We start from the raw sequence: 71,732 nt of genomic DNA, 5'->3' as shown, positions 1-71,732 counted from the left end.
ATTGCCAGGTATCTCATGGCAAAAGGTATCAACAATGTAACTCCTAACAGCAAAACCACCATCATTACTAGTCCTTCATTGTTAGATTGTGTTGATGATAGTGAGGTGGAGAAAGTTGATGAGAATGAGTTCACCAAGTTTATGAGCAAACTCAAGGGTGAGTCCAAGAAGCACGTAGTTGCTCTCTTGGAACAACTTGGTGAGGCCAATGATATCATTGAGTCGCATGAGGATACTATCTCCAAGTTGGAGGGGCATAGTCGTGACTATGGCGATGAGATTGTGGACCTTTTCATTGCTCTAGAGGAAGAGCGAGATCTTCGTTTGACTCTTGAGGAGTCACACAATGTTGATCATGCTAAATTGGAAAAAGTTCTTGATCATGCTATTGCTTTTACTCGTGTGCTTAAATCCGAGAAAGCCGCACTTGGGGTTGGCCATGATACACTCGAGGAAGAATTAGATACACTTGGCAAGGCTCACAAGGTCTTGAAGGTTGTTCATGCTTATCTCAAAGAGTCTCATGATCAACTCCAAGTGAAGCTAACTGTCGGGGCGATGACCCCCGGGTACCCCAAAGACGGCAATCGGAAGGGGTGCCCGCCCGTCCGGGCCGACTGCTCCCTCGGCTGGCTCCTCCACCTGGCCGGCTGCCGACTGCGCCAACCAGCCGAGTGCCCAAAGTCAACCGCGACATCACATCCGACCCGACACGGACAAGACGGTTGTACCTAACACTATTAAGCAATAGTGGTGCACTATAGCCTGCATCGCGCATCACCTCGCATGACATCTGAAATAGTGTAGTTGGTGGGTGGGCCACCACCCATCATGCCTAACCCCACACTATAAAAGGGCACCATGCCCACTCACTCATTCACGCAGGATCACACACCACGCCACACCCTCTCACGGGAGCATGAGGCTCTCATGCCACCACGCCTCATTAGCCAGCTAGCTCTCTGCTACTGCTTCACCCATAGATGATACAGCTTTAGGAGTAACTTTGTACTACCAGATGTATACTCCACATATATACAGATATGCAGGAGTAGGGGTGTTATCTCTCCGGAAAGCCCCAAACCTGGGTAAACCTCCATGTGTTATTCGCACACCCGTCCCAGACATTCCACTGCAGTCTTGCCCTCATCTCAAACCACCCTGTGGCATCTGCCGTGACGTGGTGCCCCTTGGCCACTCCCGCGAAAATACCACGACAGTTGGTGCCCACCATGGGGCAAGCTGACGCTTGGACCGCGGTCCGGACGGGACCATCTTCAACATCATCACCATGGCGTCGCGCCGTCTCTCCGGTAGCGCTCGGGGGCTCGACATCGACCCGCCCCCGGAACTACCGCGTGGGACGGCGCGTCCTCGTCATCGCGTCGCCACCACCGTGGCGTCGTCGTCGTTCGCGCATCCGCGTGCTACATCTCCCTCTGACCGTTTCGGCAGCGCGTCGCCACTCCTCCGCCCGGCCATTTCCCGAGCCCCTCCTGCTCCGCTCCGTCGCGGCCGGCGGTGGCGAGCTCGTTGTTAGCAAGCTCTGTTCTCCCGCTCCCTCGTTCTCCCCTTCTCCATGAAATCTCCACGCGGGCAGACACTCTCTCCCCTACCTCGTTCCCTGACCATAGTTAGCGCAGGAGCAGCCCCGCTCGGCTCATCTCCTCCTGTCCCTCGTCTCGTGCCTCCACACGTGTGCGCACCGGAACGGCCGCGCTGCCCCGACCCCGCGCTCGGACTGCGACCGGGCGGTGACCCCCGCTTCACCCCCGTTTCCCCCGCTGCCTGCTGCTCGGTGTTTCCTCACCATTGCTGGGCCCTGAGCCCCATCCCCTCCGTCTGCGCTCGTGTGCGCGGCAGCGGCTCGGCCCCACGCTCAGCCTCCGATTCTCTTGCTACCTGCTCGCCTTGTGCTGCCTCGCCTCCGCTGCAGCACCACCGCGCGTTGCTACGCTTGCGTCGGCGCGTCTGCACGCCTCCGTCCATGCTTCCCCATGTCGACCGCGCGCCCCGCGCCCACGCTCCCTCCAGCGCCCCCCTCTCACCAACACCCGTCCGCCACTTCCTCGCCCGTCACGTAGCATCGGGCGCTCTTGCGAGCCCCGTGACAACCAACACCATCATCTCCGGCCACCCCCACGCGCGGTTTCGCCCGCGCTCATATTCCCCGCCTCCACATCGCCCCGAACTCGCCGCTCCTCCTCTCGGAGCTTGCTGCTCCTTCACGGCCGCTCGGCCACGCCTCCTTTGCACCCCACGACAGGTCCCCATGACCGTCGCCACGCCCGGCTGTGCGCCCCGCACCCGTGGCCGTGCACACCCCAGCGTCAGGTGCCGCCCTCCCGCAGCCGGCCTCCCATGCTACCGGCTGCCGCACTCCCATAGCCGGCCTCCCCTGCTGCCGGCTGCCGCCCTCCCGCCGCTGGCCTCTGCTGTGCCGGCTGCCCGCGGGGCAAGGTTGCTGCCAGCTGGGAAGAGAAAAGTCAAGGGTGCCGGCTAAAAAAACGATGCCGCCTGCTGGAAAAGAAAGAACACAAGTAACGACCGTGTTCATTTGCCTGCGTCACCGCCTCCCGCTTTGCTGGCTGGCCGGCTATGCCGAGTCGGCTAGGGAGCCATCCCAGCTGAGCATCCTCTTCGACACCCGGCCGGTCGGGTCCGGTCGGCCGATGCACCATTCGACTGCCTGGAGGCTACACCCAGTTGGCGGGGCGCGCTGGCTGCAAGCCAGCAGCCGACTGTCATCGACCACCTCGGCTTCATCTGCGCCAAAGCAATGTGAGCTCCTCACCCGCATTACTTTTGCACCGCGCACGCATGCCGGATGACCCCGAGTGACCCTCGGAGGTTGTCTCCGCATTTTTCTCCAGTTGCTTAGTTGTTTGCCCTGGGCCCAGTCGTTTGACTTGAGACGTTCGTTCCCATAGACGGCTTAGTAGTGTGCATGGTACCGAAGGCTCACTCTTCGTCTTAGCTACAGACCGCAGCACGGCTGTCCGGCTAGCAAAAGCAAACGTTGCAGGCCACCCACGCGAAAAACGTTCGAGGAGAAAACGGTTCGGGCGACCCGGCCATTTGCTTTATGAATATCTTCTTGGTCGAGTCTACTCTCGAAAGTCCGAGTACTATATGCTTCACTCCGCGGCCCACTCTCAGCCACAGACCACTGCATGGCTGTCCGGCTAGCGAGAGCACGGGCCAAAGAGCAGAGGGGACACGAAAAAGACTGAAGGGGGCTTGGACGAAACCGAGTCGACACCCTTCGCATAAAACTTGCAATGCTAAAAGCAAGCATTCAATATATTTGCGTAAGTAATCTTTCCTTTTGCACGATCATCTTCGGGGGGCCGCCTCCTCACCCAGAGGCTTGGAGGCTAGTTGCAGCCCCGACGTCGGATGCAACCGGCATTTCCGACGCCACCATCTACTACATCAACGGCAAAAACCCTCCGCCCGACTCTTCGAGTCACCCGGAGGCTCAGAGGCTACACCCGGTGGGTGCGCTGGCGCGCCCCCACTGGAAGCAAGCCACGCCGGCTACAGCCCACAGCCGGCTGTCATCGATAGCATCAGTTGGAGGACTCCACGTCCGTGCCCGACAACATTAGTCAACGGACCCACGTCCGCGCCCGATGGCATCAGTTGGCGGACCCCTCGTCCGCGTCCAATAGCATCAATCGACGGACTCCGCGTCCGTGCCCAACAACATCGGCAGGCGGACCCTGCGTCTGTGCCCGGCAGTGCCACTCACCCACCAGCAGGCATCCGCGCCTGGTGGTGCTCCACGCCTGTCAGGCGGCGCGGACCTCGTAGGACAAGACAGAATAGCTAAAACCCTCCGCCCCACTTTTCGAAGTTGCCCGGAGGCTTGGAGGCTACACCCAATGGGTGCGCTTGCGCGCCCCCACTGAAAAAATGCCACGCCGGTTGCAGGCCTGCCACCGGGGTCCTCGACGCCACCGTCTTCTCCAACAACAACTAAGACCTCCGCCCGACTCTTCGAGTCACACGGAGGCTCGGAGGCTACACCTAGCGGGTGCGCTAGCGCGCCCCCGCTGGAAGCAAGCCGCTCTGGCTGCACGCCCACAGCCGGCCTTCATCAAAAACTTCTACAACAACAACGACGACTGTGAAAACCCTCCGCCCGACTCGAACCCCCGGGTACCCCAAAGACGGCAGTCGGATGGGGTGCCTGCCCGCCCGGGCCGACTGCGCCAACCAGTCGATCAGTTGCCCGAAGTCAACCGCGACATCACATGCGACCTGACATGGACGAGACAGTTGTACCTGGCACTGCTGAGCAATAGTGGTGCACTATAGCCTGCATCACGCGTCACCTCGCATGACATCTGGAATAGCATAGTTGGTGGGTGGGCCACCACCCACCATGCCTACCACCACACTATAAAAGGGCACCATGCCCACTCACTCATTCACGCAGGCTCACACACCACGCCACACACTCTCACGGGAGCATGAGGCTCTCATGCCACCACACCACATTAGCCAGCTAGCTCTCTGCTACTGATTCACACATACATGATACAGCTCCAGGAGCAACTTTGTACTACCAGATGTATACTCCACATATATACAGATATGCAGGAGTAGGGGTATTATCTCTCTGGAGAGCCCCGAACTTGGGTAAACCTCCACGTGCTATTCGCATACCCGTCCCGGACATTCCACTTCAGTCTTTCCCTCACCTCAAGCCACCCAGTGGAATCTGCCGTGACGCGGTGCCCCTTGGCCACTCCCGCAAAAATACCACGACACTAACCAAGGAGATTTCCTCTTTCCTCCCTTCGTTCTAATTGATAATGCCCATGCTACTAACCCTTGTTGCGAGTATGTGCATCTCATGGAGGAAAATGCTAAGTTGAAAGAGCAACTTGAGAAGGGCCTTGTGACTTGCATACAAGGCGAGAAGAACCTCAATGACCTTTTGAGCAATCAAAAGGAAGTTGTAGGAAAGGAAGGACTTGGGTTTGTACCCAAGACCAAGCAATCTCTCCCTCTCAAGGACACCTTTGTCAAGGCGGGTGAGGGTGCTCATGAAAACAAGATAAAGAACAAGGAAGTGGGTGGTAATGCCAAGAAGGGCAAAACCGCTCCTAGCAACAAAGCCGGCGATTTCAACCCCTCTTATGTTTTGTGTCGTGCTAGTGATGGGCATTTTTTTATGCCAAATTTGTTGGTTCTTCTTATGAGTACATTGAATGGTCTATTGGGGTTCCTAATGAAGGAAATATGCCCTAGAGGCAATAATAAAGTTATTATTTATTTCCTTATTTCATGATAAATGTTTATTATTCATGCTAGAATTGTATTAACCGGAAACATAATACATGTGTGAATACATAGACAAACAGAGTGTCACTAGTATGCCTCTACTTGACTAGCTCATTAATCAAAGATGGTTATGTTTCCTAACCATAGACAAAGAGTTGTTATTTGATTAACGAGGTCACATCATTAGTTGAATGATCTGATTGACATGACCCATTCCATTAGCTTAGCACCCGATCGTTTAGTATGTTGCTATTGTTTTCTTCATGACTTATACATGTTCCTATGACTATGAGATTATGCAACTCCCGTTTGCCGGAGGAACACTTTTGGGTGCTACCAAACGTCACAACGTAACTGGGTGATTATAAAGGAGCATTACAGGTATCTCCAAAGGTAGATGTTGGGTTGGCATATTTCGAGATTAGGATTTGTCACTCCGATTGTTGGAGAGGTATCTCTGGGCCCTCTCGGTAATACACATCACATAAGCCTTGCAAGCATTACAACTAAGATGTTAGTTGTGAGATGATGTATTACGGAACGAGTAAAGAGACTTGCCGGTAACGAGATTGAACTAGGTATTGGAATACCGACGATCGAATCTCGGGCAAGTAACATACCGATGACAAAGGGAACAACGTATGTTGTTATGCGGTCTGACCGATAAAGATCTTCGTAGAATATGTAGGAGCCAATATGGGCATCCAGGTCCCGCTATTGGTTATTGACCGGAGACGTGTCTCGGTCATGTCTACATTGTTCTCGAACCCGTAGGGTCCGCACGCTTAAGGTTACGATGACAGTTATATTATGAGTTTATGCATTTTGATGTACCGAAGGTTGTTCGGAGTCCCGGATGTGATCAGCGGACATGACGAGGAGTCTCGAAATGGTCGAGACGTAAAGATTGATATATTGGAAGCCTATGTTTGGATATCGGAAGTGTTCCGGGTGAAATCGGGATTTTACCGGATTACCGGGAGGTTACCGGAACCCCCCGGGAGCCATATGGGCCTTCATGGGCCTTAGTGGAAAGGAGAAAGGGACAGCCCAAGGTGGCTGCGCACCTTCCCCTTCCCCTAGTCCTAATAGGACTAGGAGAAGGTGGTCGGCCCCCCTCTCTCTCTTTCCCCCTTTGTGAATCCTAATTGGAATAGGATTGGGGGGGAGTCCTACTCCCGGAAGGAGTAGGACTCCTCCTGCGCCCTCCTCCTTGGCCGGCGCCCCCTCCCCCTTGGCTCCTTTATATACGGAGGCAGGGGACACCTCTAGACACACAAGTTGATCATTGAGATCGTTCCTTAGCCGTGTGCGGTGCCCCTTGCCACCATATTCCACCTTGGTCATATCATAGCGGTGCTTAGGCGAAGCCCTGCGACGGTAGAACATCAAGATCGTCACCACGCCGTCATGCTGATGAAACTCTTCCCCAACACTTTGCTAGATCGGAGTCCGGGGATTTTCATCGAGCTGAACGTGTGCTCGAACTCGGAGGTGCCGTAGTTTCGGTGCTTGATCGGTTGGATCGTGAAGACGTACGACTACTTCCTCTACGTCGTGTCAGCGCTTCCGCAGTCGGTCTGCGTTGGGTACGTAGACAACACTCTCCCCTCTCGTTGCTATGCATCACCATGATCTTGCGTGTGCGTAGGAAATTTTTTGAAATTACTACGAAACCCAACAGTGGTATCCGAGCCTAGGTTTTATGGTTTGATGTTATATGCACGAGTAGAACACAAGTGAGTTGTGGGCGATATAAGTCATACTGCCTACCAGCATGTCATACTTTGGTTCGGCGGTATTGTTGGATGAAGCGGCCCGGACCGACATTACGCGTACTCTTACGCGAGACCGGTTTCCCCGACGTGCTTTGCACATAGGTGACTTGCGGGTGACTGTTTCTCCAACTTTAGTTGAACCGAGTGTGGCTACGCCCGGTCCTTGCGAAGGTTAAAACGGAGTCTATTTGACAAACTATCGTTGTGGTTTTGATGCGTAGGTGAGATTGGTTCTTGCTTAAGCCCGTAGCAGCCACGTAAAACTTGCAACAACAAAGTAGAGGACGTCTAGCTTGTTTTTGCAGGGCATGTTGTGATGTGATATGGTCAAAACGTGATGAGATATAAGTTGTTGTATGAGATGATCATGTTTTGTTAAAGTTATCGGCAACTGGCAAAAGCCTTATGGTTGTTTCTTTATTGCATAAGATGCAAGCGCCAAATAATTGCTTTACTTTATCGCTATGCGATAGCAATAGTTGCAAGAGCAATAGTTGGCGAGACGACCATGTGACGACACATTGATATAGATCAAGATGATGGAGATCATGGTGTCATGCCGGTGACGATAGAAATCATGACGGTACTTCGGAGATGGAGATCACAAGCACAAGATGATGATGGCCATATCATATCACTTATATTGATTGCATGTGATGTTTATCTTTTATGCATCTTATCTTGCTTTGATTGACGGTAGCATTATAAGATGATCTCTCACTAAATTATCAAGAAGTGTTCTCCCTGAGTATGCACCGTTGCAAAAGTTCTTCGTGCTGAGACACCACGTGATGATCGGGTGTGATAGGCTCTACGTTCAAATACAACGGGTGCAAAACAGTTGCACACGCGGAATACTCAGGTTATACTTGACGAGCCTAGCATATGCAGATATGGCCTCGAAACACGGAGACCGAAAGGTTGAGCGTGAATCATATAGTAGATATGATCAACATAATGATGTTCACCAATGAAATTACTCCATCTCACGTGATGATCGGACATGGTTTAGTTGATTTGGATCACGTGATCACTTAGAGGATTAGAGGGATGTCTATCTAAGTGGGAGTTCTTAAGTAATATGATTAATTGAACTTCAATTTATCATGAACTTAGTCCTGGTAGTATTAGCATATCTATGTTGTAGACCAATAGCTCGCGTTGTTGCTTTCATATGTTTATTTTGATATGTTCCTAGAGAAAATTGTGTTGAAAGATGTTAGTAGCAATGATGCGGATTGGATCCGTGATCTGAGGTTTATCCTCATTGCTGCACAGAAGAATTATGTCCTTGATGCACCGCTAGGTGACGGACCTATTGCAGGAGCAGATACAGACGTTATGAACGTTTGGTTAGCTCAATATGATGACTACTTGATAGTTTAAGTGCACCATGCTTAACGGCTTAGAATCGGGACTTTAAAGACGTTTTGAACGTCATGGACCATATGAGATGTTCCAGGAGTTGAAGTTAATATTTCAAGCAAATACCCGAGTTGAGAGATATGAAATCTCCAACAAGTTCTATAGCTAAAAGATGGAGGAGAATCGCTCAACTAGTGAGCATGTGCTCAGATTGTCTGGGTACTACAATCGCTTGAATCAAGTGGGAGTTAATCTTCCAGATAAGATAGTGATTGACAGAATTCTCTAGTCACCATCACCAAGTTAGTAGAACTTCGTGATGAACTATAATATGCAAGGGATAATGGAAACAACTCCCAAGCTCTTCGTGATGCTGAAATCAACGAAGGTAGAAATCAAGAAAAACATCAAGTGTTGATGGTTGACAAGATCACTAGTTTCAAGAAAAGGGCAGAGGGAAGAAGGGGAACTTCAAGAAGAACAGCAAGCAAGTTGCTGCTCAAGTGAAGAAGCCCAAGTCTGGTCCTAAGCCTGAGACTAAGTGCTTCTACTTAAAGGGACTGGTCACTGGAAGCGGATCTACCCCAAGTGATTGGCGGATAAGAAGGATGGCAAAGTGAACATAAGTATATTTGATATACATGTTATTGATGTGTACTTTACTAGTGTTTATAGCAAACCCTCAGTATTTGATACTAGTTCGGTTGCTAAGATTAGTAACTCGAAACGGGAGTTGCAAAATAAACAGAGACTAGTTAAGGGTGAAGTGACGATGTGTGTTGGAAGTGGTTCCAAGATTGATATGATCATCATCGCACACTCCCTATAATTTCGGGATTAGTGTTGAACCTAAATAAGTGTTATTTGGTGTTTGCGTTGAGCATGAATATGATTTGATCATGTTTATTGTAATACGGTTATTCATTTAAGTAAGAGAATAAATTGTTGCTCTGTTTACATGAATAAAACCTTATATGGTTACACACCCAATGAAAATAGTTCGTTGGATCTCGATCGTAGTGATACACATAATCATAATATTGAAACCAAAAGATGCAAAGTTAATAATGATAGTGCAACTTATTTGTAGCACTGCCGTTTAGGTCATATTGGTGTAAAGCGCATGAAGAAACTCCATGCTGATGGGCTTTTGGAATCACTTGATTATGAATCAGTTGATGCTTGCGAACCATGCCTCATGGGCAAGATGACTAAGACTCTATTCTTCGGAACAATGGAGCGAGCAACAGATTTGTTGGAAATCATACATACTGATGTATGTGGTCCGATGAATATTGAGGCTCGCGACAGGTATCATTATTTTCTGATCTTCATAGATGATTTGAGCAGATATGAGTATATCTACTTGATGAAACATAAGTCTGAAACATTTGAAAAGTTCAAAGAATTTCAGAGTGAAGTGAAAAATCATCGTAACAAGAAAATAAAGTTTCTACGATCTGATCGTAGAGAAGAGTATTTGAGTTACGAGTTTGGCCTTCAGTTAAAAACAATATGAAATAGTTTCACTACTCATGCCACCTGAAACACCACAATGTAATGGTGTGTCCGAACGTCATAACCGTACTTTATTAGATATGGTGCGATCTATGATGTCTCTTACCGATCTACCACTATCATTTTGGGTTTATGCATTAGAGACAGCTGCATTCACGTTAAATAGGGCACCATCTAAATCCGTTAAGACGATACCGTGTGAACTATGGTTTGGCAAGAAACCTAAGTTGTCGTTTCTTAAAGTTTGGGACTGCGATGCTTATGTGAAAAAGTTTCAACATGATAAGCTCGAACCCAAATCGGAGAAATATGTCTTCATAGGATACCCAAAGGAGACTGTTGGGTACACCTTCTATCACAAATCCGAAGGCAAGACTTTTGTTGCTAAATTCGGAGTTTTTCTAGAGAAAGAGTTTCTCTCGAAAGAAGTGAGTGGGAGGAAAGTAGAACTTGGCGAGGTAACTGTACCTGCTCCCTTACTGGAAAGTAGTACATCACAAAAAACTGTTTCAGTGACACCTACACCAGTTAGTGAGGAAGCTAATGATAATGATCATGAAACTTCAGATCAAGATACTACTAAACCTTGTAGATCAACCAGAGTAAGATCCGCACCAGAGTGGTACGGTAATCCTGTTCTGGAAGTCATGCTACTAGATCATGATGAACCTACGAACTATGAAGAAGCGATGGTGAGCCCAGATTCCGCAAAGTGGCTTGAAGCCATGAAATCTGAGATGGGATCTATGTATGAGAACAAAGTATGGACTTTGGTTGACTTGCCTGATGATCGGCAAGCAATTGAGAATAAATGGATCTTCAAGAGGAAGATGGACGCTGATAGTAGTCTTACTATCTACAAAGCTAGAATTGTCGCAAAAGGTTTTCGACAAGTTCAAGGTGTTGACTACGATGAGAGTTTCTCACTCGTATCTATGCTTAAGTCTGTCCGAATCATGTTAGCAATTGCCGCGTTTTATGAAATCTGGCAAATGGATAAACAAAACTGCATTCCTTAATGGATTTACTAAAGAAGAGTTGTATACGATGCAACCAGAAGGTTTTGTCAATCCGAAAGGTGCTAACAAAATGTGCAAACTCCAGCGATCCATCTGTGGACTGGTGCAAGCGTCTCGGAGTTGGAATATACGCTTTGATGAGTTGATCAAAGCATATAGTTTTATACAGACTTGCGGTGAAGCCTGTATTTACGAGAAAGTGAGTGGGAGCACTACAGCATTTCTGATAAGTATATGTGAATGACATATTGTTGATCGGAAATAATGTAGAATTATTCTGTAAAGCATAAAAGGAGTATTTGAAAGGAGTTTTTTCAAAGAAAGACTTCGGTGAAGCTGCTTACATATTGAGCTTCAAGATCTATAGAGATAGATCAAGATGCTTGATAAGTTTTTTCAATGAGTACATACCTTGACAAGATTTTGAAGTAGTTCAAAATGGAACAGTCAAAGAAAGAGTTCTTGCCTGTGTAACAAGGCGTGAAGTTGAGTAAGACTCAAAGCCCGACCACGACAGAAGATAGAAAGAGAATGAAAGTCATTCCCTATGCCTCAGTCATAGGTTCTATAAAGTATGCCATGCTGTATACCAGATCTATTGTATGCCCTACCACTGAGCTTGGCAAGGGAGTACAATAGTGATCTAGGAGTAGATCACTGGACAGCGGTCAAAATTATCCTTAGTGGAATAAGGATATGTTTCTCGATTATGGAAGTGGAAAAAGGTTCGTCGTAAAGGGTTACGCCGATGCAAGTTTGACACTAATCTAGATGACTCTAAGTCTCGGTCTAGATACATATTGAAAGTGGGAGCAATTAGCTAGAGTAGCTCCATGCAGAGCACTGTTGACATAGAAATTTGCAAAATACATGCGGATCTGAATGTGGCAGACCCGTTGACTAAGATTCTCTCACAAGCAAAACATGATCACACCTTAGTACTCCTTGGGTGTTAATCACATAGCAATGTGAACTAGATTACTGAATCTAGTAAACCCTTTGGGTGTTGGTCACATGGCGATGTGAACTATGGGTGTTAATCACATGATGATGTGAACTATCGATGTTAATCACATGGTGATGTGATCTAGATTATTGACTCTAGTGCAAGTGGGAGACTGAAGGAAATATGCCCTAGAGGCAATAATAAAGTTATTATTTATTTCCTTATTTCATGATAAATGTTTATTATTCATGCTAGAATTGTATTAACCGGAAACATAATACATGTGTGAATACATAGACAAACAGACTGTCACTAGTATGCCTCTACTTGACTAGCTCGTTAATCAAAGATGGTTATGTTTCCTAACCATAGACAAAGAGTTGTTATTTGATTAACGAGGTCACATCATTAGTTGAATGATCTGATTGACATGACCCATTCCATTAGCTTAGCACCCGATCGTTTAGTATGTTGCTATTGCTTTCTTCATGACTTATACATGTTCCTATGACTATGAGATTATGCAACTCCCGTTTGCCGGAGGAACACTTTGGGTGCTACCAAACGTCACAACGTAACTGGGTGATTATAAAGGAGCATTACAGGTATCTCCAAAGGTAGATGTTGGGTTGGCGTATTTCGAGATTAGGATATGTCACTCCGATTGTCGGAGAGGTATCTCTGGGCCCTCTCGGTAATACACATCACTAAGCCTTGCAAGCATTGCAACTAAATGAGTTAGTTGCGGGATGATGTATTACAGAATGAGTAAAGAGACTTGCCGGTAACGAGATTGAACTAGGTATTGGATACCGACGATCGAATCTCGGGCAAGTAACATACCGATGACAAAGGGAACAACGTATGGTGTTATGCGGTCTGACCGATAAAGATCTTCGTAGAATATGTAGGAGCCAATATGGGCATCCAGGTCCCGCTATTGGTTATTGACCGGAGACGTGTCTCGGTCATGTCTACATTGTTCTCGAACCCGTAGGGTCCGCACGCTTAAGGTTACGATGACAGTTATATTATGAGTTTATACATTTTGATGTACCGAAGGTTGTTCGGAGTCCCGGATGTGATCACGGACATGACGAGGAGTCTCTAAATGGTCGAGACGTAAAGATTGATATATTGGGAGCCTATGTTTGGACATCGGAAGTGTTCCGGGTGAAATCAGAATTTTACCGGATTACCGGGAGGTTACCGGAACCCCCCGGGAGCCATATGGGCCTTCATGGGCCTTAGTGGAAAGGAGAAAGGGACAGCCCAAGGTGGCTGCACACCTTCCCCTTCCCCTAGTCCTATTAGGACTAGGAGAAGGTGGCCGGCCCCCCTCTCTCTCTTTCCCCCTTTGTGAATCCTAATTGGAATAGGATTGGGGGGGGGGGCGTCCTACTCCCGGAAGGAGTAGGACTCCTCCTGCGCCCTCCTCCTTGGCCGGCGCCCCCTCCCCCTTGGATCCTTTATATACGGAGGCAGGGGACACCTCTAGACACACAAGTTGATCATTGAGATCGTTCCTTAGCCGTGTGCGGTGCCCCTTGCCACCATATTCCACCTCGGTCATATCATAGCGGTGCTTAGGCGAAGCCCTGCGACGGTAGAACATCAAGATCGTCACCACGCCGTCGTGCTGACGAAACTCTTCCCCGACACTTTGCTGGATCGGAGTCCAGGGATTGTCATCGAGCTGAACGTGTGCTCGAACTCGGAGGTGCCGTAGTTTCGGTGCTTGATCGGTTGGATCGTGAAGACGTACGACTACTTCCTCTACGTCGTGTCAGCGCTTCCGCAGTTGGTCTGCGTTGGGTACGTAGACAATACTCTCCCCTCTCGTTGCTATGCATCACCATGATCTTGCGTGTGCGTAGGAAATTTTTTGAAATTACTACGAAACCCAACACCTAAGACCCTTGTTACTAACATCAAAGGACCCATTCAAAAATGGGTACCTAAATCCAAGATTGATCTCTTGTAGGAGTTTGGTTCCGGTGGGGTGTCATGGTTGCTTGATAGTGGAGCAACAAATCATATGACCGGATCAAGGAGTTGGTGGTGGATGTGCATCCAATTCCATCTATGCCCACCCATGTCCAATTCGGTGATGCTTCAACTTCTAAGGTATTGGGGCTTGGCAAGGTGGTCATCTCTCAATATTTATCTATTGAGAAGGTCATGCTTATTGAGTCCCTTGCATACAATTTACTTTCCGTTCGTCAACTTGCACTTATGGGCTTTGCAACATTCTTTGATCTTGATACCGTGGCCCTTTTGTGGAGCAAGACTCTTAAAGTAGCCTTTGTTGGGCATGCCGAGAACGGTCTCTATGTGGTGAACTTTTCGGAGCGACCCACTAAGACCGCGACTTGCCTAATGGCTAAAGTTGATGTGGGTTGGCTTTGGCATTGCCGTCTAGCCCACGTCAACATGATATCTTTGCAAAGTCTCCTCATAGGGGACCATGTGCGTGGACTAACAAATGTGAGTTTTGCCAAAGACCATGCTTGCAGTGCTTGTATCGAAGGAAAGCTTCATTAAACGGCTCACCGACCATCGACTATCATCTATTCAAAGAGGCCCCTGGAGCTCCTTCACATGGATCTCTTTGGTCCTCCATCCTTTGATAGTCTTGGTGGAAGAAAATATTGCTTGGTGATTGTGGATGACTACTCAAGATACACATGGGTATACTTCTTCAAGAGGAAGAGTGAGACTCAACAAACTGTCATCAACTTTGCAAATGAAGCTCAACATCAACATGAAGCAAAGATCTTGAAGATTAGAAGTGAAAATGGCACCGAGTTCAAGAACTACACCTTGGATAAGTTTCTTAGTGATGAGGGGATCAAGCACCAATATGCCGCACCCTATACCCCTCAACAAAATGATGTTGAGAGAGGAAGAACCGGACGTTGATGGATGTGGCAAGGACCATGATGGCGGAATTCAAATCTCCGTACAACTTTTGGGCCAAAGCCATCAACACCGCATGTCATGCTTTCAATAGGCTATACCTCCGCAAAGGCTTGAACAAGACTCCATATGAGATACTTACCGACAACAAGCCCAACCTCAAGTACTTCCAGGTGTTCAGTTGTAAGTGTTTCATTCTCAAGAAAGGTGTTCGTTTGTCTAAATTTGAACCTAGAGCTCAAGAGGGCATATTTGTTGGTTATGCTACAAACTCTCATGCTTACCGTGTCCTCAACAAGTCCACCAGACTCATTGAGGAGACGTGTAATGTGGAGTTTGATGAAAATAATGGCTCCCAAGTGGAGCAAAGTGGTCTTTGTGATGTAGGTGATGAAATTCCTCCCCAAGCCATAAGAAGAATGGGGATTGGTCAAATACTCCCCATTGAGGAACCCCTTGTAGCCGAAGGAGAAATACAATGCTCTACTCAAGTGGATCCATCACCTACACCAGACCCACACGCTTCCGAAGAACAAAATGAAGGCCCTTAACCCAATGAACAAGATCAAGGGCAAGATCAGCTCCATGGAAATGGTGATGCACCAAATGATGCCCAAGATCAAGTTCATGCCTCCGAGCATGCTCAAGATCAAGAGCAAACTCAAGGTCAAGAGCAAGCTCAAGACGATGCTCAAGATCAAGATCAAGAGAAAACTCAAGACGGTGCTCAACATGTGCAAGATGATCCTCAAATGCCCATCGAGGAACTTTTGGAGCATCGTGCCGCTAAGGTGGCTTCCAAGCTAAAGCATCAACAACATGTCATGGAGAATGTGCTTGGAAGCTTGAGAAAATGGGTAACTACTCGTAAACAATTATCAAACTTTTGTGAGCATCACGCATTTGTTTCGTGTATTGAACCCCAAAAGGTACATGAGGCGCTCGATGATGAGGATTGGCTTGAAGTTATGCATGATGAACTCAACAACTTCGAGCGCAATCAAGTTTGGGAATTAGTGCCAAGGCCAACGGAGAATCACAATGTCATTGGGACCAAATGGATCTTCAAGAACAAGCAAGATGTGAACGGTGTGGTCATTCGAAACAAGGCAAGATTGGTGGCACAAGGCTACTCCCAAGTCGAGTGCATCGACTACGGTGAAACCTTTGCCCCCGTTACACGTCTTGAATCTATTCGCATGCTGCTTGCATATGCATCTCATCATGATTTAAATTGCAACAAATGGATGTGAAGAGTGCATTTCTTAATGGTCCTTTGAATGAGTTGGTGTATGTCAAACAACCTCCAGGATTCAAGGATCCCAAGTTCCCCACTCATGTATACAAACTCAAAAAGGCACTTTATGGCCTTAAGCAAGCCCCACGTGTGTGGTATGAGCACCTTACCAAGTTGTTACAAGATCGTGGGTTTGAAATTGGGAAAATCAATCCCACTCTTTTTACTAAGAGGATCAAAGGGGATTTGTTCATATGCCAACTATATGTTGATGATATTATTTTTGGTTCTCCTAACAAATCTTTCAATGATGAGTTTGCCGCACTAATGGCCGAGAAGTTTGAGATGACCATGATGGGAGAGTTGAACTTCTTTCTTGGGTTCGAAGTCAAACAAAGAAGATAAGGAACTTTCATCAACCAAACCAAGTATACCCAAGACATGCTCAAGAGATTCAAGCTGGATGATGTCAAGTCGGTCAAGTTTCCAACGCCCACCAAATGCAAGCTTGACAGTGATCCCAATGGTAAAGCGGTGAATCAAAAGGTATATCATTCCATGATTGAATCCTTGCTTTACCTTTGTGCATCTAGACCAGATATCATGTTGAGTGTGGGAATTTGTGCACGGTTTCAAGCTGCACATAAGGAAAGTCACTTTGTGGCGGTCAAGTGAATCTTTCGATATTTGGTTCATACCCCAAACTTTGGCTTATGGTACCCCAAAGGAGCAAGCTTTAATCTCATGGGTTACTTGGATTCGGATTGGGCGGGAGATTGTGTGGATAGGAAGTCAACTTTCGGAGGGTGCCAATTCCTTGGTCGCTCTTTGGTGAGTTGGTGTTCAAAGAAGCAAAATTATATATCTCACTCATCCATCGAGGCCGAGTATGTAGCCGCCGCAAGTTGTTATGCACAATTTCTATGGATGAGGCAAACTTTAAAGGATTATAGTGTCACATGTAACAAAGTGCCTCTTCTATGTGACAATGAAAGTGCTATCAAGATCTCTCTCAATCCGGTGCAACATAGCAAGACGAAGCATATTGAGATTCGTCATCATTTCATTAGGGATCACATCAAGCGTGGAGATATTGATATCATCTACATCAACACTCAAGAGCAACTAGCGGATATTTTAACCAAGCCTCTAGATGAAGCAAGATTTCGCGAGTTAAAGCATGAGCTAAATATCATTGATTTGAGCAATGTGGCTTGAATCTAGGCACACCCCACCACACTCAGCATTATATCTTGCTCTAGATGTAGGCATGGACATAAGGGGGGTGTTGTTCTCTCAATGAACTCTCCCTCCCCCATTATGCATAAAGTGATCAAAATCTTTCACATTAGCCATTTTTTATGGTACTTGTGCTTCAAATATGAGTTTTTGTCATGGGCCCAAGTTAAAATCTTCGCGGTGCCATACCAATTAACTCAAACATAGGTGGCTCCAGCCACCACCCTTTTCTTAAAAAGGGGGTTGTTTTTCTTTGGTTCTTGATCGTCCTTGCCAGTTCTTTAGGTCTTAGGTGGTGTGACCTCCAAGTGGTGGTTTTTCTTGTTTGCTTCTTACACTCTTGGAGGTTACCTCACCATACTCCAGTGACTTGTTTCCATCCCAAGCCTCTCCTCCCTTACACCATCTTATCCAATTGCAAGCTTGTTCTTGGTGTGGGTGATGTTGACTGGGCGGTACAACCGGTGCTCCTGGCAATTCAATCGCTAGATCATTCGGTTGTATCGTCCCAGCGGTTCCACCAGGCCAGTCTATGCGGTTCTACCGCTGACTTCCCAGGTTGAGCTCCTAGCCGGTACTACCGGTCAGTCACAGGCGGTACTACCGCTGCCTTCCAGGCAATGGAAGTACCACAAGCAACCGCTAGTATGTACCAGGGAGTGGTACAACCACCCGTCGGGGCAGTACTACCCCTTCGCGATCTGCGGGTATATAAAGGGGTTGGGCCGAAGGGGTATCTTCTTCCTCCCTTCGTGCCCGTTCCCCTCGTTTGCCCTAGCCACCAGTGTTGCCCTCACCCCGAAGAGTCCTCCGGCGCTCCGGATATGTGTGCCCTCCTTGAATTTTCTTCATGGAGGCCCCCTCCCTCCCGATCTCTTCCCATGGATATCGGTGGCTCTAGTTTTCGCTCTGCTCCTCGTGCCAAGACCAAGAAGAGAGCCCGTAGATGCAAGCGTCCGGTCAAGTCTGATGGAGATGAGGAGGTTGTGGTTCCCACCAAGCCATCCCGCCATGAGAAGTCTGCCGCTACCAAGCAACATGTGGTCATTCCTCTAAACAAGTGGAAAGCCAAGGAGTGGGAAGCTTTCCGGGGAAGGAATCCTTACACAGTTCCAGAATGAGATGCAAGTAAGGATTGTTCATGAGCTTTTCGAGCACAACAAGAATCGGTACACCAAGCAGTGGACCATTGACCTTGATCATTGGAGGAACAACATGGAGTACTTTGGAGAGGCCTTGGCTCTTTGTGAGGAGTTTGATTTGGTCAAACTCATGTCTGTCAACTGTGACTTTGATGTTCAGTTTATTCATTAGTTTTATGCAACCGTTCACTTTGGAGAAGATGAAGCTCGCATTCTCTCCTTCATGTGCCGTGATGAGTTCTTTCAAGTGCCCTGGAGGGCATTCTTCAATGCTCTTGGCTATGAGGATACTGGTCTTGAAGGATTGGTGGTATTCGTCCCCACGACCATCCCCATTCCATGCCTAAGGAGAAACTTGCTCCTCTGTACATTCGTGGACGAGGCATTATTGGTGAGTCCAAGGATCTTGAGAAGGTCTATGATATCATGCATCGCGTGTTTCGCAATGTGCTTCTGCCCAAGGTTGGGAATCAGGATGAGATCTATGGGTATCTTGTTGACTTGCTTGTTGCTATGAAGACCAAAGCGGGGTCTGGTGCTACGTTTGATGTGTCCAACTGGCTTTGGTAGGAAATGTACAACATGGTCATCTATAGAAAGGTTCCCATCTACGCACAGTTTGTCATGTGCTTTCTGAACTCAGTTTGGGCTATTCGCTGTCCTGGAGAACTTCTCACTTTGTCAGATAACCTCTCTGTGCATGAGGTCAAGCAACTTAAGAAGAAGAAGCATGCCGAGCCCTTTTTCCTGCGGATGACCCCGAGCATGTTTATGCCACTTCAGATGATGATGACTTTGAGATGGAGCCGGGTGCCAAGCCCTCCTAGGTGGCCAAGCTCACTGCTAAAGTCAAGAAGACCTTTTGCCTTCAGACTCACATTCATAAGAAGATGTATGAGGCTCGTGTCAATGAGAAGCTTGCTCGGCGAGGTCTGATTTCTATGATGAAGCACCTCAACATGCCTATGAAGAGTGGATTCGAGAAGAGCATCACTGCGGAGGACAAGTGGATTTTTGAGCATAGCACTTGGACTGATGATGAGGCACCTGGCCATCTTGCTACCTCTAGTTCTGCTGCTGCTGATGATATCATGGAGCATGAGGATGAGGAGTCTGACGATGCTGATCCAGATGAGACCGAGGATTCAGAGAAGGACTACTGATCTCTGGGGTACTAGCATCGCTCTTTTCCTTTTTGGTGTCTTGATGCCAAAGGGGGAGAGAGTTCTATTAGGTCTCGGGATTTGCATGGGAGTTGCTTGGGTTGTGTTTTATTTTTCGAGTTGAGAGTTGAACCCGAGTTTCTATCTGCTCTTTCTTAGTTTGTGGACCCTGTGTTGTGAGACTCGACTTGCATGGTGTGAGACATGCATTCTCTATCTATCTTATCGTTTTATCCTTAGTTCGTTACTCTCTACTTATACGCTTATTGTTTATCTATCTCAGTTAATAGGACTGTTGGGTCTATAAAATCTAGGGGGAGCTTTGATCCTAATGTGTGACTTTGCATTCCAAAAGTAGAATCGAAATAGTGGACACATCTAGGGGGAGCCCGTCTATATTTTCTAGACCTCTTGTGCAAATTTTGTTGTTGTCATCATCCACCAAAAAGGGGGAGATTGTTAGGACATTTCCCATCTTTCTATTTTGGGTGATGATGGCAACTCTCCTTGTGGTCTAATCGTGTGATAAGTTCTTCAGGTTCTCTATTCTTAGGTACGCATCGATTAGACATTCTCTCTGGAAGGAAAAGATCGAAGATGGAGTTTTCTACGTGTTTAGTTCTTTGGTCGTAAGAAACCCGTACTATTAAGAGGGAATCCACATCGTAAGGCATTGGGTGAATCATTGCATGCACACACTTCTTGTCACCCACCATTACCTTTCGTTCCTTGTAGCGAGAGGTCCCTTTGATTCATGCTGTTGTAGTGGCTTCTCCTCTCAGCGGTTGTACCACCCACTAGGGCGGTTGTACCGCTGACCCTGTTGTACCGGCTCAACCACCACCCCAGGGGTGATACCCTAGGGTTGCACCTCCCAGGTTCTTGCCCAGCGGTTGTATCACTGCCCCCGAGCGGTGGTACCGCCCATTCACTGGAAGAACTCTGGAGTTGCATCATTGGCGGTTGTATCGGCTGGGTACCGCCCGACCACCGGACTAGCTTCTGTGATAGGGCGGTACTTGAGTGGTGGTGGCCCGGTTGTCCCAGTTGTGCTATGCATACCGGTACTACCGTGTGTCCTGAGCGGTTCTACCGCTTGGGACTTAGCCACCCCTGGTACCAGGGCCAGGCGGTAGTTCCGGAGCACTACTGCTCGACCACCGCCCATAGGGGTGACTCCTTTCGATTTCAAGGAGGTTGTTGAGCGGTAGGGGAGCAGTTGGTCCAGTTATTCCTGTTAACCGGTACTACCGCTCGAGCGTCCGGTTGTTAGGGTTTCAATAGCTCATCCGTGATTCCTGGTAGTACCGGGGAGAGGAGCGGTTGTAGCGTTGCAGTGTAAAAACTGTTGTAGTGGTTGGATTTTAGGGTTTCCTATACAAAGGGGGTTTCTTCCACCTACCCACTTACCCCTTGCCTCTCTCTCTTCACCATTAATGCCCTTCAAGCTTTCCTGCCCGATCTCTCTCTAGCCACTCAAACTTATTGATTTGCTAGGGATTGAAGGAGGAGACCTAGATCTACACTTCCACCAAAGGATATTTGATTCCCCCATACTTTATTGTGTGGATTTTGTTACTCTTGGGTGTTTGAGCACCCTAGACGGTTGAGGTCACTTCGGAGACATATTCCATTGTGGTGAAGCTCCGTGGTATCGCTGGGAGCCTCCAATTAAGTTGTGGAGATTGCCCCAACCTTGTTTGTAAAGGTTCGGTCGCCGCCTTCAAGGGCACAACTAGTGGAATCACGGCATCTCGCATTGTGTGAGGGCGTGAGGAGAATACGGTGGCTCTAGTGGCTTCTTGCGGAGCATTGTGCCTCCACACCGCTCCAACGGAGACGTACTTCCCCCAAAGGGAAGGAACTTCGGTAACACATCCTCGTCTCCACCTGCTCCACTTGTGGTTATCTCTTCCCTTTACTTGGTGCAAGCTATTATCGTGTTGTATCCTTTGCTTGCACTTGTTGTTGTTGTTGTTGTTGTTGTTGTTGTTGTTGTTATTGTTGTTGTTGTTATTGTTGTTTGCATCATATAGGTTGTTCACCTAGTTGCACATCTAGTCAACCTATTTGTTTCTAAACCTAATTTGTTAAGAAAAGCTAGAAATTGGTAGTTGCCTATTCACCCCCTCCCCTCTAGTCAACCATATCGACCCTTTCAACAGTGAATATAATTTCTAAGAGTTATCATTTGCATGGTTAGTTATGATCTTTCCTGAAAACCTATGTACTATTTAAGCTTATATACAGATACAAGAACAAAAGAGTCCGTAAAAGTTTTTCTTTATCACTTCAGTTCGTCAACTGAATTGCTTGAGGACAAACAATGAGTTAAGCTTGGGGGAGTTGATACATCTCCATCGTATCTACTTTTACAAACACTGTTGCTCTCGTTTTAGACTCTAATTTGCATGATTTGAATGAAACTAACCCGGACTAACGTTGTTTTCAGCAAAACTACCATGGTGTTGTTTATGTGCAGAAATAAAAGTTCTCCGAATTGAACGAAACTTTTTGGAGATTTTTTATGCAATATATAAAAAATATTGTAGTGAAGATCAGGGGACCCACCAGTGGCCCATGAGACACATGGGCGCGGCCACCCCCCTAGGCGCGCCCATGTGGCTCGTGGGGCCCACTGACTCCGCTAACCCTGATCTCAAGCCTATAAATTCCTATTTTTGGAGAAAAAAATAAGAGAAGAAGTTTTCATTGCGGTTTATGATACGGAGCCGCCGCCACCCCCTGTTCTTCATCGGGAGGCTATATCTGGAGTCCGCTCGACGCTCCGGAGAGGGGGGGTTCGTCGCCATCATCATCACCAACCCTTCATCATCATTAGTTTCATAATGCTTACCACTGAGAGTGAGTAATTCCTTGGTAGGCTTGCTGGACGATGATGGGGTTGGATGAGATTTATCATGTAATCGACTCAGTTTGTTAGGGCCCGATCCCTAGTATCCACTATGTTCTGAGATTGATGTTGCTATGACTTTGTTATGCTTAATGATTGTCACCTGGGCCCGAGTGCCATGATTTCAGATCTAAACCCTTATGTTTTCATAAATATATTTGAGTTCCTCATCGTATCTTGCAAGTTATACGCACCTCTTACCTGTTATGATCCGCATACCCCATGGTGACAATAATTGAGATTCTTTCCACTGATTACTGTAATTTGAGGACTTCATGTATTCATTATGTGTTAATGCTTTGTTTCGATTCTCTATTAAAAGGAGGCCTTAATATCCGTTAGTTTCCTTATGGACCCTGCTGCCACGGGAAGGTAGGACAAAAAATGCCATGCAAGTTCTTATCATAAGCACGTATGACTATATATGGAATACATGTCTATATTACATTGATGAATTGGAGGTAGTCCCGTGTCGCTCTAGGTTGTGACTGTTATATGATGAATGTCATCCAACACAATTATCCATCACTGAACCAATGACAACGCTTTTCATATATTGATCTTTGCTAAGTTATTGCTGATGTTGTTACAATCACTACGAAACTGCTACTGTTACCGTTACTATTTCTACTGTTACCCCTGCTATCAAACTATCATATTACTGTGCTACTGATCACTCTACTGCCATTAAGCATAAAACGATGGGGTTTATTCATATTGATTGTGTTTACTTTGTCTACATCATGTCATCTTGCTTAAGGCGTTACTCTGTTTTATACTTAATACCATAGATGCATGCTGGATAGAGTTTGATTGGTGGAGTAATAGTAGTAGATGTAGGCAAGAGTCGGTCTAATTGTCTCGGACATGATGCCCAACACTAATTTGTTCACCCACAATATTCTGTGTGCTCGAGAGAGAAGCATCTATTGAAAACTATGGCCCTCGGGTCTACTTTTGTCATATATAAAAACATAAAAATACTTTGCTATAATTTTATTTCTTTTATTTTGATTTGCAATTTATTTATCTATCTACCACAAGATTGAATCCTTGCAAGCCGAGGGGATTGATAACCCCCTTGTTCACGTCAGGTGTAATTATTTACTTTTATGTGTGCAGCTGCTGCTAACAAGGTTCTGTGTGGTTCTCCTACGGGATTGATAACCTTGATTCTTAACTAAGGGAAATACTTATATCTACTGTACTGCTTCATCCTCCCCTCTTCGAGGAAATCCCAACGCAGCTCACAAGTAGCACACCGCTTATCTTTTTCCCATCTCGCTTCTCCGCGTGCACCGGGGAGTGAGACATCAGGCCTCTGAACTCCGCCTCTTGTGATCCGGTACGAGAGAGGGGCGATCAGGTTTTTGGGGAGTGCTTCTGCGCGATTGCTGGATCCTTGTTCATATATAGTGGCTACGATCGACGACGAGTTCCCCAATGACGACTTCTTCCCCAACATCGATGACCCCTTCCACGACATGACGAACAGCGCATATGCTTCCGCTTCTGCTGCTCCGTATGTCATTCTATCCTTTCTGTTATGGTTAGTGTTCGGAGTACTACTATTGATTTTGATTACATGACTAGTTTCAACAATTTGTTGTTTGTCTTGATTATCTTCACTATCATGCTTTTCCTATTGTTTTTCTGGATTAAATTTAATCAAAAAAATGCCTAATTATTCAATAGTTTCTTCAACTATTTCCCTCCCGATGTTTGGTTCTTTTATCATACGATTTGTGTGTGACTTGATAACATAGTAAATCGCCTTGCCCTAAGAGAACCACTAGGAGCAGGCTCTTTCCATGTCAAACAAGACTCCTCTACTGCGAATGAAGATGCTATTGAGGGCAAACTGGATGTTAATATTCTGCTCATTTCCGTTTTCGTCCCCTATCTTTATAAATTTATTCTTCAACCTTCATAAGTTTCAATGTCTACCAGGTGAACCTTATGGAAGGATTTTTTCGTGTTTGCTATCTATTTTAACACAGTACAATACAGATGCTCACATATATGCATATATACACATTCTACGAACTCATGCAAAATAATTAAAACTACTAAGCTACGGCTGCTCCCAAGCGTTTGAAGTACTATGGGTGAGTGTCTTTCTAACTGACACGTGTTGGCTACTTATTTGGTTCATTGCTGGTTTTCTTTTTGTGTTTGCTATCTATTTAAACACAGTGCGCAGATGCTCATATATGTGCATATACATGCATCCCTACAAATACACGCATGCACATACTACCCTTTGATAATTTTTAAGGTATTGAGTCAGTACAACATCTTGAGATTGACAGTGTCACCATAGGCGCCATCATAGTCGACAGAAACGTCTCCTCTCATTAAAAAATATCATCAAAATGCCTAAAATAAATCCAAGAAAATGCGATCACCAATGCCAACACAATACAATATAGATGCTCACATTTACGCACATACAATCATTCTTATGAATGCACACACATACCTTACGCCTTAATTGGCGCTGGCGCGAGCGCTAGAAAATCACCGTATTGCGCTAGACCGTATGGGATGGAACGACCCGACGAATACTGTTGAGTACGATACGAGCGGTGGCCCCCACCAATGACGGCGAAAGTAACAGCGGGACCGTGGGAACAGTAGTTGCCTCGTACTTGGACGGGCGGTACAGAATTTTTCCGGTCAGCTCATTCACTGCAGGAACTGCGTGGCTATCTCATGGGTCGGTGTTGTCCATGGCGACGGCGGCGGCACCGGCGACAGTGGCGGTCAACGGCGCAGTGGAGGCCGGCGCTGTGGTGGACTTCCCGGTGGATCCGGTGGTCAGGTACGCGGCGGCTCCACTGCTCCATTCCCATTCCCCACTCCCCCCCCCCCCCCCCCCCCCCCCCCCCCCCCCCCCTGCCGCAAAATCTCTTTGTTGCCGGTGTGTTCTGATCTGTGGTGGCCTGCTTGCCTATCTTCCAAGATGTGATACGCGCCTCGCCGCCGGATCTCGATGGAGGGGGCGAGGTGGGTAGCAGACGGGACGAGGTGCCACCGGAGTCTTCTGTGGCGGCGCTCGTTCAGGGCTGTCAAGATGGTGGGGCGATGCGGTAGACGAACAGAATGTGCCTGCGGAATTGGGTGAATCGACTGTGATGCCGGATCCATGAGCGCCACGGCGAATTAAGAGGTATTGAATCCTGCTTGTTGTGTGCTATTATTTCTGTGTGGATTACTCGTGCGTGCTGCTACTAAAAAGAAAACTGAAGAATGGAAACAGATGTGTAGAGCGTCGTATCCGTTATGAAACAGAGGGGAAAGGAAAACTAAGTTAGCTCATAGAATGTTTGTGCGCAGGGGTGGTGGGCTTGTCCAGTTAAAAAAAATAGGGCAAATGTTAGCTCCGCATAATCAAAGAGTACATAAATCTTGCCAGTGCTAAAAATAGTTGCATGTTGTTCTTTCACATGCTGAGCCGAATAAGTAACTGGCAAAACTTAAGTCGCAGATTTTCCTTTGCTTTTTAGTTTTGGTTGAGACCTTGAACCTGACTGTTTGATCAGGCGGTGAATGGTTTGTATTGGTTTCGTTTTCTATATGAAAATGGAGCTGGGTACTCCCTTTGATCAGAAAAATAATTGCGCAAAATGACCACAGCTTGCAGTTCCAAGTGTTGGGAAAATTGTTGATTTTTCCTGCTCTGCCTCTGTTATGATTTTTAAGCTGAATGCTTGTGACATTCTTTTTGACAGTCTCACAATTGTCATGTATTTTAAAATCTGGACTTGTTTGTAGTTTTTGGGATGCACAATGGTGTTTTTTGTGCCGAAAAAAGGCGTGTTGTGTCTCTCAGGAAATAGAATGTTGGCTTTGTGCACACAAGCAGGGTCAGGATGTGTACCAATCCTACAGAGTGTGCACCATGCACCAATAGGATGGGGGCTCTTGAGAAGTCAATTAGAGGTTTTGCGGAGACGAGCAATAAGGAAGTTGTGAAGCCAGAGTTGGGAACAAATTTTGACTCGTTGACGGAGGTGTATGACTTCTACAACCTATATTCCTGGGAACATGGTTTTGAAATCCGATACGGGGAAAGCAGGCTGAACCCAGAGAAAAAGGAAGACCATGCAGGAAATTGTGTGTGCAGATGCTCGGTACGTTGTAATTTCTGTATTGATTTTTGCAGCTGGTTTTAAGCTGATGAAGTGTGCATTAATTAGCTGTGTCACTAATGATTGGTGGTAAAATATGGAACAGGGGAAGCTATTATGAGAGAATACAAGGTCTTGCCGGTGTGAGTGTCCCACGATGATTAGGCTGCTCCAGACCATAGACAACGGATGGTGCATAACAGAGCATCGAGGGAAGCATAATCGTGTAATGGCAAGAAGTTGTGGAGAGATGGCGCACTGGCCATCTCACGAGCATATTGATGGCACACTGGCGAGTAGATGTCATACTCAATGCTTTCCTCAAAATAATCACTTAAGAACAGAGGATAGCTTTCCTGTTTGATGCTATCCCTTCTATAATGACAGATTATATTGATAATTGCAATGGTATGCAATGTAACTGCAGGAAATCTTCTCAGGCAAATACTGTAATAGCCACCAATGGTTTGATGACATTGCTTATTGCAAGACTTGACCATCGAGAAGCTATTGCTTGTTTGACTCTGCTGAAACTAATAAAGGTTTGGTTTTTATTCTCTTCTCTCATGGTTGAGTGATTCTACTTGTCAAGTAGCCAACAACGTTTTTAGAGTAAGCCTAGAATTTTGGGTCACTCATGATAAATTAAGCTGGGAATTAGGTTAATAAAAACTAAGGCGGGAATTTTGGTTACTCTGTATCACTGTAGTGTTCCATGTTGTCGTGTACAACGTGAGACATAATATGTGACTATGCTACAAAAATCCAGGTTGTCTGTGAGCACCACCCTTGACCAAAGAAGCTCATAGTGGACAACTACCTTCCCTAGAAGCTACAAAACCTCATCGAAGAATGCAGGGATGGGCAACGCGGCGGTCAAGTGCTGGTCAAACAAATGGTCACCTCACTGTTGAAAGCACTGCACTTCAATATAGTTTTGTGATCTCCAGGCCACCATGTGTTTTCGTCCCAAGCTGTACATGTTCTCCATAGAGCTGGCGAGAGGCGTCGGCTAGGGTGTCCTCGATGGCAGCATTGTTGCAAGGGGAGGAGGGAACTGCAGAGCAAGGTTTTCGAGTCAATGAGTCGTTTTGGGGCAGCGTCTCCTGAATAGTAGACCTTACAGTTGCGACTAGTCGCGACTCATCGACGCGTTGTTGAGTCGATTTTTTTTTGACTCATCGACTCAAACAGTGCTGCAGAGGATGCAAATAGCATGGACAGCGGACCGGCCAAGTCAGGAGAATCTGCTGTTAAACGTGATCCCTGAGTGTCAAGGTGGATTAAGAGGTTAGCGTCAGAGTTTATTCATCATTTGCTAATTCCTGGTGGGCCGCCGCGACGAAATATTGTCGTATATTCACCGGAAGGGTGCAGAGTCTGAATGTTTGAGCAAAGTATGAATGTATATATGACATGTTTCAAATAATCTTGAAATGAAAATGAATCGAATATTTCTTCAGTGATTTTGTACTTAGTGACCGTAAGGTATTCAGACGTACTGTTATATATGGTTAATAGGAAGTTGTTGTTCCTTTATGGGTGCCTAAGTAATGCCCTTAGAATGCAGGGCTAATGAGCTGTTGATGCGTAAAAATATAAGCGGACACATGAACGAAGAGCATTAGTTTGTCAAGATGTATGTGTTTTTTTAAACTCGGACAGAGATGTTTGAAGGTGTTGCTATCTAAGTTCAGATTGAATACAATGTGTTGTTCGGTTGTCATCTGTTACACATGCGGACATGCCGGTCCGTGAAAATCAGCAAACAGCAAGACCGTAGAGGACTGAACTAGCTCCAGCATTAATGCATGGCAGTCGTGGGCCACAAGCACTGTACGATATTATAGCCACCTGCAGCAATACATAACAAAATACAACTCTTTGCTTAGATCCCCATGCAGACCATCGGTCTAGATAATGGGAGCATATAGTAGTACGACCCATATCAAATTTTCGGCATTTGTTACTCATTCTATCTTCTGTATAAAGTTAGGTTCATTATGATGCGATACCCAGCAACTCTTTTCTGCAGGACACCATTGTTAAGCAAATCAAAGTGAGAATTAGACTTGATTTGATTGATAGCACATCTCTAATTCCGTCGCTCATACGTGCTATTTTTCATGACTGAGGGTTACGGAGTGGAACAAATATTACTCAATCTATCGTGTATAAAGAAATCGTCAATGCACTATAGTGCCAAAGGTTCTAACTTTTTATTAGAGTATTTTCATTCAATTTTTGTTGTTTTGTGAACTAAAACTTGCATGCATTAGAGGAAACAATGACATTGTTGATTTTTTTTACTTGGTTGCCAAACAGTGAACCTAAAAGAACGGACCTTTGTATAAAGATTAATCCTTTCTATTTTCCAATTCACTTTTTTTGCTGTTTTTCCTTCTTATGTATCTTGTTTCGTTCGCTAATACAATTTTTCATCTGTTGCGGATGGGGTATTACCTGTGAAATGTGATCTTTAAAATGTATACTGGAGCAATTTTCCTTCGATTTGAAGGATCTTCATTTGGTAAAACTTTTGATTGCACCAGACGATTTTTAAACCGTGACTATCTTGATAGAAACAGCTTTGGCTGAAACATTTAAGACATACTCCCTCCGTTCCAAATTACTCGATGTATTTCCCTCCGTTCCAAATTACTCGTCGCAGAAATAGATGTATCTAGAACTAAAATACATCTAGTAATTTGGAACGGAGGGAGTATATCTAAGTGTTTGTAACCATGGATAAACTGTTTTTTGTTATCTTTCGGTATTTATATAAATTAAATTGGCTTGCACATTATCAACTGCCTTCTTTTCTTCTACTAGTAATAATGTACGTGCAATGCACGTTTATATTAGGTAGGATATTAGTTGCACGTTATATTAGGTAAGATATATATGTTGCACGTTGGTATTTGGTAAGATATCAATTACTTTTTCACGGGAATGGTAGGATATTAATTATATGACAGATTTCAAGGGATAGCGTTGAGTCAAAACATGTTCATAACCAATGGCAGTGGTGGATAATTAGAGCGTTAAATGTGTTTGGTGCTCAACATTGGAGCGATTTAAACCGCTAGATAACATAATTTGATGGTTGAGATGGTTTGGATCTGCCTATTTGAGTCTTTTTATATTAGTATAGATAAGAAAAACAATACCGTCATGCACACGGGCTTCATGACGGGCACGGCATGCCGCCGCGTCTCTTCCTGCTAGTCCTAGCATTGTATCAGACGAGGAGGAAAAGGTTGCCCTTGCTGAGCAGGGAAGGGCAAAAAGGTGTGTGTCTCTTCTTTGTGTGACACACCAATGCTCTTGTTCGCATTGATGACCTCATCGCCTCCTTGATCGCAAAAGAAAAAGGCCAGTCGCCACCAAACCTACCAAAGGCAAGCATCTAGAATACTCTCTTGATCAGCCCGAGCGGTGAGAGAGGAGAGGGACAACAGGGGAGCAAACAAAGGACGTCGTACCAGAGATTGTAGGTGTAAACCCTATGGGAGCAGACGAATTCAAGGGGACGAGATTACTGCGGTTGGGCATCCAGCCGTGACAACCAATTTTGTTAATACATGAGCGCTATTATTTTTCAAGGAAAATCTCGAGGACCATAATCATCTTACCAAAGTAACATCACCACAACATGATTACATTTGGTCTTGTATACTATGCAAAGGTGTTTAGGGAAGATGTTTAGAGAAACAAATCAATTTTTCATTTATTGTCAGCACTTATTTGTAGAAGATAGATGCTTAGTTAGGTACTCATCCTATAGAAATAAGCGTTGATACTTAAAAAAATTCAGTTTATTTTCCTAAGCATGTTTTTTGATAAAAATTTCCAATCTATTCATTAATCATGGCAATACAGAGAATACTAGAGGTAATAAAATTACAACCAAGTCCATGAACTACCTAGCAAAAACTACAAGCACTAGAGCGAGCCGAAGGCGCGTCGCCGTCATTGCTCCTCCCTCACCGAAACCGGGCAAAACTTATTGTAGCAGACAGTCGAAAAGTCGTCGTGCTAAGGACTCAAAGGACCAACACACCAGAGCAGCAATCAACACCGATGAGGAGAGTTGTAGATTGAAAAGATCAAACCTGTAACCAGAAGATGAACAAAAACTAGATCCACCAAAGACCAACACCGACCAAATCCCACGAGATCCGAGAGAGATACACCTCCACATATCCTCCGACGGCGCTATTCACACTGTCGAGACGGGGGTATGACATGGGAGACATTATTCCTACTGGAAAACATCGCCACCGCCACACAGTCCCAACCAAGACGTTGAACCTAACAAAAACAAGAATAGGATCCCTCCCACCGACCGAGGGGGGGGGGTGCGAAATCCTCCGCACCTCCGTGGCCCAAAGGCCGTCGAAGGTGAGGCGGATCAGCAACTAGAGGAGGAAGAGAGAACAATACTTGATTATTTACTAGCACATATGCCCGTGCGGTGCAACGGGAAATATAATGATGTATTCATCGAAAGGCCCAACAACATCCGAATGATGCCACCAGACAAAGGCAGGAAGGCGCGCAACGGGCATGGCTAATTCACGCGAATTCAGGTGGGTGAAATTAGTTAATGTGGGCCCCACAATTGAATTGGGGGTGATTAATTAGTGTGGGCCCATCCTTGAATTCACAGGGGTAGAGAAATTAATTAGGGTGAGAAGAGATTTACGTGGCTTCGTCCCCAGATGCATTGCAGAGCATTGCAACGCTCGCAGGCGAGGAAGTCTTTTCCCAATTCCACATTGGATACAATGCTTTTGATACGATTTTTGTATGACCATTCTGATTTTAAAAGGCCCCCTAATTTTCAAATCTTAAAGGCATTATTTGTAAGTTGTCATGAAAAAAAATCTCACAAAAAGGGTTCTGTTAGACCATCTCCAGTACATTAGAAATAATGGATTATAATTCCTTCGCATTTGAACAAACAATCCCTAGTTAGTTACGCATGCAATACTTTTTTACACATACAATACTTTTGATACAATTTTTGTACAACAATTCTGACCCTAAAGGACCCCCTAATTTTCAAATCTTAAAGTCATTTCTTAATTGTCAAACTGTCCTTCCTTATTTATGTATATTGATCATGCCCTTGTATTATAATTCCTTTGCAACATATTATTATATCCTTCCTTATTTAAGCCCACGTAGTATCTTTGCAAGGCCGTTCTCTCTTTTTTTAGGAGCTCGCCTTCCTTATTTTGCCCAAGGATCACACGTTGGTATTATATGGTCATTATCCTCACCTTCCTCCTTATTTTTGCCCAAGGATCACACGCTGGTATTATATGGTCATTATCCTCTCCTTCCTTTTTCTTTTTACGAAACTCTCTTTCCATATTTTATGCCCGCTAATCATGCCACACATCTCATCTCATGAAATCTAAGCCGTATGTCAGCCATCTTTGTTGCCAATAATTCTTGAGGCTGCTTATTGATTTTGAATTGAAAACATATATAAATCGGTCAAACGGATTGTAAAGCAGCAAACCTTTTGTTTGCATACAGATGCTTTAGTTCTGTTGGTTGCAGCCTTGGGCCTTGGCGTGCAACGTTGGGAGTTCGATCCAACGTGAAGAAGTTTACTTTTTGCCTGATCTCGGTTTTGCGTCATATTTTTTTCCTGGGCCGATTTTGGGCAAGGCCCAGGCGATTTAGCTCAGCCTGTACGCAAAGTTGTATCGAGGATGAAGCATATGAGCAGCGTGACGGACGAAAATTGACGTACCAAACCAGGTAAAGGATGGACGAAATTACGGTGGTAAAAAGCAATAGCCCCTTTATTAGTAGGTATGGAGGTATAGATATAGATATAGATGTTGCTTCAGGTAATCTACCAATTAGAGGAAACCTCTGCAAAACATATTACCTTTGGGAATTATTTCGTACAGTCTGAATTATATATCTCTCCGAAATACAAAACGAAATATGTATCTGGCAACCGTGTGGCAGATTGCAAAACTGCCGCACGATCTCATCAAGGTCCGTTTTGAATTTAGCGGACACGATCGATCCCGCATGGCGGCCTCGTGTTATCTCTCTCCCTCACCCGCTCCACTCGTGCCGCCAAGAAGGCTTCGTGCACCTGCGCGATGTGCTCGGCACCGGCCATGCCGGCAGCCGTCGGTCGCCGGCGTCCCTGCCCACGTCAGCCCCTTCTCCTTCCCTTCTTCCTCTCCATCTCCTCCCTCCTCTCTCTACGCCCGAGCTCGCACGGATGCAGCTCCGCCTCCTGGCCTCCCTCTGTACTCCTTTCAACGCCCAACTGTGTCTGTGTTGCTCTGACGAGCCAGCCGCCGCCGATGATCTGAGCTAAGCTCCGCCACACTCCACCCTGCCTGCTCTTGCTCTCGGTGGTGTAGATGCGAGTTGGGTGTGGTGACCATTCCCCCTTCCCTAGTGTTTGCGAGGGACTGCAACAGTCGGTGGTTTGCATTGCCGCACACCCGCGCTTGCTTGGTATGCTTAGTTTTGCAGGATCCTCGCAAGTCTGATGGAGAATTCTCCAGGTCCCAAGGGAGGATCCTATTCCCAAGGTAAGTTGAGTTCAGTTATCAGTGTGTGTCAACGATTTTTCTTGTTTGACCACATCATCACCATTGGATCGGAGCTTCGTCTTGCTAGTTTGCTACAACATTACAGCCACGCATGGCTAGCTTCTGGTTCGGTCCGTTGAATGTTTGACTGCCAAATGTCATTTGGATAACTGAAGGTCTAGAAAGGACTTTTATGAGCGATAACGCCTTTACATGTGTCAAAGCAAAAAAAATGATCAAGAATGTAAGATAATCAGCTAGAACTGCATGTAACATTGTGTCAAAGAGAAAGAATTGTCAAGAATGCAAGAGAGGAAATCACAGCGGCAACATCCACTGAAGAATGTAAATACATATTACTTTACTTGAGTGTATTGGTGCGAGCCTCTTTGATCTGCCGAAGGTTCTTTCCTTAGGTGTTTTTGCAGAAAGTTTGAGGGATATGGTTAGATTTCTCTTGAGATCCCCCCTGCATTATTTTTTCTCTATCTTGGAGTTGAGTTTGCCTGTTAGGTCCCTGCAAAAAAAAGGAGTTTGCCTGTTAGGAGATAGAGATCAGCAGTTGTTGATCTAGGGTGGTGGTGTGTTGTCTTTTTGATAAACAACATGGTAATTTTACTTACCGCTGGTGCGTTAACTTACGCAGACTGGACCAAATAACTTTATGGACCTAGGAATACAAACATTCTTAAAGTTGTTGAAACATACCCGGTAACTTCTGTTGGTGTTTCATGATAATTTACGCACTACAAACTTGATAGCTTACTTGCAACACCATGGTAAATTTTACTAGAGTTTTCTAAATAAAAACACCACGATAACTTCTATGTAAATAGCATGATAATTTATGCAGTACATTTCTTATAAATTATACACAAACATCATGACAACTTTGACCTATGGGATTTTTTTATTGAAAACATATCATCGATAAGTTTTGTGTAAATATCATGATAATTTAAGCATTACTTATCCAATAACTTACATACAAACAAAGGTGGTAACTCTTAACCCAGAAAAGAAGTTGAAACATACCCTCCGTAACTTGTGTAAATAGCATGCTAATATACACACAAGTGAGTTGATAACTCACATGCAAATACCACGGTAATTTTTTACCCCAGAAAAAAGTTGTTGGAAACATAACACCGGTAAGTTATGTGAAAATAGCACGGTAATTTACGCACTACATATCCGATAACTTACATACAAACAATGCGATAACTTTGACCAAGGAGGCAAAAAAGTTGTTGAAAAACATACCCCCGATAACTTATGTGAAAATAACACGGTAATAAATGAACCGTATAGTCAATAACTTAGTTTCAAACACCACGGTAACTTAGGGGGGGTGGGGTGGATTTGTTGAAAAATACCCCCAATAACTTATGTGAAAATAACACGGTAATAAACGAACTGCATACCCGACAAGTTGCATACAAACATCATGGTAACTTTGACCAAGTGGGAAAAGGTTGTTGAAAAACATAATTACAGTAACTTATATGAAAATAGCACGGTAATATACGAACCGCGTACCCGATAATTTATGTACAAAACACCGTGGTAACTTTGACCAATGGAAAAAGTTGTTGTTGAAAATATACCCCTGGTAATTTATGTGAGAATATCACGATAATGTAGAAATTGCATAACCGGTAACTTACGTAAAAACACCGCGGTAACTTTGACTAAGGGGAAAAAGGTAGTTGTTGAAAAACACACCTCCGGTAACTTATGTGAAAGTAGCATGATAAGTTGCATACCCCCGGATGGTAACTTTTGACCCAATAACATACGTACAAACACCGCAATAACTTTTGCCACAGGGAAATACTTGTTGAAAAACATAACCCTGGTAACCGTTTTCGCATCGGACTGACGGTTTGAGCCACAAAAAAATTGAATTTTATATTAGGAAAGAAGCTAGGATGATGTAAGCTTTTCTCCTCTGGTGCAAACATATGCATCTGTATGTGGTGAAAGGTGGAAAAACCATTTTTATGCCCCTGGTAATTTATGTGCAAATATTATGATAAATTGCGTAGAATAGGCGTGGTAATTTATGTACACCACGCATGGTACCTTTTGACCCCCAAAAAAGTTGTTGAAACATACCAACATGGAATTTAGTTTCGAAGATCTCGTCACGAGAAATCTTTTATATAAAAACGGTTTTTGCATCGGACTGACGGTTTAAGCTACAAAACATTTTGAATTTCTGGAATATGGGAGAATCTATGATGACATCAGTTTTTTTTCATCTAGTGCATGTCCGTAATTAAAGAAATGAAAGAACGTGAATGAAGATTAAGTCACTCTAATACATGCATGCATGTAATTATATAGAAGAAACGAGATGTGGTAGTTTTGCTATCTACCACACATGTGCCAAATATCACAGTCCTTCGGTCCCTCACTTAACAGGCCACTACCTAGCTCCGTGCACCGCAAGCCGTTGCTTTTTTAGTCTAAAAATCAGATGCTTACGCCGATGTCAACTAGGTGTGTTACAGTACGCATGTAACACGCAAGTATGTCAACGCCAGATTTTTCAAAAGGTAGATTGGACCCAGTAACTCCCATGCTTTTTCACTGGAGTGCATCTTCTCATCTTCTAGCCGCACAGAGTAAAATCCGCACGTAACAATATCCCATCACCTGATTCTGTTCTTGAAAAGGAATTTCACATCGCTTGTATCCGGTTGCCTCCTTGCGGTGATTTGTATCACAGCACCATCAGCAAGCATGCGCTGAACAACTCTTGTAATGTTTTTCGCGTCATCGATGCCGAGATGGTGGCTTCCAACAATTGGGATTTGAAGCTCCCTCATCATTGTCATCATTCCAGTTGCCTGGCAAAACACAGGTCATGGAGTGCACACTTTAGTTCAAAGATAAACACCTCATGAACAATCGGAAACTCTATTCTAATGAGCATGGGTTTAATTTGCTTACTCTTCTATTGTAGAAGTTGAGGTAGATATCCTTCAAATTGATCCACTCCATAAAGTAAGATGGCAATTTTATTTTTGAAACCTTGCACTGCTCAGGGACCTTCGTCTTCAAATCCCAATTACCACTGGTATATTGACAGAAACATGAGAACAGACACATTATAGAACCTGAAGCACAGAAAACAAATTCTACTGTGGAAACCTAGCTTGGGTCAATAAAAGATGTACTACAGACAGGGTGCACATCTTGCATTGGGCAAAACCCCATTAAGCCATGTTAGGAGCCCTCCTAACCTGTACATGGCAGGGGACTTGCCATTGGGCCAACCCACGGACTTGGCCCATCTGCGACCCATCTCTACAGCTACAAGTACAAGGGAGAAGATAGAGAGCGGGTATCTAGTGGATCACATCACGAACCGGCCGCGGCTTCTTCCCTTTCCACCTTCCCCAATTCTTGTATCCAGAGACTGTAATCCCTAAATTGGTACTTGAGTTCGTGTGCTAGATCAATAGATCGAGAGAGGAACTATGAGGTTCCTAACATATGATATCAGAGCTGGGCCCCACAACACCCTAAGGGGGGCTTCCCTAGGGGGGTGGGGTGTCAGGAACCTGACCTTGGGCAGTGCTAGTGACTTTAGTCCCACCTCGGATATGGGAGGAGGCCAGGAGCTCCTTATAAGGGAGATTGCCACACTCCCTTTAGGCTGGTCTTTTGGGATGTAGTGGGCTCTTCCCTTGTAGTGGAGTGTCGGATGCGCACCGGAAACGTCCGAACATATGCCGATGGACCGGGAGCTAGGCCTAGGCTGCTAACAAGTGGTATCAGAGCCAGGTTATCAGAGGCCAGGCACCACCCTTCCCTCGCTCGATCTGCCGCGGACGTGAAGCTTGCGGCAAGGTCTACATCAACTTGAAGCCATGGATCCATCTATCAAGGATTATTTTGAGAAAATCCTCTCCCGCATGGAGGAAATCCAAGTCGAGCTTTGCAACAGCACGGACACCATCAGGTCCAACAACGCCAAGCTTGACGGCATGAATGTCATTGCTCTGCAGCAGGAGCGCGCCCCCTCTTCGGCGCCGCTCGGTGAGGATGGACTCGATTCGGCTGCTTTATTCACTACCCCAACCCCACAGGATACTCCCGTCACGCTCCATAGCCGCCTCGCGGCCGTGGCGCTCACCCCATCATCAACCGCCGCCGCGGTCTTCTCCGGTTGTGACGACAAGTTCGTCCGCTCCGCCACCCCTGCGACGACTATCACCACGCCTGCAGTCCTCCCCGACACCTATTCACCTGCTGGAAGGACGCACAAGGTCGTTGAGGTCCTCTGTGATGGGTCCCCTGACCACATTGTCATTGCGCCCAGGACCTGTTCGACAAAATGCTCGAACCAAGTTGGAGCCAAGTCGCTTCCGCCTCCAGTCACGATGGCATCACAACTCCCAACAGCCACACCTGCGCGCATCGACGACCTCGTTCATCCTGCTACCAATGATGTTGCTGCAATGCAGCCATTCCTGGACCATGACCTGAACGTCTTACCGCGCACTAGGCATTAGGGGCTGCTGCTACGACCGACGCCGTGGCCATCGTTTCTAGCGGATTGTACTGCAGAGGGTACGGAGATTCGACCAACTCCGTGGCCGCCATCTCCGGTCGGTGTGCCACTAGCTGACACTGATGATTCAGATTTCAGTCTGCATTTGTTCTGTCACGTGAAGAAAATGGGTGTTCTGAGCACAGAATTATCCGGCAGTTTTGGTCTTCAGTTAAGGCAATTTGAATCTTCTGGCCCAACTGGCATCATAGTGCACTGGAAATTTGTTAGCAGTTCAAGTATGAGAACATCCTGCAGGTATCTACTAAGTGTGCACCTGAAACTATATTCCTCTGAGAAGGTTGTTTGCTGGATCCATACAGTGGCAAGAGCTAATTCTGTGATCATGCGATTACTCGATATCCAACTGAAATTGTGTTCTGAACTACCTAATGGTTATTTGATCTATATGGATTTTATCAACATTGCATTGATGGGATCAGAGGTGATACATAGGAAGCAAATTCACCACAAGGGCTTGCTGTCATATTCATGTTATGGACTGCAGCCATGGGGGGATCCTGAATATTTTATCCATGGTACTGATGCTTATGAATTGTATTTGGAGATGCTTGTGCTAGTGAGGAAGATGTGGAAATCAGAGCACTGTTGGGCATCTCGCTTGTGTCTTTTACAGTGGCACAACAAGCTGCTTGAGATTATGTGTACTGCTCCTAGTTATAGTCTACAGGTGAGCACCAAGTACAGGTTTGCGCAACAACAAAAAGGGAGGTATAGTTTGCTTGCAGTTATTGAACTCATGATTTGCCCAATGTATATGAGGATGGTACTTGCCGTGGTAATATTCAGGGGGCTCGTACGTACAGCTACAGCAGAGAACAATGGCCCAAGTAGTTCAGTTGTAAGTGTCATTACTCCACTCATACATAGCACCAACACTTGTTTTTTTGGGAATATCCTAGTACTGGCCTGGAGATCAATGGGACTGCCAATGGAGAAAGTATCCAAGGTAACTTGCTCCTGTGATTTTTCCTTGCCTTCGGCATATAGACCATGGATGGTATCCTGGGTAATGGATACAAATGGTCTTGTAACTGTCGACACAATCAACCCTATAGGTTTGCATTACTTGGCTGTTTGCCCTATAGGTGATCCCTACCTCCCTCTTGATTGGATCAGTGCCTCCGCTCTTTATGGCCGTATGATTGCACGGTGCTTGGATTTTGTGCAATTGGGTACTACATGTGTGTTAGCAGCAATACCTTTCTTGGTTGATTATTTGGACGATGGACATCTTGTAGCATATCCAAAACCTGGCACAGCCCGTGCCTCTTGGAATGACAGCCAGGGGCATTCCCTTATTCAGTTTGAGAAGTTTTGGGCCACTGGAATTGAGAGAGAGAGGTGTTTGATCCCAGGTGTACTTTTCGAGTCCGGGCGCACACTCCTCAACAAATATCTGGTGATCTATTAATCCTTCGTACATGTTTCATAGCTAGCTCAGCATACGTGCAATCTGCAATCTGGGTGCACCCCAAATGGGCTCCTTCCAACAGCCCCGTTCCTCCTCGAACCGCAGTTGCTTTGGTATCCCAGTTCGATTGTTGCTGACTTTATTCCAGGAGTCCCTTGTGCCTACTGCTTCTCTTATGTGCAGTCTGGCTATATGTTCGCTGTTGTGTTTGGAGCTATACCGTATGAACTGGCAACAATTCTGCATCCTTCGCTGGACATATCCAAGCTGCAACCTGATGACTACAACAACCATTGTCTCCTGCTTCAGTTTATTTCTGCTATAAGGGAGCTGGAGTTTGAAATGGCCATCTACCATCTGGGTATGTCTTGGGATCCTGGAGGGCTTGCATTGTTGTTGGTAAGGAAATGGACTCAACGGGAGGTCTTTCAAGGAGGAAGATGCGCCATGATCTTGGTTGCCTGCTGTCTTGTCACCTTCCCAGCTTCTACTCTTCAACCATCGACAATTATGATAGCGGAGGTAATCAGCAAGAGAGCACAGGCTCCACTGTCTTGGTTGCCCGACAATTATGATGGTGGTATGGTGTTCTCTACCTGCTCCGATCAAGAACATGCTCAAGGAGGGAGGGGTGTCATCGCTGCCCGCTTCGCGCAAGACTCTATCGACCACAAGTACTACATCCGCTTCAACAACAACTACTTCCTCGACACCTCCTTTGGCTGGCTCGCTATCGTCCACGACTACTACTCCCACATCGTTCAAGTCAACCCCGCCTTCGTCTGCCACCGCGAATTTGAGCTAGTCAAGGACCATCGAGTGCAATGGGACCCGGGTGGCTCTTGGTGGCGTCAGCTTGGGGTCAAGCCGGATTTCAAGGAGGGAGGGATGTTAGGAGCCCTCCTGACCTGTACATGGCAGGGGACTTGCCATTGGGCCAGCCCATGGACTTGACCCATCTGCGACCCATCTCTACAGCTACAAGTACGAGGGAGAAGATAGAGAGCAGGTATCCAGTGGATCACGGCACGAACCAGCGGCGGCTTCTTCCCCTTCCTCCTTCCCCAATTCTTGTATCCAGAGACTGTAATCCCTAAATTGCTACTTGAGTTCGTGTGCTAGATCAATAGATCGAGAGAGGAACTGTTAGGTTGCTAACAAGCCAGAAGCAGAAACCCACTGGTTCCTGGTTAAACCAAATTTGTAATGTGGTTTGGTCTCCAAATCTAGTAGGCACTCTTGTGTTCTCAGAACTTGTGGATAACTTAAAGAAATTCCGGCCAGGAATTCCACGTTTTGCCATTTTCATTTAACATTTCTAATCAGTTCTTAATATCTATGATCCCAACCCTTGCCTAAAGATCTGGTCTGGGAATGTTAACTCTACTAGATTCGCTTAGACCAGAGGCATGTCGATTAATACTAGACAATGAAATTTTATGTTGCAGGACTCAATGATCCAAATTTGGAAGAAAATATGAAACACTTACAAATGACAGTGTTTTTCTTTAAGAAAAATGTAGTATTCGAAGCCAAACTTACCAAGTAACGAATGCAGCACTGTTGAGGGATTCTCCTTGTTTCTGTTTCCACAATTTGTGACCTCCAATCCAGTCTTCAAACTCTCGAAGAACTTCCCCGAAAGGGACAGCAGTGTCATGCCATACACTTAAACATTGAACGACAGACAAAGTTGTTAGTATGTGTAACCCAAATTATTGAGAGCAAATAAATACATCAGGCTTCTAGACTATTTTAGTGTGATAATCTAATGACATGCTGCAACAGTTGTTGCATATACATCCTCCAAAAGGGCTACTAATGCATCCTTGTTGCTATTTAATGCACCCTCACATGAATAATGTATTAATTTGTATTCAAGCTCCGCCATTAGGTGATTGCAAATTTGCATATCATATGCCGCCTATGATCAGCCAGGTGACAGGTTACATCCACAATAAAGATTGAACAAATAATCTTGAACTCGCATGTTAACAGAATAAAGTCAATGTTGTGCTACTTCTGTAAATTCACACTCAAATCATAAAATAAATAGTTCTGAAGAGAGCAAAATAGTGCTGCACATACCGGTCAACTCCAAACTTTCCATATTTCCCTTCTATATATTCTTCTATTCGTTGCTCACTCATTGCAGTTGGGCGTACAAATCTACAATCAACATACAAGAGGGCAGAGTGTTGGCTGCTGGCTAAGGATACGTCAAAAGAAATAAGGAAATACCAGAAATGTATTAACTATTACAATCTACAGTTGTGCATAAGCCAAGACGAACACAGCAGAGGAGAAGCTAACTTGTACAAGAGGCATATGTTCTGGTGTCAGAATTTTATTTACTTAGTCATGTATATATTTAAATGTGGAATTCAAGCTTATGGCGACATATAAGAAGCAACCAGTCACATTCTCTTAATTATGGTTCATAAGTATTGATATCCTAGGTTTTATCAGATTGTACAAAACAAGAAAATGATGAATTCAAGAACTGGCTTTCATTTTGAGTACATACCAAACTCAAAAAGAATTAGCTACACAAAAGCATGATTCAGTCTCGAGTGCATATGTATATAACCAGGGAAACTGTAGTGCTGCTCATCATTAGTTCAATAGTTAGTCATGGTTCTCCATAGATCCCTTGATACACTCCCCCAAGTAATGTTTTACTAAGTATATATGTTAAGAACACGGTGGAGGCACATGTTAAAAGTACCCAGCCAAGTAACTCTGATTTTTGTAACACATTGCTGGCAATCTCATGAGTCATCTATGGTCTAAAGAGTTCGATAATCATTCAAATAAGCATATAGACTGAACCAAATAATTTTAATATTCCATGATTTACAAATAAGTTGTACCTGTGAAATGAATCGATGAACTCCATGCTGTGGGCGTCAATCATTACAACTGGGAATTCAAGAATTTCAACCTTTCCCTCCAAATCAAGAACTAAAAAATAATCCAGTTTCTGAGGCTTCACTTTATCTGCAGCTGAAGCATTCACTGGTAGGTCCACCGACAAATTATGATTGAACTTCTCAAGATGCAAAGCATCATCCATCTGTGGAAACACAAATCTAAATTAAAATGGTGCTTCCACTAAATAATCAAGTATTAGTGCAGTATTTTTATTAAGGGCTGCAAATCTGTTTAAGGACATTCAAACGGAGTGGACACTGCTTCGCCAAACCAAAGATTTACTAATTTGAAAACTCATATGATTATCACGCCACATAAAAGTTGGAGTACTCATCAAGACTAGTTCTAAATGCACTGAATAAAGTATTGATTAAGCTTTAAAGAATCCATATATGTTTAAACAGATACAGGTCATACTGTCAATACTAAATTAAAAATAGAGTAGCTTTCCACATTGTACATTCCTAAAACAAAACTATCAGTTAATATTGATGCCACGAGATTTATTGAACTTCTAAGAAGACTAAGAGTTCACAAGTGCTATGTTCTTTAACCTATTAGGGAACCGTACCCAGATTTTCTAGCAATCCATATTCCAGCCTTCTATTCTTGTCTCTCATCCACTGTATACAGATGAGGATAACTAAATATCCTGTTCAGCTCTTCTCATATACTCCCTCCGTCCCAAAATAAGTGGCTTTGATTTAGTACAACTTTATACTAAATCAAAGCCACTTATTTTGGGACGGAGGGAGTACATGTCTATATAAACTACTAAAACTCATGGCTTCTAGAAACTTTCCCAGTAAATTCTAGAACTAGTTTTATCATTTATTTTTTATTTCTATTTGTTCTGCGTGATTTATTAATCCTAACCTAATTTGTGATATTACATAACAAATTTTACTAGTAGCAGATAATACGGGGGAGACTAGTATAGGATAGGTGAGATCAACGGGATCAAATTTTTTTTTTTGAAAATACAAAACATGTTCAAACACTCAAAAAAATTGCAGGCATACATCAATGTTTGATGTACAACCTCAAAAAGTTTCAGCTCCAAAATCAACCTACACTAATACAACAACAAAGCCTTTAGTCCGAAACAAGTTGGGGTAGGCTAGAGGTGAAACCCATAAGATCCCGCAACCAACTCATGGTTCTGGCACATGGATAGCAAGCTTCCACGCACCCCTGTCCATGGCTAGTTCTCTGGTGATACTCCAGTCCTTCAGATCTCTCTTTATGGACTCCTCACATGTCAAGTTCGGTCTACCCCGACCTCTGTTGACATTATCAGCACGCTTTAGCCGTCTGCTATGCATTGGCGCTTCTGGAGGCCTGCGCTGAACATGCCCAAACCATCTCAGACGACGTTGGACAAGCTTCTCTTCAATCGGTGCTACCCCAACTCTGTCTCGTATATCATCATTCCGAAATCAGTCCTTCCTTGTGTGGCCACACATCCACCCCAACATGCGCATCTCCGCCACACCTAACTGTTGAACATGTCGCCTTTTAGTCGGCCAACACTCAGCGCCATACAACATTGCAGGTCGAACCGCCGCCGTCCTATAGAACTTGCCTTTTAGCTTTTGTGGCACTCTCTTGTCACAGAGAATGCCAGAAGCTTGGCGCCACTCCATCCATCCGGCTTTGATTCAAAGGTTCACATCTTCATCGATATCCCCATCCTTCTGCAGCATTGACCCCGAATATCGAAAGGTTTCCTTCTGAGGCACCACCTGCCCATCAAGGCTAACCTCCTCCTCCTCCTCGTGCCTGGTAGTACTGAAACTGCACCTCATGTACTCCAGTTTTAGTTCTACTAAGTCTAAAACCTTTCGATTCCAAGGTTTGTCTCCATAGCTCTAATTTCTAGAACATGTTTTTACCATTAAAACTCATAAAACGACTCAATTGCTAAAAACATTGGTGACATGTGTAGGTTTTATTTAGCTGTAACTAGTAAACCAAAATGTCGTAAAACAATCTCATTGTGTAAACTTGGACAGTGGCAACGTGAATACTCCATAGTCCATAAGTAACTCCTCTTTTTCTTTACTTTATACATCACTCAACTTGATTATATTAGCAACTTAATTCACCAGAGATACTTCCATTGCTAGCCTACCATGTCGGAAGCTGTTAGCATCCTGCACACCTTCAGTCTTTAGAAAGACAATTTTTTTCTTATAGTTAGTCCAGAAAATAGTTCTGCATACTATGTTTTAAATCTTCACCAAGTTAAAATATATGATGTCTGTTCTACAGCCACACAGTCTAAATCAAATTTACCATCCTAACACATGCTATTCTTGAATTGCAAAGGCGTGTATCTGGACCCAAATGTTTGCTTTATGAAACCACACGTCCACACCACATACCACCTTGCCAGCCATGTAACTGAAGGAAAACGCAAAATAACCATCGACAACTACTCCCTCTGTTCACAAATATAAGATGTTTTGGATATTTCAGTATGTACTGCAGACGGACTGAAATGAGTAAAGAAACACACTAAAGCGTGACTATGTACATCCGATTCACAAAAAAGTTAGAACATCTTATATTTGTGAACGGAGGGATTAGAAGATACGCACAACCTTACAGTTCCAAGCTCATGATTTCACCAATGCCTCACCCCAAAATAACCATGAAAGACTTCTTCTCCTGGCATTATTGAGTTCTTGTGTGCTAGCAAATGTAACTAATTTATAACTACCTACGCAAACACAGAGATGGCTCGGCACGGGGAACTAACCGGTAAGCAAGCGACACTCAGGGGAAGAGGCGGGAAGAAAAATCACCATGGTGCATCTTCCCTGGGTGTAGTACAAGCACGTAGGCTTCCACGGCCGCCTGGAGGTGGACCTCGGGGCTCCCGCCACCTCCCCCTCCTCCCTCGCAGTAGGAAGGAGGGGAGAAGCTTGGGTGAGACTGGCATCGATGGGGAGGCTTCTTGGGTGAGAGAGGCGACGAGCCGAGACGGAGGAGGTAGAGAAGGGGCGCAGTAAGGAATGGAGCAGGGAGGAGGTGGTGGTGGTGGAGGGGAGTAGGAGGAGGCGGGAAGAAGATGAAACCCTTGCGAGCGCCATTCCAATCGATGCCTCTCCGGCTGAGTTGCGGGAAGCTGATGCAGATAGGGGATGATGGGATCGACTGGGTCAGAGAGCCAGTCTGTTGGGCTCATGGGCTGCTACTCTGGGGCAGAAACGTGGAAAGCCTGGGGCAGAGGCAATTGCACCCATGTACAAGAATTTAGTTTGTCTCAAAAAAAAAGTACAAGAATTTAGTTTGTCTCTATCTCTACTACTTATAAAAAAGCAAACATAATCTTCTCTAAACGCATCTCATAAAACAAACACAGACTCATTACCACCACATGATCAGGCCCACTAAACTCAATCTAACGGCTATCCTTAGTCTAACTCATTTTCTGTGTGCACTTAGTAATTTATATTGACTGACCGTACTCCACCACAGATGAAATTGCACGCCCGATAAATTAGGAAAATATAATCATGGACACATTTATTAGGAAACAAATCATGGGCGCGTCCTATTATATAGGAAACTAATCAGAGGTGCATCCATCCTATTAGGAAACTAAATCACAGGCATAGTATATGCAATATTGTCGCCGCCATCGTCTTCTGCCTTCGGGCCAGGGCGCTTTTCCGTCCGAGTGCGACAACTGCGTCCATGTCCCGAGCATGCTCTCCGGCGGTGTCGGCTTCAGCTCCGTCCGCATCTCCCACGCTGACAACCACCCACTACCGACGCCCTCCAAGTACAAGCCGCCAACCGCCATGGTCCCCAGGGCGGCGTCGGTCTCGGACGTGGCGCAACCAACGTACACCGTCAAGGGCACCAATTTGGGGGTATTTTGGGCTTTGCATGACTAATACTGTACCTTTGACACTTGGTGGTCGGTCAAATTTTTTTGATTTGCAATTTCATCTACCAGCCAATCCTCCTCTAATGTGTAGTAGAAACATTTTGGGGAAAGGAAGAATTGCTATTCTGGAGTTTAATTAATCATTTGATAATTCCAAATACATGTTATCTGGAGTATGAAAACCATTCCCATATATAGATGAAGAAGGAGATGAGGCTGATTGTAAGAGTGTATTTGTTTAGACCTACATAGTTCAGTGAGTGCACGTGCATTACAGATTAAACAAAAATTTTGGGGCTTCAAGCAATCTAAAATTCGAGATTTGGGATTATCTTAGGTTGCCTGCTTGTACTGCAAATGTATAATCTGATATGATGCGTACATAAGAACTGTGCAGCAATCTTGGATTACAATTTAGGATCAGAGGGATACTGAAGAAGTGAAGATGCATTTCTCTCTTTCTCAGGGTTATTTCTATTGCCAGATGCATTAAACTGGACCGTATCAAGAGATAACACCATCACAATGATTAGAATTGCCTTATTATGGTCTGATTATGTTTATGGATGATGTCCCTTAGCTTGGAATTAAGGTGGGTGGAGCCTAGGTCAAGGGGTTGGAAATCAGAATATATAATTCATTCTTTATTTTTATTCATATCCCATTTCAGTTTATGTACGTACAGACTGTCTTATAGCGTTGTAGGTTTGTCTGGTTGCCAGCGTGTAAACATATACAAAAACAGATAAATACTTTGTATCATGATGATTATTGGATTTTTTTAGTCCTTTTATATTTCAGTTAGTTCTTGTAAAGCATCTTCTATTTTGTCGTTTTAGTCACATATCATCTTGTATTTCCTATTATCGATTATATAGGTGGAAATCCCTTTTGGAGCTCGGCCTCCAGTGAGGCCTCCAAATTCAAATTTGAAATTTCATCGAAATTCATTTTTTTATATTTAAAAAATTCTAAAAAAATGCAGATATACATGTAAGCATAACACACATGTGTGTAAATTTTCAGTTCAAAATACATTGAACTGAGGGCTATGCAAAAAAGACAAATCTGTGACTGTTTAACACATGAAACTATTCATCCTACGAGACCATGAATTTGTCTTTTTTGTACAGGTTGCAAATCAAGATATTTCATCATGAATTTTTACACACACGTGGATTACATCCTTACATACAAGCATATTTTTTCAGAATTTTTTAACCATAAAAATTTGAATTTGAATTTTTAAAAATTAAAGGCCTCCAAAACGCCTCTCTCTTATATAGGTAGCTATATAATTTTTGCAGTACATATAACCGAAAAGTATATATAATTTTGATCTAAATTAGTATTTAATATATTTTGCTATGTAGATATTAGGTAATTTTGGCAGTACACATAACTGAAAAGTATATATATTATCTTTCATTTGATATATATATATATATATTTGCAAAAAAAATTTACTTTGTACTATGTGAATCTCATCTGATTTACGTTTAAGACGTGCGTTGCACATGCATACTTACTAGTCTAAAAAACGAAAAAGCTATTTTCCAGTCGACTGGAAATTCGCAAACAGATCCAAACGACCCGCGCGTCGTTGGATCTGGATCGCACGATCACGATTTTTTAGCGGACTCGAACTCAACACCCGTGACATGTAGCTAAGGAAGACCTCAATCCACTAACCACTCTACTCTATCTATGTAGTAGGTGTTAAGTTAGATAAAGCTAAACTATTTGATTATGATATTTAGTACTGCATCTCCTATAAAACATACATTTTCCATTTTTAATTCCATGAGTTTTCTCTTGTTTATCTTTGTTGTTCCACTTTATGATGAAAGTAGGTATCTCCACCAACACTCGGATGACGGCGCGGATGATTTTGATGATGTGATCAATGATTCTTCTAAAGAATATCCAGTCCAAGAGGTAGGAGATGTTGACGAAGAGAAGGTGGTAGGTCGTCTCTGAAGCCGGTAATTTTTGGGCCGCAAACGTGATAATTACATCTGAACACCGTGATAATTTTAGCCCGATGTGGAAAAAGTTGTTGAAATATAACAATCAGTAATTTCTATGTGAATAGCCTGGTAATTTATGCACCGCGGACTTGATAACTTACATGCAAACACGATGATATCTTCTAAACCAGTCGAAGTTGATGAAGTATCCCCTGGTAATTTCTGTGTGAATATCATGATAATTTACGCGCCGCAAACATGATAACTTTTCCCTTCGTCGGGGGAGGGGTTTTGACGAGATATAACCTCGATAACTTCTGTGTAAATATGATGATAGTTTACGCATCACAACCCTAATAACTTACGTACAAACATTACAATAAGTTTTGATTGGGGTAGCAGAAGCTATGATGCTTTCACGGCAGAAGCCATTGCTATAAGATTTGGTTTGAACTTGGCACGTATAGCAGGCTGCAACATAATTGAAATTAATTCGGATAACTTGGAGGTAATAGCTGCATTGAAGGAGGGCTATTCATCTTCAGTAGCCAGCGCCATCTTTGATGACTTTTTTTTTATGTCTCTTGATTTCACTCATATCTTGTATGACCATTGTAGTAGAGACAACAATGGTGTAGCCCATGAACTAGCTAGACTTGAGTTCTCACCTCCTGATGTATGGTTGGATCCCCCCCCCCCCCCAGGGAAATCCTCCTGTTGATTGTTTCTGATGCTACTTTTGTAGCAACTTAATAAAGAGGAGGTTTTTGTGTCAAAAAAAGTTTTGATTGGAGTGGGGGGGTGTTGAAAACACACAACCCGATAACTTCTGAGTAAAATAGCATGATAATATACACACCACATACCTGATAACTTAATTACAAACTCTGTGATAACTTATGACTCTGGAGGAAAAGTGTTTGAAAACATAACAGGTAAGTTCTATGTAAAGAACATGGTAAAGTATGCACAACAAAGTTGATAACTCACATACACACACCATGATAACATTTTTGACCCTAAAAAATTTTCATCATACACCGTGGTTGATGAAATATCCCCCTGGCAACTATTTATGTGAATAACATAGTGACTCAGACATCACATACCAGATAACTTATATTCCTCGGTTCTGATAACTTTGACATGGGGGGAGGGATTGATGAAATATCCTCTCGATAACTTTTGTGTGAATAGCATGGTAACTCACACACCGCTTACATGATAACTTATGTGCCTCGGTCTCGATAACTTTGGCGAGGAGGTTGTTTTAAAAACATCCACCTGATAACCTTTGTGTAAATAGTTTGATACTCTATGCATCGTATACGTGATAACTCACGCACCAACACATGATAGGAAGGTTGGAGATACCAGGTTATACCTCGGTAATATCTGTGTAAACATTATGGTAACATATGTAGTACATGCGTGATTACTTACGTAGCCCAGTCATGGTAACTTTTGATCCGAGAAAAAAGCTGTCGGAACATATCAACACGAGATCTAGTCTCAAAGCTCTCGCCGTGACAGATTTTTTATGTGAAAACGATTTTTCGATTGGATTAACCGTTTGATTTACAGAACATTTTGAAGTTTTGAAATAGGGGGAGGGGGGATATAGGATCACGTCATTTTTTCTGTCCTCTAATTCATTTGCACATGGGGAGAAGGTTGAAGGACCATTTTTATGCCCCGGTAATTTCTATATAAATAAGATGGTAACTTAGTTCTCACAGATGTGATAACTTACCCAGCCTGGGCCTGATAACTTTTCACCCAAAAAAAAGTCGTCGAAATATATCAATATGTCTAGTTTTGAAGGTCTCGTCGTCATGAATCTTTTATATGAAAACGGTTTTTCAACCGGAGCGACGGTTAGAGCTACAAAACATTTTGAATTTTTGAATTCAATGAAATCTCTGCTGACATTATCATTTTTGTTTTATATGCATGCATGCAACAATGGAGAAAAAGAATCCATATGTTCACGGTTTCTTTTAAAGAAATCAGTCCCATGCATGCACCTACTTTAGTGAAAAGAGGAAAAACCGTGTGAATCTGTTGCTAATAATCCGAACAATTGGACATTAGCAGAGTCCCAAAAAAATGTACAAGAATTTAGTTGTCTAAAAAAAATGTACAAGAATTTAGCCAAGTACGGCGAGGAGTGGTCTCAAAGCGAGAATCGTCGCCGCCAATGCTGCCTCCTCCAAGGACCGCCGCCCTCTCCCCCAACGCAGATTCTCGATAGCAGCGGCCGCACTGCACGCGCCCTTCCGCTGCCCGAAGCCCGACTCTGACGACTCCGACGTTGGATCCGACGACAATGGCGGAGGAGGAGTCGCCGGCCATGCCGGGTCACTGTCAAGTATAGTGTAGTTTAGGGTTTCTGTTTTAGGTTTTTAGTTCATGGGACAAAAAATCGTCTAATTTTATGTAAAAATTATCCTAGTTTATATGAACTTCATCTGGTTTATATCAAAATCTGCCCGGTTTGTAAGAAGTTCATCTGGATAATTCAAATAGTTGTTGAAATGTATGTGACAGCGTTAGATGGCGGTCTCCAGGATCAGTGTCCGCCGACATATGCGGGAGGAAATTTATGGGTCGGTATTGGAGATGCCCTTAAAGAACTTTTTGTTGGTTTGTAGAATCGGAAACCATATGAATTTTTCATATGATCTACTTCGCATGGATTTCTATATGAAAATTTCCATCAAGTCGAATAGTACAAAATTTTATTTCTCTGTTTCAATTATAACCATATATGCCATCCACGTAATCTTTTGGAACATTCTGGCGCTTTTGCTCTAGCACAACCAGACAACACATCATTCACTCGATTCCTGTAGAATTCGGCATGTCATGAAATCCAATCCAACGGATTTTGCACTGGCTCTGGCTTATTGCTTTGTGTACGGTTCAACAACATATTGTCAAAAAAGAAAGAATTTACACCAAACAACATTGTGTACACTATTTACGCTGTGAGCCCCTGGGCCATATCAGCTTATTCAGTTTTATTGGCGTAATTTAGACAAGACAATACATGAACTGATGCATACATCAAATTCCCTATTTTCTGCGCAGATCAGCATCTTCGACTGTACACTTCAACAACTATTATTATAAACTGTGTAAACCACATGAAGCACCAAATGCATTATGCACCTGTCTTTGTTTAGTAATCTGCATTTGGCTGCCCCATCTGTAATAGTTTAACATTTGCGGGGCTACGTCCTCATTGGGGGTCTGAAGGTGTATAGTCATTCGCTCCCGGAAGATAGAGCATTTGCTTCGATCCAGTCGAAAGCAAGTGGACTGAGAAAGGCATCAGGGATTCCGAAAGAATCGACAATAGCAAGCGCATGGGGCCTGAGTTCACTGCACAGTATCATGACTTCTTTCCTCACGGTGGCTACATTGTCCCGCGACAAATAACCGTATCTCAGAAAAGATGCAGATTCATCTATGCACACCATTACATACATAGACCTCAGTAACCCCAATACATCCTGTGAATGACAAATTCAAGGTATAATGAGGATTACTTTTACAAGAAAAGAAGTTACACATCATTCTGATGATTCCAGTCATCGGTGGGAAGTGAATATACCTTTAAAGAACCAGCAGGAGCATTCATCTCATCCTCCAAAAATATTTGCAAAATTGTCCGCTCAGTAAATGCTCTAGCTAAGTCTTCAGCAATTTGGTAGCTCTGTGCGAATGTCATTCACGTTAATCTTAATGGAAATTTAGATCAGCAAGAAAATATGCAGTAGAAAGTAAAATTTACCAGCATCAGAGCCCTTTCTCTGCTCTCCCCTTGTGCCAGATAGCGAGCTACCTCCTCTGCGAACTGTTTCAGTAAATCCCGCTCCCTCAAGCAGAACAAATCCATCTAGCCATATGCACATAGCCAACATAAGAACATGATTTATCCCATGACAATACTAATAATAGAAGGGCAGCCCGGTGCACATAGCTCCCGCTTGCGCAGGGTCCAGGGAAGGGTCCGACCACTTTGGGTCTTTTGTACGTAGCCTTTCCCTGCATTTCTGCAAGAGGCTGTTTCCAGGACTCCAGACAGAGAAATCTTATCACTAACGAACTGCAATAAAATTCTTTACCTGGAACTTGGAGCTCCTTAATATGTCACTTGTCAGACTATGGGGAATAACAGGGCAAGGGCCATTCAGATGTTCCAATCCCAATCCCTTGAATGGCTTCTTCTTCCTTTGCGTCGTTAAAAATTCAGTGTATAGGGCTTTGCTTACCTGCGTCAACAAGATTAAATTAGGTACAATGAAGACAAGTTTGAAGTATCTTCCAGACACATGCATGGACAATGAACAACAATAAATGAAATAACCTGCTGGAGTAGAACATTATTGTCACCCTCAAATGTAGACTGAACATCAAATTCGGCTTTGAAAATTCCAAGGCGATTCTCGGTCTTTAAACCTTGGCCACCACAGGCCTCACGACACTCCTAACGCAAGAGAAGGAAAATCCAGTGAAAATCACTGATCCAAATATAGAGAAGAAAATGCTGATAAGCCTTTTAACAATACCTGAAGCGTGGTCATATTCTGCCAGGTTAATGTAGCTTTCAGAGCACTAGAGTAAACATGTATCGCTTTACTAATTTCAGGTGTTCTTTTCACATACACATTTTTCATAAAATTACTAGCACTGCTCATCATACACCTGCATAATAAGAACAAGTATTTAGCATATGATGGTCTGTGCTAAGTAGCAGTGAAAACATTGGCAAAAAAGGAAGGTTTGCATTAGAGAGTCCAATTAGGGGTGAAAATTTCTGAGGACTAGGTACCCTCCGACCCTCTTTAGTTCAATCAAATGAACTAAAAGTTTCAAAAACTGATGTGACTTTGGAAATTTAGTTCATTTGGTTGGGAACTAAAGAGGGTTGGAAGGTACCCTACAGGTTACGCATTTGCATCCCCAAGTCCAATTACATAGTGTGGAATATTTTTGCATCAAAATGCTAATAGATGAACATTCTCTCAATTTGTAATCTGTAGCCCTAGATCCGAGGATGGCTGCTCCCGTGCTCCTCCTAGCCTAGCGCAGCACCTCCCACCAACCCCGCCGCCGACAAGCGCTCAGGTAGCCCCCCCCCCCCCCCCCCCCCCCCCCCCCCCGGCGCCCCCCGAGTGGCAGCTCCGGCGACCTCGACCTCAGCTCCGTGAGCCCGCGCCGATGGATGGACTCCGACGGAGAAACCTCGACGCGGTCCTACAGCGACGTTGCTCGGACCCTCCCCCCGCCGAGCCCGCCCCCTGCTGCGGCCATGCCGTCGGCGACGCATGGACCGGCCATGCCCCCTCCGCGTCCCGCCTAGGACCTCGTTCCAAGGTCCAGCGTGTCAATGGCGCCCCGAAGGTCGATGCGGACAGCTTCCAGCTCCCGCGCCGCAGGAACTAGCGCACGACGCGCCGTCTCCTCGCGCTCCCAGCTGTAGGGCCGCTGCAGCCCGTCCCCGGAGGCGACTGCCGGCCTCTGCTTTCGCTACCTCGACCCGGGCCACCCCGTGCGCGACTGCACCAACGACATCCGCTGCCGTCGCTGCCTCTACCCCGGCCATGGCTCGCGCGACTGCAAGAAATACCACAAGGGTGTTCTGCGCGCTGCCCCCGCCGTTGTGGCTGCCCCCTCCGTGCTGGCGCCGGAGGCGCCGCGCCGTGACTCGCCGACCCCACCCGCGCCTCCTGCCTCGCCTGTCGACCCGGTACGCATCATCCTTTCGCGTTCGGTGGAGATGGAGGAGGCCGAGGTGGTTCTGCGTCGTGGGATGGTCGTTTCCATCACCGGAGCCGGGCCGGCGGTCGCCTCTGGAGATGTTGAGGAGGTTATGTACTCCTCCCTCCGCCTCCAGCCCGGCGACTTCGCCATTCACGCGCACCACCCCGAGGATTTCCTCGTCATCCTCTCCACCGGCAAGCTCATGGACCGCCTCGCCGGCGACCACTTCATCAACGGACCCGGCTTCACCCTGTCGATCCATCCATGGAACAAGCTAGCCCATGCCGTCGTCGACTCCCTTGACCACAACGTCCAGTTGGAGCTCCGAGGCATCCCGGCGCAGGCTTGGCACCTGTCCACGGCGAAACACCTCCTCGGTAGCAGCTGTTGGATTGAGCGGCTCCATCCGAGCACGCGCTCCCCCGCTGATCTCGCCACCTTCCGGTTGACGGCGCGCACCCGCGACCCTGCTGCCATCCGCCGGGCGGCCATCCTGGAGATCGTGGAGTCAGTCCCCGCCCGCGACCATGGCCCGCCCGCCATCAGCACCCTCATCTACCCCGTGTCCATCACGATTGTCAATGCTCCGGCCGGCCAAGCGGCTGTGCTCCCTGCCCGCTGCGACCGTGGACCGAGCGACGACGCACCTGGTGAGTACGAGGGGGATGCCGGACGCGGGCATGACGCGGGCCGCCGCCGCGGACGCAAGCGACGACGAACCTCCGGCGACCCTGGTGGCCGCGCCGATGGCATGGCCGTTGACTCCACTGGCTGGCGCGCCCCCGTCCACCGCCGCCGGGCTGATGGTGTAGCCATCGATGATGGCTGGGCCGCCTCCCGTCGCCGTACAGTCGATGCGGCGCCGCCGTCGAGGCACTCGGGAAGCCGTACCATGGACCCCTGGCCCTCTACCAACGGGCAAAGCCGCCCTCGTCGCTTTTCCAAAAGGGGAAAGCGGAAGCGGGGTGAAAATCGTCGGAAGGCGGCAGGGGCGCCCAGTCATGCCAGAGCTGCACCCCCTATGACTTCCTCGCCGACTGGCCCACCCGCGTGCCCCGACACGCGCGTCACGACGCCTGCTGGCTCTAGCTCATTGGTTGTGCGCCCCGACACTGCAGCACCAACCAGGTCGCCCCCATCGCGATGCGTGGATGACCCCGCCCATGCTGCGGCTGCGCCAGAAGTGGCCAATCCCAGCGCGCATGTGGATCGGGATGGCTCCACGGACCGCCTGTCGTTGGACAGCGAGGTCCTAGATTCCCCGCCCTCGGTCCCCGCGCCTGATCCGCTGTCAGGGCAAAGCAGAGCTCTGCCTCCGCCCCCTCCTGCCCGTCCCGCGTCACCTGCGCGTCACCTGCTGACCAGTCCACGGAGAGATCCCCCCAACTGGAGCCCACCCAGCAAGCTGCCCGCGACCAAGCCCTTTTGGAGGATCCCGCTTGTGGCGTGCTGAGCAAGGATGCACCCTCGGGCCCCCTCGCGGCCCAGCCCCCTGAAGACCAGCATGAGGCCTAGCCTGCCGAGGAGGGGCATGAGGCCCAACATGGCACGCTCGTAGATGGCGCCGCCCACGCGGCATGCCCCGCTAGTCCAAGCCCTGCCACGCGCTTTGCGTCACGTCCCATCACGATGCGCCGGTCCCGCCTCAGCGCGGCTGTCACGACGACGTGGACCCTTGGCGACTTCCTCGCTGCGGCTACCAAACAGATCGATGCAGCCCTCCCGATCCCTGGCAAGCGACCACGGAGATGCCCGCCCAACTTCTCCCCATGCCGTGGGCGATCGACCTCGACCGTAGCTTGTAAGGCCGCCCTCTTCCCCCCCCCCCCCGGCCGAGAGGCGCACCCAAGTTCACATCTTGCACACCCTTGGTGTCATTGGAGTCAACCAGAGGATCATAGCCGTTGAGATGAAGGCGTATGACGACCTCTTTGCAGCGCCCATCCCCCTGTCAGTCCTATCGGCCATCGCTGCATTGGTGGATCGCGAGCTCCCCGTAGATCTGCCGTCGCGCCGATCACCACGGTGATCGCGGGCAGCCCGATCGAGGCCTAGCTGCGCCCCCACGCCCTTCGTCGACCTCGTCCTCATGGAGCACAGCCCCAAGATCTTGATATGGAACGTGTGCGGCCTCAACGCGCACGCACGTCGTACTGCTGTCAGGTCACTTGTTGTAACCGCCAACGCATCCCTCGTCTGTTTGCAAGAAACTAAGATGGCTTTGATCGGCTCGTCGACTGTCCTCGAAGCCCTCAGTTCAGAATTCGATGACTACGTGTACCTGCCCGCACTAGCAAACCGTGGCGGCATTCTGTTGGCCCGGAAGAGTAGGGAGATAGTCATCACTGACCCCCTATTCACCGCCAACGCCTTAACCACCCGTGTTTCCACTCCTGCCGGCGCTAGCACACCGTGGTGGATCACCGTGGTCTACGGACCGCAGCCGGACGAGGCCAAGATCGCCTTCCTGCAGGAGCTCCGCGACATACGTATGGATTGCACCGGGCCTTGGATGATTTGCGGGGATTTCAACCTCATATATCGCGATGAAGACAAGAACAACGGGAGCGTCAACCGACGCATGATGGGTCGCTTCCAGCGCACCCTCAACGACCTAGCGCTCAAGGAGGTTTACCTTAACGGTCGCCGCTACACGTGGTCGAACGAGCAGTCGTCCCCGACACTGGTCCACCTTGACCGTGTCCTTTGCACCGCCGATTGGGAGGAGTTGCATGGCGAATGCCACCTCCGTTGCCTCGCCTCGGTCGTCTCCGACCACAGTCCCTTGCTGCTTGATTGCTCGCCGGTGCCACCGACGCATCGCCGCTTCCGCTTCGAGGACTTTTGGACGCACACGGACGGGTTTCATGACACCGTGGAGGCTGCATGGCAATCCGTGAGTGACATCGACCCCTTCCGCCGCCTCATGCTGCGCATGCAAGCGACCGCGCACGGGCTCACAAGTTGGAGCGCCAAATGGTGGGTAATGTGCGCCTCAAGCTTGCGATCTCTTAGGAGCTCCTCCTCAAGTTCGATACCGCGTAAGATCACAGAGCCTCGTCTCCTCATGAGGACTGGCTGCGCCGGCAAATCAAGGCCTCCTACCTTGGCCTCGTCTCGCTCGAGCGGACTATTGCCCGGTAGCGCTCCCGCCTCGCTTCACTCAAGGACGGTGACCCCAACACGTCCTTCCACAACCTTGTGGTCGACGGGCAAGTGATCACAGACCCCTGCGACATGGCCGTTGCGGCGTATGCGCACTTTGATGGCCTCCTGGGCTTCACGCCCCCCTGTGAGTGCGCTCTGGAGCTTGAGGCACTGATCACGCCCTTCAACTTGGACGACCTCAAGGCCCCCTTCGACGCCGAGATATGGAACGATGTTAAGCACCTGCCCGCGCGCAAGGCCCCTGGCCCCGACGGCTTCATCGCCGAGTTTCTTCACGCATGCTGGCCCATTGTTCAGCAGGATTTCATTGCTGTCTTCCAGCAACTTTACGAGTTGAGAGGGCGCGGGTTCAGCTGCCTCAACCAGGCGCTCCTTACGCTGCTCCTGAAGCGCGCGGATGCCAGGGACCTCGGCGACTACAGGCCCATAAGCCTCATCCACCTCGTCGCCAAGATCTTTGCTAAGGTCCTCTCGCTCCGCCTCGCGCCCAAGCTAAATGCCCTCGTCAGCACCAGCCAAAACGCGTTCATCCCGGGACGAAGCCTACATGACAACTTCCTCCTCGTACAGCAGTCTGCGCGCCTGTTACATCAACTAGGCATGCCGCGCGTTCTGCTAAAGCTGGACCTGACTCGCACTTCCGACTTGATCAGCTGGCCATTCCTCTTTGACATCCTGCGCCAATATGGGTTTGGTGCCAGATTCCTAGGCTGGCTAGCGATCTTGCTCTCGTCGGACAGCGCCAAGGTGATCATGAACGGCAAGCCAGGCCCGCCCATTTGGCACCGCTAAGGACTACGACAAGGGGGCCCCATGTCGCTCCAACTCTTTGTTCTCGCGGTGGACACGCTAGGCCGCCTGCTCCGTCGCGCCACCGAGTTGGGTATCCTGCAGCAGCTGCACCCCCGGTGTTCGATCCCTTCCGTCTCGCTGTACGCGGACGATGTGGTCCTGTTCTGCCACCCCACGTTGAGCGACACATTCGCTGTCAGGAGCGTCTTGCAGCTCTTTGGGCGCGCATCTGGCCTTCACGTCAACTTCTCAAAGAGCTCCGCCACCCTGATCCGAGGCGACACGGTGGGCGCCGCGCCGGCCCTCGACCTGCTGCACCCATTGTAGAGATGCCGATCACCTACTTGGGCATCCCGCTCACGTTGCGGCGGCCCACTGCTACCCAACTTCAGCCCGTCGTTGACAAGGTCACCGGCATGCTACCTTGCTGGAAGGCGCACCTCATGAACAAGGCTGGCCGCCTCGCGTTTGTCAAGGCGATCCTGACGGCGATCCCTATCCATCAACTGCTCGTGCTTGCCCCTCCAAAGAAGACCCTGAACGAACTTGAGAAGATCCACAGAGGCTTTCTCTGGGCTGGGCGCGCGGAGGCTAACGGCGGTAATTGCCACGTCAACTGGCAGCGCGTCTCCAGGCCTATCTCTCTTGGCGGGCTTGGCGTTCGCAATCTGGCGCGCACAGGCCTCGTGCTCCGCACACGGTGGCTATGGTTCAGCCGCACGGACCAAGGCAGGGCCTAGGCTGGGCTGGACCTGCAGTTCAGTGACGACGAGCGTGCGTTCTTCTTCGCCTCTACCACCATGTCGGTTGGGAACGACACGCGGGCCCTTTTCTGGGAGGACCGGTGGATTGATGGGCGCTCCGTCCGCGAGATCGCGCCATGCCTGTACGCGTGCATCCCCAAACGCCGCCGTAAGCTCCGAACCGTGGCGGACGGCCTCCTCGCCAACCGGTGGGCGCAAGATATCCAGGGTGTCATGGGAGTCCAGGAGATGCAATACATGCAGCTATGGCACAAGATTGAGCACACTACTCTCTCCGCTGAGCCAGACCGCCTAACCTGGAAGTGGAGCGCGAACGGCACCTACTCCACCAAATCAGCCTACCTCGCCACATTCCACGGCTCCATCCCCTGTGACGCATGGAAGCTCACCTGGAAGTGTTGGGCGCCCCCGCGTGTCAGGTTCTTCCACTGGCTAGCTCACCTGGATCGCTGCTGGACCGCGGAACGCCTCGCCCGCCACGGCTTGCCGCACCCGAGACCGCGTTGCCCACTTTGCGACCAGGCACCCGAGACCATGAACCTCCTCCTCGCCTGCCCCTTCGCCCGGGAGGCCTGGCACGAGGTGTTTAGTTGGCTTAGGGTCCCATGCCCCCCGCCTGCTCACGAGCCATCTCTCAATGACGTGGCAATCCGCAAGGCAGCTCGCGCCCAAGCCCATGCGCAAAGGCCTCGCATTTGCGGTCCTACTCGTCCTTTGGATGCTATGGAAGCACCACAATGACTGTGTTTTCAACCAAGGCCGCCTCCTGGTTGCTGACCTGCTCACGAAGATCAAGGAAGAGGCCACCCTTTGGGCCACCGCTGGCGCGTTAGGGCTTAGAGCTATCATCCCGCAAACCTGGGACGTCCATTGACTACCATCGCGAGCTGTAACCGCCCTTTTCAATACAATGAAACGCAAGCTCTTTTGCGTTTTCTCTGGAAAAAAATGCTAATAGATCCTATAGTTTCATAACTATGATTACAGATTTGGCATTTCATAACTAGAACACTTAAATATAATCCATTGCCACATACATTAGAACAGTAACGTTAAACGATTAGCAAGACATAAAAATAGGCGAGCTAGCGCAACAAATTCAAGAACTACCCTTTTATGAGAAATGATCATATTGATTTGACTGAAAGTACTGTAAACCAAGACGAGGTAGTAGCATACACTTTTGCGAGCAAAGGTAGGAGGCGCCTCTGGTGACTGGGATAATCAAGTAACAGCATTTCAGGACCTTCTGGTGTAATTGAAAAGGCCCTCCTTGACAAAGCATATCTCACAGCAATTGCTAGGCCTACCTGTAAGCATGGGAAAGAAAGAGTGCATAACCACAGTTAAAATAATATGTAGGCATGGAAAATTGATCGAAAGCTAATTCCTCTGGGTGACTAGTACTGACTAGTGACTACTTGCTTATTGCTGGCACTATCTAGTCTGTACTAGGACAAATGTATTCCTCAAAACAAAAATGTCATGATGTTCCATTGTTGGCTGGTAAAAAGCTGAAACCAGCTGGTTCCATCAACACACGGTCAATGTTCACATTTCAACCAAACTTATCTGGGTGATCAAAAGTTCAGACTCATAACCTGTCCCTGTCCATGATGATATTCCCCTTCATTTGAGCCAGACAGACCACCAGACTACCTTTACCAACTTCCACTGGTCTAAACTAACGAGTCCAATTTCAATCATCCTATTGCTGCAAGCTTATGGAGTTAAATACATCTATATTCTATACCTATGGAACTCATGAAGAAAAAAGTATGGAATAACTTCCATGTATTTACCGAAAAGGAAAGGCCACCCAACATACCTTTGAAATATAAACCGCGTTAACTGCAATATTTACCCGGCCAAGAGTAAGAGGGGACAAAAATGCTGCAAACCTCTGCAAATAAGAAACTTTGTTAATTTGGAAGTAAGAATAAAACGAACGTAGCAAACTGAAGCTCTGTTGACAGCTCTCCCCTCTTCTAACTGTATGTGTGAGAGAGAGAGAGAAATGGTGGATAGGTGGGGTCCGGTACCTGATCTGGGTTATCTATCATGCTAACATATTTCCCATCTGGCAAAACATCAGCAACCAGATTCAGCAAATTCTCTCGAGGAACACGTATATTGTTAAACCTGAAAGGACAGTCAAACATGGTTGACATACAATAAATGCCATACAGATACAGTAGACCAAAGGATCTACAAATACAATGACTCACCAAATCCGACCATTATCAACACCATTTAGTCCAATCTTATGGCCACAGTCAGCTATATGGATATTAGGCAACACATTTTCATCTTGATCCCTGATCTGAGCTATGAAAGCGTGGACTCCTTCATTTCTTCCATTTATATGGAGCTGAGCAAAGACGATTGTATGTGTAGCATGCTGTAAAAGGACATAAACACTTATAGTAGCTTATAAAGAAATGTGAAGCCTATATGTACACAAGAAGGTAAGTGAGATTTCATCTCACATTAGCAGCTCCACCAATCCAGTATTTCTGAGCTGACTCGCAGGGAGTATTTATCACAAACTCTCCTGTTTTGGAATCATAAGTTGCTACTGTCTCAATTCCTCGTACCTTCAAGTTCGTCAATAGAAGAGAAGGAAAGCTTCATCAGTACAACTAACATAGGTTACTCAATCAAGAAAAGACATCGTCACCACTTACATTGCTCCCATGACCCAATTCTGTCATTGCAAAACAACCTTTGATAACATAGTTTTCTGTGTCCAACAACCATTTGTCATGATGGCGCTTCGTTCCAAGAAACTTGACAGCGCCTCCCCTTAAATGCACGCATAAAAAAAGGTAAACATCAGAAGATTCTCAATGAAAGGTGGAACCTGTTTTCTTCCAGAACATCCCAGAAATCACAAGAAAATCTTAGAAATTATCATTCTAGTTTTCTGGACAAGATTGCTTGTCACATACTAGCATACAACCCTACAAAATTGATATCCAAAAGCATATCCCTAGATCATCACAAAAGAGGACAATAATAAAAAAGAAAGCACTAAACTTTGAACCAAAATAGGTGTGGTCTTCAATTTTCATCACTATTTCTGACACCATGTTCACCTTAAGTTGTGCGCTAAATATCCTAGATTTAAAACTATTCAAAGATATCCAATAAATAGAACAGAACGAAAAATCCAAATTTTGGCACAATTTACAACCGTCGGGCAGGCATGGAATTTTAGAATGCTAAGTGACAAGCTTCCAGGTTCCGGTAGCCAATGCTAGCACCATTTCCCGGTGGTGCAAATCCAACTATCAAAAATGGAAATAAGAAGCAATTCCCCATTGGTAGCAAACGGTTATCCAGAGGAAATAGTAACAAAAAGGAAAATACCTATACTCCTTTATCTTAAAAGAACAAACCAACGTGGTTAGCTACTTAGCCAGCTTTCATAATTAAGTGCCGCCACAGCGTCACAGTATCTGTATGGATAACTCTTATTGTGAAAAGAGCTACAGTATACACATTAGAAGCTGCCAGTCCAGCAAAACAGAAAGACAAATTAAATGCATAGAAAAGAAACCATATTGAGAAGCCGGACAGCTGAAATAACCGGATGGTGCTGGTCCAGTCGACTGTCAGCCCGCTGATCGTGGAGGCCCAGCCCATCCGGAGCGCATATAAATTCATGTGGCTGCGTAAAGGTTTGCTGGATCCCTCGCTAGGTTTTCTAGACACCAAATCGGAAGTGCGGCGGCTAGGTCGTGGTGTGCATCGTCTTCTCCGCCCTCCTCCCCCTCCTCCACTCGTGTGTTCCTTTGCAGAGCTGGTCGCCATGCGTTCTCGCGAAGACCAGCGCACGACCAAGCGGCCTCTGGACCTGCTGGATCCAGAGGCGGAGCGCCGCAGTGAGCAAGATCTACGCGAGCAGGCGCAACGAGAGCGGCGGCCGGCTCGCGAGGGGGATTTGGATCCTCCTCCGCCGTCGCGGAACAAGCAACAGAACAGAAAGAAGGAGCGAAGGCGTCGGAGTCAAGATCTGCAGCGTAAGGAGAAGCAGCACCAGTTTTGCGGCGACCAGGTTGAAGATCCTTTTGCAAAGAAATCAAAGCATAAGCCATCTGGGTCACTGGCTCTGCCAGCCCAGGCGCAGCTGGCGCTGCCTTCCTCCTCGCAGGGCATGGCCTTGGCGCCCATCCTGGTCGAGGAAGCGGAGCGGCCAGAGTGCTTCAAGTACGGCCGCATTGGGCCCTTCCAGTCGCAACGCCAGTTCAAGCCGCTCTGTGTGTTGTGCAAGGAAGATGGGCATGCTTCTGCTTACTGCCCCTCCCGTGGCAAGCTACTGATGCTTCAAACTATGGGCCACGCGATCCCAGGGGAGGGCTTTTTCTGCTTACAGTTCAAGGAAGAAGACGATGAAGACAGTGGGGTGCTTGGGGGCAATGCGGCCATCATTTCGGCAGATCCAGGCACCCTCTCTCAGTGGTTTCTGGAAGATGAGCTCAGGCACCTTGTCGAGGGGGCTTGGGACTGGCAGGTTGTGCAAATCTCGAAGGCGGAGTTCACGGTAGTCTTCCCATCCCCGGACATGTTATGGATGGCCACCCGCAGTGGGAAGTTGTTCCTTCCCCTCAACAATATCACAACAAGGATCCGCGAGTTGGTCTGGGAGGAGCCCAAAGGGGAAGTGATGCCGGAGGTGTGGGTGAGGCTCTCGGGAGTGCCCAAGAAGCACAGCCGTGAGGACAGGCTGATGGCTGCCATGTCTATGATTGGCCTCCCTCTGGTGGTGGACAAGCTCTCGCTCATTCGTCCGGGGCCAGTGAGGATGAAGTTCGCGTGCTGTGCTCCAGCCAAGCTGTGGGGCACGGTCAAGATCTGGTTCAACAACATTGGATACAACATCACGTTGGAGCCGGAGCTCAAGCCCATGCGTAAGAGTGGAGGCCCGCCTCCTCCCAATCAGAACAATGGCAAGGGTCCTGATGGCGATGACAAAGACAAGGAAGAGAGAATGGACGACTAATCCATTGGCACTGAAGCTTGGGACAAGTTGGGCGACAAGGGAAAGGATGGCGGTGCTTCTAACGGGGCCAGTGCCATGGCGGTCGATTTGGTGCCTCCCCCAGCCCCATCCTCGCACCCACAGGCCATGGCTAAGGGTGGGCCAAGCAATGCTCGTGCCTCTAACTTGCTATCGCCGCTTGTTCCTTTGGTGCCGGTGGTGCCAGAGGCTCATCCTAAGGGCATCCCAGCGTCATGCGAGGGCTCTGGTCTCACGGTGCAGCTCTCCCAGTCCCCGCTGTCGATGAGCGTGGGTGGCAGCTCTCCCTCCAATGTGCTCAACAAGACGCTGCCGCTCACACCGGCGCCGACCACTGGTAAGGCTTTCAATCTACCTCCTGAAGATCATGCAAACATTGGCTGGGCTAGCCATGCGTCGTGGGAATTCAGCAAGAGCAACTCTGGCGGTCAAGTTAATAAGACGACGGGCCGCAAGCAGGCGTCCAGGGCAGTGCCAGTTCTGGAGGGTACGGGCGCGCCGGAAACTCCCCGTCCGGTGGTGATGGCTCTCGCCTCGCCTCATCCTGCCTCTGGGACTGGGGGAGGGGAGCGCTCCACCCCTCCCTCCGGTGACCCGCTACGCGACAAGGTGGCGGTTGTGGCGCTTATCTCCAAGGCCAAGCGTTCCAAGGCGCCTACGGTAGGTCCCCGCCGTTCGAGCGTGAGGCCAAAGGGCCCCAAGGGCTATCTCTCCTCTCTCGAACGTGCGCAGCTGCTGACAGCAGAGAAGAACCTCGAGCTCACAGGTAACAAAGTTCCAAGATATTCCGTTCTAGATGCTTTCTCTGATGATCACATGCTCGGGTTTTTGGATGATTGCGGGGTTGATTCTCCTTGCGCGGGCTCCTCTGCTGATCTTCTTTCACTCATTCAATCGAAGGAGCTGGCGCAAGCTGCCTTAGCGGAGGCAGCTGCGACTAAGACTGCGACGGCTGGCATGGAAGCAGGGACTTCCGTTCCCAAATCAATGGTGCCCATGGAAGAAGGGGTGGTGGCTGGGGCGGCTGCTCTTTCCTCTCCTCGCCGTACTGGCACGGTGAGGCGCGTGGCCAAATCTTAGAAATCATATTATCTAGATGAGGTACCTTTTCTGGAACATCTATGGGTTCGGCCATGTTGGTAGGAAGACGCAACTGAAAGAGTACATGCATAATGAATCGATTGACATTGTTGCTCTCCAGGAGACAATTAAGTCTGATTTCAGGCACCACTATTTTCTCTTCATTGACCCTCTAGAACGCTTTGCTTGGCGCTGCACTCTGGTGGGCTGCTTCTTGGTTTTAATCGTGATTGCTGTGACATAGTTTCCTGGGACGAGGGTGTCCGGCAGACACCCGTTCTGTGGATTTCTTGGGAGAAATCCAGGCCAAAGTTGTCGCTTGCCGCGGCCCACCTACTCACTGTGGTGGGCGGTGATTTTAATTTGATTCGCTCCGGTGCTGACAAAAATAACGACATCTATTGGCCACGGGTGGCACTTTTTAACAATGCGATCGCGGCCATGGTGCTTAGGGAAGTGGCCAGATCAGGGGCATGGTACACTTGGACTAACAAGCAGCTCGCTCCGGTCCGTAGCGTTCTGGACCGTGTGTTTGTGTCCTCTGAGTGGGAGATGTTGTTCCCCCTATGGAACCTTATCGCTGAAACTCGCATAGTTTCGAATCATATCCCACTTGTTCTGTTGTCTGGGGAGGACCGTTTGCGGCTAGATTCTTCTTTGAGAAACTGCTTGGTTTGAAGTGAAGGGCTTCAACCAGATGTTCTTAGATAAGTGGGATGCAGTCCCTGCCAGGGTTGGGTAGCAGCGCGCCCCCCTGGACATGTGGGTTGCTGCTGCAGCTTCGTGCGTTGCTGCAAGGCTGGGGAGCCAACCGGGGGCGTGACGACAAGCTGCTCGGGGCTAACCTGGTCTCGGAACTGGCTGCCCTGGATGTCCAGGCTGATCAGAGACAGTTTTCTGAGGCTGAATGGGCGCACCGATACGCCATCGAAAATTTAGTGTTGTCCATTGTTCGCTCTGGGGAGCAGTACTGGCATCGTAGGGGTGGGCATCTTTTTTCCATTAGCGTAGGCATCTTTTCTTCCATTTTCAACGGGTTTGCATTAGGAACCGTAGATATCCCGCGCCTCAACTTTGTTATTCTCTCGCCAATCCCGAAAGTGCAAGGTGTAGACAATATTCATCAGTGTAGGCCGATTGCTCCCATCAACGGCACTTTTAAACTGTGTGTCAAAGCATGTGCTTCCCGTATGGCCCTGATAGCACATAGGGTTATTCATAGATGCCAGTCTGCATTTATCAAGGGCCGTTTCATCCTGGAGGGCCCCGTTGCGCTCCAGGAGATTGTTCATGAGCTCAAATGCACAAAACAACGAGCGATTCTCAAACTGGACTTTGAGAAGGCTTACAACCAGGTTAACTGGGTCTTCTTGTGGGAAGTGCTGTTTCGTAAGGGCAAGGCGATCCCCTATCGCTGCTTCTCTATAGTTTTGTTGTGGATGCTCTTTCTTCTATGTGGCCAAACTAGCGGATCAGCATAGGATCACCACTGTTAAGTTGCTGCAGCTTTGTTTTGAGTTGATGTCCAGCCTGAAAATTAATTTCCACAAGTGCGAGGTGGTGTCCATGGGGTTGGACATTACTGAGGATAGGAGGGTTGCGGACCTTCTCAATTGCAAGCTAGGCAATTTTCCCATTTCTTACCTGGGTCTCCCAATCTCCACCAAAAACATTTCCATAGAGGAGTAGGAACCTCTGTGTGCCAATGTGGCGGGCAGGGTTTGCCCGTGGCATGGCAAATTTATGTCTTCCGGGTCTAGGCTGATCCTTACCAATTCTAGCTTGTCTTCGCTGCCCCTGTTTACCATGGGTATGTTCCTCCTAGCCGATGGGGTTCATGCTAGGCTGGACTCGCCTTGTTCCAGGTTCTTTTGGGAAGGGGCCGGTTCCAAGCGTAAGCATCACATGGTCAAGTGGGCAGCAATATGTCACCCCAAGAACCAGGGAGGGCTAGGGGTGATAAACTCCAAACTCATGAACGTAGCTCTCCTTTCCAAGTGGATCTGGAAACTTTCCCAAAATGCTTCAGGGCTTTGGGTGGATCTTCTTAAAGCCAAACATTTTCCCGACGGATTCTTTTTCGAGTCTGCTGCCCGCGGCTCGCCGTTCTGGAATGGGATCCAACTGGCTTTTGCCTTGGGGGCTAAGTTTGATGTTAACAACGGCGGTCAATCGTTTTTGGTTCGACTCATGAGTGGTTAGTCAGCCGCTTTTGATGGAGTTCCAGGCCCTGTTTTCGCTGAGGTTGAGCCAAACATTTTGGTGGCAGAGGCCTTGAGTTCCTCACCACCGGCCATTGCCTTTCACCATGAGCTCTTCCCCATCGAGCGTGGCAGCTGGGCTTGCCGTGCGCTAAGGTGGGTTCGATTAGTTTGAATAATAATCCTGACCAGGTGTAGTGGTACCTCTCTTCCTCGGGGCAGTTTCCGGTTCAGTCGTTGTAAGCCAAACTTACCAACGGCCCTGTTTTGAATGTAGCCAGGGAGCTTTGGAAAGCTAGAATTCCCCTTAAAGTCAAGATCTTAATGTGGCAAATGTTCCGTAATCGCCTCCCTACCCCGGTGAAAGTCGCCAAGCGCAATGGACCTTTCGAGGGCCAATGTCCTGTGTGTTCGGTACAGGAGGATGCCAACCACACATTCTTTCGCTGTCATTTAGCTAAATTTGCTTGAGTGCTGTTAGGGAGGCCGTGGGGGTTAGCTGGAACCCTGCTTCTTGTGCCGATTTTCTTACTTGCTTATCTTCTGTGCATGGTTCTTCTAAACATGTGATGTGGAGCCGTGTTGGGGCATTGCTTTGGTCACTTTGGCATATCCGTGACAAGATAACGATCGAGGGGGGCTTTCCGTCGCACCCAGCTGACTGCATCTTTAAATGCATCCTGTTTTTGCAGCAATGGGCTCCGCTGGGGAGGCGTCAAGACGCTGAATGCCTGCAGGTGGCGATGGCTAAGCTCCGTCAGATCAACAGCATCGCCAGATCTTCCATGTCGCCTCTTAGGGTAGTTGCGACTTTTGGTGTGCTGAGCATCAGTGCTCTGTTCGGGCTGATCGCCCTGTAAGCTGACTATTTCTATCTGGTTGTGTGAACCTTTTCGTATGACTATTTCTATCTGGTTGTGTGAACCTATTCTTACCATCTGTTCTATGTACTCTGCCTGTTGTGTGGGCTTCGTTCTACATACTGTAAATCAATCCCAATGTGTCTTAAATGTGTTGATTTGAAATATTTTGCATGAAAAAATACATGAAGTTTAATGGCGAGGAGAAGTGGCAATGAAGTAGGTACCAGAGGAAGAAGTGGACGCCGACCTTGATGGCGAGGGAGTGGTCGTAGACGCCGAGGCACTCGAGCAGCGCGAGCTTGTGAAGCTCGGCGTCGGGCCCTGGCTCCGTGAGCCAGCCACGGAACACGCCCCGGCGCGTGAGGTACCCGATCCGGCGCATGGTGGCCTCCCTCTGCCCCTCCTTCCCCTCGTTGTAGTCCGGCGACACGAACACCTTGCCGCCGGCGCGGCGGGGGCAGAAGAGCGGGCTCTCCTCCATCGCGCCGTACGCCCAGTCGCGCTCCCTCAGGTGGTGCCCGTCGAGGAGCGCTCGGAGCTCCATCGGCGCGAACGCCGGCGGGGCCCCGGACGATTCCGGGGGCGCGTAGCTCAGGCACGGGGAGAACTGCAGCCCCGCCACGGCGGCGGCGGCACCGAAGGGGAGGCCAGCGAGGTGGCGGGCGATCGCCGCCGCGCGGCGGGCAGCGGCGGTGGGAGAAGAGTCCATCAGCGGCACGCGTCTGGAATTGGTTGGCGAGTCAACGTGGATTGGTGGGTTGGGAGGGGGGGGAGGGGAGGGGAGAGGGGCAGATGAGAACAGAGGAGGGAGAAGCTTGCGAGATGTTCCAAGCTCCAGGCCAAACGGATTTTTTTCACAGAAAAGCCACCCACGGCAGCAACGGAATTTTTCTGACGCACGGACGCAACGGATTTAAGTATTTTTTAGACGGCCGTAACACAATTGGTACTCCCTTCTGTTCATACTAGCAAAAGGGCCAGTGCGTTGTAAGGGAAGAAAAAAATCATAATCTCTAATTGCCATGATCATATTTTCTGCATCATCGAGATACACTATCGTTCTTAATTTCGGGAAATCATGAACATTTTTTTAACCCGTTTGAAATCATAACATTTTTCAAATTCGTGAACCCTTTTATTAATTTTCTAACATTTTCTAGAATCAAGAATATTTTTAAAATTTATGAAAATTTTATACTGTTTGCAAAAGAAAATAAATTTTTTGAAAAAAAATAAACAATTTTCTTGAATTGGCGGACATTTCTAGAATCGATGAACATTTTTCTGGAAATTGGTGGAACAATTTTTGAAATTCACAAACATTTATTTATTTAATGAACATTTTTAGAATCATCAAAAAATCTATGAATGAATAAACTATTTTATAAGGCACGAACAATTTTCTAATAGGATATTTTTTTCAATCATGAATATTTTTTGAATTGGCTAAATTTTGGACATTTCCATGAAAAAAATTTAATACATAAACTTTTCAAAAAAACCGTGAACATTTTTTGATTACCCAAACATTTATTTTTAAAATTTACACCATTTTTTGAATAAGCAAACATTTTTTTACAAAATCAATAACATTTTTTGAATCCAAAAAAATATTATTTATTAAACATTTTATTTCAAAATTCTCATTTTTAAAAAATTTAATAACTTTTTTAAGTCCCAAATTATTTAAAGTAGAAGAATATGAAAACGAAAAAAAATCAAGAAATAGGTCGTCCGGGCATGGGCCGGCCCAGATAGGCGCGCTGCGTCTTCTTTCAGCGCGCAGAGCGTAGTATAGGTGGTCCCTACTGCATGAGCCGGCCCAGGCGAAGGATTTCCCTGTGTGAAACATTTTTTTATCATTTACTAGCACAAATACCCATGCGTTGCAACGGGGAAAACAGTTTATATTCAAGTTTATTTATAATAATATGTGCAAAAATACATTCATTCATGCAAATTTTAGTCAATTTTTTTGAAGATCCAAAATTATCAAAATAGGACATGCTAATCTTATAGAATATTTCTTTACCTACATCAACATACTTTCCTCCATGAAACAAAATAAAGTTAGGAACTTCTCCTTAAAGGAAATTAGGAACTCGATAAAGTTTAGCCAATACAGCTCACAAAATTCGGAGAGAGATAGCATACCTTCGCAACAACTATTATAGTTTTGGGCTTGTTAGTGTGGGGATATTTTGATATTTGGACATTTTCTAGATTTTAAAATATTGTACTAAAATAGTGTTTGGGGCTCATCACGGTTCTTGTTAAAAACAAAGTCATATATGATATTTATTTTTTCATTAATAGTACAAATGCCCGTGCATTGCACCGGGCGAAAAAATGGGCATAACATGCTTTATGTGCCATTGTGCATCATTTTTACATTTATTTTTAATAAACATAGCACATGTGCTCGTGCGTAGCAATGTAAAAAAAATAGCATGCGAAGGAGTTGTCAACAGGATAGTCGCGATGACATTTATATACCTTTGATGTTGTACACAACAAGAGTGGGCATGGTGGCATAGGGGGAGCGCAAGGGCAACGATGCTGCTAGCATTGGAGAGGGGAGATGTCGACCTCACCAAACCATGCTTCTTCACAACGTGTCCCTTTCCTCCGTGTCGAAGCTTCCTCTCCAAGATGTTGCTCTTGTCTTTTCACCGCCAACTTTCTATTGTCGGAAGCACCTTCCAAAAACAGATGTACATAAGCCACCTTCTGTTAAAGAGAAAAAGAAGAATGCCCAAAGAATAAATAATTAATCAAAACCATACTTTAGAACAATGTTTGTCATGTTTTCGGATAGATGTTCATCATGTTTATCATTGCCAATAGATATAAAAATATGTTCACTACCACTGAAAAAGTCCTTAGCTTTCCCCAGGTTCCGGTCAATCACAACTTCACAAGACAAACTTCAAGAATCTGTATTTAAGAGGTCAAAGTGAACTAAAACGTTTGACATATCAAACTAACGGAGTGATATTTCTTCATAGTTTTTTCTCGACAAAAATAGACATACCTCCTCTGAACCCCTTGTGTAGTAAAAGGCATCACCGCCCTTACTTACACATGGGCCATGGAGCCAAATTTCGACGTCACTGTCATTACCTAAAAACTTACCTGCTAGTTGGAATAGATGACCCTACTTCCCTGAAAGCACATGAACAATAATTTTGTGAAAACAAAAGAATTATAGTATTGTAGCCAGTGAAGAGTAGTGCTACATGCTAACCGTTTAAAACTTTAAAACATATCTGAGATAGACTTTATACTGGATGGACACCACAAAGTCACAGCAAACCTTACTGACGAGCCATTTAATAAAATAGTGTACTGAAAGGTAAATAATAAGGGAAACGATTCTATTCACCCGACCGATCTGTTATGGGCATCTGCCGGTTCCAATGCTCGACGCGTGTCACGTATGGGGTCTACCCATCACTATCTTGCACATCCTTATCCATAGAAAATGGCATCTAGACATTTCTCCACCTCTGAGTAGTCATCTTCTTCCCTGAAAAAATCACGAGTACCTCATTAGCTCTGCCGCTAGCTGTTGCAGCGAGTACTGTGCTGGAAGCCAGCAACCCAGGTGTTGGTGTGCTGGCTGCGCGGACGCTCGAAACCACCGGACTGCACCAGTCGTCCCCATGAGAAAAGACGCCGTGCGAGCCATGTCCGTCATCGCCCGCCATGTCTCCGCCGTCCTGGAGTAGCGCCGGTGTCCATGGCTGCCGCCTCCTCGAGCTCAATTGCCAGTGCCACCAGCAATAGTTGTTGCAACATAAATTTTATTGCAAAATAATTCTACAACATGATCTCTGTTGCAAAAAAATCATAAACTTTTTTACAATATCATCTTTCTTGTGATTTTTCTGAAACATAACCTCTGTTGCAAAGATTTCTACAACAGGACTTATATTGCAAAAGCTTCTACAACATTAGCATGTATATAATAAGGTTCGAAAAAACAAAGGCATGAACTGAAGGATTGCTTGAAAGCT

General features: G+C 46.5%; 2 protein-coding genes and 1 long non-coding RNA gene across 8 annotated transcripts; 1 reads left to right on the top strand and 2 right to left on the bottom strand.

The window, feature by feature from the left end:
* The first annotated feature begins 25,159 nt into the window (after positions 1 to 25,159).
* On the top strand, positions 25,160 to 28,137 carry LOC125523823. 5 transcript variants are annotated; one of them, XR_007290444.1, is made up of 5 exons: positions 25,161 to 25,359; positions 25,501 to 26,671; positions 26,775 to 26,964; positions 27,096 to 27,210; positions 27,438 to 28,137. It is a non-coding gene; the product is annotated as an uncharacterized LOC125523823 (long non-coding RNA). The 5 variants fall into 5 exon arrangements; XR_007290442.1 differs by having other exon boundaries at positions 26,775 to 26,970; XR_007290443.1 differs by lacking the exons at positions 27,096 to 27,210; positions 27,438 to 28,137 and having other exon boundaries at positions 25,173 to 25,359; positions 25,501 to 25,707; positions 26,313 to 26,671; positions 26,775 to 27,089.
* Positions 28,138 to 33,493: 5,356 nt separating this feature from the next.
* Positions 33,494 to 45,341, bottom strand: LOC125521397 (uncharacterized exonuclease domain-containing protein At3g15140). Of its 2 annotated transcripts, none has more exons than XM_048686455.1 (7): positions 44,990 to 45,341; positions 42,119 to 42,321; positions 41,334 to 41,414; positions 40,788 to 40,913; positions 36,205 to 36,328; positions 35,908 to 36,101; positions 33,494 to 33,763 (listed from the first exon to the last, which is right to left on the bottom strand). In XM_048686455.1, the coding sequence occupies exons 1-7, from the start codon at positions 45,275 to 45,277 to the stop codon at positions 33,721 to 33,723; spliced, it is 1,059 nt and encodes a 352-aa protein (XP_048542412.1). In that variant the 5' UTR covers positions 45,278 to 45,341; the 3' UTR covers positions 33,494 to 33,720. The 2 variants fall into 2 exon arrangements, with proteins under 2 accessions (XP_048542412.1, XP_048542413.1); XM_048686456.1 differs by having other exon boundaries at positions 44,944 to 45,195.
* Positions 45,342 to 50,916: 5,575 nt separating this feature from the next.
* LOC125521772 (acyl-coenzyme A oxidase 3, peroxisomal-like) lies at positions 50,917 to 68,557 on the bottom strand. The gene is made up of 13 exons (XM_048686836.1): positions 67,938 to 68,557; positions 61,234 to 61,351; positions 61,036 to 61,143; positions 60,775 to 60,947; positions 60,589 to 60,688; positions 60,375 to 60,449; positions 59,726 to 59,856; positions 52,628 to 52,763; positions 52,426 to 52,545; positions 52,184 to 52,330; positions 51,850 to 51,954; positions 51,670 to 51,771; positions 50,917 to 51,568 (listed from the first exon to the last, which is right to left on the bottom strand). The coding sequence occupies exons 1-13, from the start codon at positions 68,420 to 68,422 to the stop codon at positions 51,320 to 51,322; spliced, it is 2,049 nt and encodes a 682-aa protein (XP_048542793.1). The 5' UTR covers positions 68,423 to 68,557; the 3' UTR covers positions 50,917 to 51,319.
* Between the last annotated feature and the right edge of the window lie 3,175 nt (positions 68,558 to 71,732).

This window comes from Triticum urartu, chromosome 7, assembly GCF_003073215.2.
Source record: "Triticum urartu cultivar G1812 chromosome 7, Tu2.1, whole genome shotgun sequence".
In the NCBI taxonomy this organism is placed as follows: Eukaryota; Viridiplantae; Streptophyta; class Magnoliopsida; order Poales; family Poaceae; genus Triticum; species Triticum urartu.
This window is presented reverse-complemented; position numbering and strand designations above follow the sequence as displayed.

Excerpts from the sequence above, each read along its gene's own strand:
- LOC125521397 (XM_048686455.1), bottom strand. The coding sequence starts at position 45,277 with ATGGCGCTCGCAAGGGTTTCATCTTCTTCCCGCCTCCTCCTACTCCCC. Across the intron at positions 42,322-44,989 it reads CCCAGGGAAGATGCACCATG|ATGGATGATGCTTTGCATCT; the intron begins GTGATTTTTCTT and ends GTGTTTCCACAG. Across the intron at positions 40,914-41,333 it reads GGAAAGTTTGGAGTTGACCG|TGTATGGCATGACACTGCTG; the intron begins GTATGTGCAGCA and ends TCAATGTTTAAG.
- LOC125521772 (XM_048686836.1), bottom strand. The coding sequence starts at position 68,422 with ATGGACTCTTCTCCCACCGCCGCTGCCCGCCGCGCGGCGGCGATCGCC. Across the intron at positions 61,144-61,233 it reads AATTGGGTCATGGGAGCAAT|GTACGAGGAATTGAGACAGT; the intron begins GTAAGTGGTGAC and ends ACGAACTTGAAG. Across the intron at positions 60,689-60,774 it reads GTTGATAATGGTCGGATTTG|GTTTAACAATATACGTGTTC; the intron begins GTGAGTCATTGT and ends CTGTCCTTTCAG.